At 42.9% G+C, this 72,089-nt stretch overlaps 1 protein-coding gene across 1 annotated transcript; it reads right to left on the bottom strand.

The window, feature by feature from the left end:
* Positions 1-26,527: 26,527 nt before the first annotated feature.
* LOC132649765 (grainyhead-like protein 2 homolog) lies at positions 26,528-55,148 on the bottom strand. The gene is made up of 5 exons (XM_060374200.1): positions 55,086-55,148; positions 54,023-54,187; positions 35,323-35,481; positions 27,216-27,303; positions 26,528-26,839 (listed from the first exon to the last, which is right to left on the bottom strand). Exons 1-5 carry the CDS (start codon positions 55,146-55,148, stop codon positions 26,622-26,624), a joined length of 693 nt encoding a protein of 230 aa, XP_060230183.1. The 3' UTR covers positions 26,528-26,621.
* Between the last annotated feature and the right edge of the window lie 16,941 nt (positions 55,149-72,089).

Here is a 72,089-nt window from a genome sequence, read left to right as displayed (position 1 = left end):
GAGACATTTTCCTTAGGGGTGTAACTTGGTGTAACAGTGATACTAAGTTGCCCATGCCCATGCTCTAAATAACTTTCTCCCCATGCTCACATAAGCAACTCTAAACTCATTGAGTCTACACACACACACACACACACACACACACACACAGTGCACATGGAAATGTGGGAGACATGTGAAAGGAGCCTGGTTAGGAAAAATGAAGGGATCAGCAAGAGTGGAAGGGGAACAAACCAGAGTAATGAGGTATGAAAATGACCAAATCATACATGTGTGTAAATATCTAAATTAGTATATGCTAATAAAAATTCTCACCAGTACACACCACCTCCAGGAAGACAGGCAAATGGCCAGTCAGACCTCTCGCTGAACCTCAATAGCAACATCTCATCATTTGGCTGGATTCATACTGAGTGTTTGATGGGGCCGCCAGTCAGCATAAGTGTGGCAGGCTTGGAAGTGTATGTGTGAGCTAGAGAGGCCTTGTTAGCAAAGGAGATGGCTGGAGGGGAATACCTAACTCAGGATCAAATACCACTATAAACACTTCATGGCGAATGGGAAATGTTCTTTCCCAAGTACCACGTGATGGATACTGATGCCCAATGAACATGGGTGGTGCTCACCCTTGGTGTCTTTTCACATTTCTCTTCTCTGCCTCTGGCTCATCAGAGGCCCCCACCGTCTTTCCTCAAATTCTTGACTTCCCAGTATTAACCATGGACCCATTTAGGGTTGCTTAGGAGTACAGAGCTGAAGAACCCTTTGGAATAGATGGAATATGTCACCAAAAATCTCCCCCAGTTTGGGGAGCCTGGGGAGGGGGGAGGAGGGGATAAGCACAGTTCACTGATGTCCACAGGGAAAGGAAGATGTGATAACACTCACATCCCCCCAAACGACCCATTCAGGCAGGTATGAAGAACAATCAGACCCAAAGATGAGGAAGGACATGGGTAGCAATAAAAAAAGACCATGGCCCATTTCTAATTACATGATCTTTCCAGAACTTTCCATAATAAACACTCTCCATCCACCCCAGGCCTGTTTTTCCCTAGCACTGATCTGAGCACAAAGGGCAGGGATCCCATTGGGGGTGAGGCCAGGGAAGGCTTTTTTGAGGCAAGATTTTAGTACTGTGCCTTAGAGAAGGGTGCTGTAGAAAATGCTAGCATTCTGCCTCTTGGAATGGCTGCTCCTGGAGATCATTGACGATACCAGCTGGAGCAGTGTGAATGCTGCATAATGAGGTGGCTAGCACAGGAGCCCCAGTATGGGTTTTCAAGGGTCAGAGAGTGTGGAGACAGAACTGAAGTAGGAGCCGTGCAGTTTCAGCCTCTCCGTAGCGGTTGGCACAGATCTAATGAAGCAGAAATAACCACAAAGTGCCAGAGAGAAGGGAGTGGAAAGAACCCACCTGAGAGGCCAGTCAAGGGCAGCTGTGCTGGCAGCCACCCTGGAGGCCTCTTGTTGCCCTTTGGCCCTCTTCTTTTGCAAGCCTGGTGTAAGGAGGAGGGAGAGCACTGGTAGGCAAGTCTCCACTGTATGAAGGACTGAAGGGGCAGGGACAGCCAAGACCCCAGGCTGGTGACTCTTCCCCACACCAGCAGCCACTGCCCAGAAAGCAGCAGACATAGCTGTTTGACTCATATTGTGAATATTTATTTTTTTTCTTCTTAAAAATGTACAAAAAATAAAATAACATATTTATAGTTTATAGATTCCCCTCTCCCATTTACAAAACTATTAAGTTACATTTACTCTTTTTCTATGTGGGAGTAGATTGTATACAAATCAGTCTCCCCTTGTTTGTCTTTCAGAAAGGGCCATTCTTAGAATTTGGCACAAACCTTCTTTTCCTGTTGCATGAAAAATAAATGTTTTAACTCATTTCATGCTTCCCAGGATTCTGCTTTGGGACATGCCTTAGTCTTTTAGGAACTGATTTCAAGATGGCAGCCCATTGTATATTTTTGTTGTTGTTGGTTCCAATTTCTAAACACTGAGGAAGTTTCAGTGGGGACATAGAATGAAAACACCTGCTTCATGTGTTCCCCAACCTTTTATGGATTACAAAAAAAAAAAGTTTGGGTGCGGTCAATTCGGGGACAAAGGAAAGACAAGCTTTTCTATCTTGTTATTTTTGTTCAGGAAATGATGCTCAGCAAAGCTCTGCTAATGCAGCGAGGGATGGATGCAGAGAAGTCCACCAACAGACACTCCTGGACCTGCCTCTGTACCCCTATTTGTGGTCCTGGCTTCATGTCCCTTGTTCTGGCTACCACAAGGACTGTAGTGACTCAGGACAAAGGCAAAGCCATCTCCAGCTGGTCCTCTGCCTCGGGGGAGATGGGCAGTTTTCCAGAAACTGGAGAGAAGAGCTGGGAGCCTGTCAGATCACTACAGATCTGTCTCCCTGGAATCCTGAGCCACCCTAAGGTCTGCCATTCATGTTTGGAGCTAACCCCAAGTGCTGTAGCATGGGAAGCGCATAGAGCATATATTTCCAACACTGAGTTTGTCTGCCTTAGATCAGAGCCCTGCTAGTGCCCTAGAGGGTCCCCAAGCTGCTGGTTCAGCAAGTGATGTGGGGTGGAGCAGAGGACTAAGCAGAGCTGAGCCCAGGATACAAACCTTTGGCAACACAGAGGGATTCGGAGCCCAGTGGGCTCTCAGAAAGGTGCCCCTGCTATTCTTTGGATCCTCTTGGTCATAGCACCTACTCTCCAGCCCATTCCTCTGCAGCTTTGGGTAGCTAGGCTAGAGTCAGCCTCGGCTGCTCGGGCTCTCAGGGGAAGGTGGGGCAAGAAGGCAGGAGCTGGAGAACAGAGCCTCCAGGTAAGACATCAAAGTGCTTCATAGACAAATTTGGACCTTTCCATGGAAGCTGCCCCATTTTCCAGGCTTTGGGGTGGGATGTGCCTGACTATCTGAACTAGTGCTCAGCCCACAGTGTAACAAAAAAAATCCCCAAACTACCAACCTGTCCTCTCAAAGAGAACTGAGGCCCACCATGGGGCATGCTGTTCAGGAAAGCCTTTTTCTCTTGCCCTCCCAAGGGCCAGGAGAGGAGGAAACAGCCTTAGCTCTCCAGTGTGCCTCTCAAAGCCAGTCTCAGAAGTTCCAGAAATCCCACGCTTTCCACAGCCAGGGTGGACAGCCTCACCTCTTCCCATCTTCAGAAGCCAGAGGAAGCAATGTCTGCTTGTCACAGCCCAGCTGAGCTGCTGGCTCGCTTCGCAAAGGGGCCACTTGAGATGAAGGACATGCTTGTAAACTATGAGCCACTACTGTGTCCATCCCTTGTAAGCCAAGCAGTTCTGCAGCAGGCCCCAGGGATAGGACCCCAGTGCAAACCCTTGCGGAAACTTTGCATAAGCTTCAAGGTGTCTCACTCCAGTGCTAAAGAAGGTGCTGACAGCATGATCTTTCCTGAACAGCTCAAAGGACACTCTTAGACAACAGATCACCATGAGACAAAATGTGATGGCCTCAAGGGAGAGTCATGTCTGAGGGGAGAGGGCTCCATTTGGGGAAACAAGTCCTCAGCATGGCTCAGTGGAGAGTCCATCTTGGCATTCACCAGTCACATGATACCTTAAAGGCCTCTTTCCTAGCCTCCTCTCAGATAGAGCAGAATGCTCTGAGTCTCCAGGTATGTCCCCTCCAGGGCAATGGCAGTAAACATGCCCACACACCACAGGTAAAATATATTATTGCAATATTAGGTACAAATTATGTACATGGCTGTCAATCATACTTTGTGCTCCTTATTACTGACATGGTAGCGGAATGTCTTCCTGAACAAGGCCCAGTGGCTATTTGCTGAGATCCCCTGGAGGTATTTAAGCAAAATGACCTTCCTCAGAGCAACCTGAAGGTTCCAGGCCAGAAAATGGGTGTCCTCTTTACCCCACCCATGACGACTGTGCCAAGAAGCAGCTCATCTTGTCCATCCACTCAAGAAATGTGGAGAGGTAAGAAAAAAGGCATTGCAGTTCCCCAGGCTCTTCGAGATGAATGGACTAGCTGTGTTTCCCTTGAAGGGGGAACTCTGGAGGTCTCAGGTGGAGCTATCAGTAACTTGTAGAGTCCTGGAGGGCCTGGACTCCAGGCTCTTGGGGAAAAAATGGACAATAAATAAGGGCCTGACAGGCTTAAAGAACTTAGCCGAGGGATACAGGCTTCAGCTCCAAGCAAGTAGAAGAGTTGACTGTTGGTCTGTTGGTGGGCCTTGGGCCCTGCCCCCTTCCAAGCAGTCTTTTAACAGTCACTTGGGATGGGTGAGATGGGTCTCCAGGTTGTAGGGCAGCGAGCCCACCTCTCCCAGGAAGGAGTGCACCGGAAGCTCCTGTCAAGGGGACTTGGGCCCAGTGCTCAGATCTCCATAAGCGTGATCTTGAAGCCTTCCACCATGCTCTCCATGTTGAGGATGAAGGTGTCCTCATTTGAATAGTGTTCAATGATGTTGTCATCCATGTTCACCAGGATGCTGCCGAAATTGGGTGAGATGGGGTGGGGTAAGAAACAAAGCCAGTGAACAGAGGGCTTTATGCAAGAGCAGCCTTCAAGCTACTGACTAATCACATTCTTAGGCCCCTCTGTATTTTCATTACAAACCTCAACTGCCCTTGGCTGAACACACATGTACAGTAAAAGTTACATATGACTCTACAGCAACTATAAAGGCAAGTTTTATCAGCAGCGCTTTGCAAGTAAGAAACAACTCAGTAAGGTCAATGGCTCTCCAACTTCACCCAGCCAATGAACGCCTGAGCTGGGTCTAAAGCTGGCTTTGCCTCACCCCAAGCTACTTCACCTCTTCCTGGCTGCCTACTCCATGGTGGTTTGGTTTCAAGAAAACCAACTTCCAGAGTCTATCTGTGATTTTTTTTATATAAATTTTGCTTTTGTCTTATATTTGAGTGTTTTGCCTGAATGCATCTCTGTGTACGGTATGTGTGCATTGTGCATGGTACCCTCAGAGTTCTGAAGACCAATTTAATCCCCTGGACTAGAATTGCAGGTAGTTGTGAGATGCCATGTAGGTGCTGAGAATGAAACCAGGGTCCTGTGGAAGAGCCACACACGCTCCTAACCAGTAAAGTGTCCCTCCAGCACCTCTATCTGTGACTGAGAAGTGCCTGAGCCTGTCTCACTCTTGTTAGCCAAAGAGATTTCCATTTGAGAAAGAATGACTCCCTGAATCACTTTATAGTGGTGTCATCAGGGATGCTGCCATACCTTCAGTTTGTTCTTTTACGGAATTAAAAGGCACCCACGCTTAGTGGGCTGATGTTGGGATAAAAGCCTTATGCATAGGCCTTCACAGGCCCAGTGCTGAAAGGCAGTGCTATCAGCAGTGTGTTTGTCCACACTGAAGCTCTCTAGCCAGCAAGACTTGAGGCTTCACTCAAAGTGGTATCCCCAGCCTACTGCACTGATCTTGGAAAGAACTGCAGCACACATTCACCGAGTGTCTAACAGGAGTTCAAGTTTGATGCTCCGTCAGCCAAAGACTGCAAAATCAGAAAGCCCGAGAACCCAGGTCACATTTTCTTTATGAAAAGGGTCCAGAAGAGTTTTATGGTACCTACTCCCAAAGAGGAAGCCTTAGAAAGGTCTTAAGAGGGGCAGAGGAGAGGGAAGCACTTGATCCTTGAGGCCATTGAAGCGGCCCACCTCCCTGCAGGCATTGAATATGCTTTCTGTTTACTGAAAGTGAGACCTGGGGCAAATACTTAAGCAGGCCCTGGGCTTCATTCCTCCTCAGTGAGCCTGTGAGGAGGAAATGGAGCAGGGAACCCAGAGGCTCCTCACCACCCAACCAGGAAGGACTAACTGTTCACTGTTCCTTACCATGTGGGCGAGCAGCCTGACGCCCATTTGAGATTTCATTAATGATTACCTTGAAATAATTTCCTTTAGCCTCAGCTAATTTTTGTCCGTACTGTGTCACTCAGAAGCCAATGTGAAGAGCTACATGTAGTTCTGCAATGTCATTTTCCCCGATGTCCCACCACCTCTAGACTACTCCCGCCCATGTGAGGCTGTCAGTAGATGAAAGCACCTCGGGTGACATGTTAGAAATGCATTGTGGGTCTCCCTGCCTGAACTGCTAGCATCGTGGGCCACGGATGTGACAACAGGTAAAGCTATATTAAAAATGTACCTTGCAGACAGGGCAGCTAGCTGAGTTAGCTTTTTTCTTACCCATTTTTGCTCTTCTGATAAAGCTTTGTGATTTTCTCCACTGGCAGCCCATACTTCTCAGACAGCTGAAACATGAATAACAGGAAAGTGGTCAGCAGAGAGCAGGGACACACTGGGAAGCACAGCATTCCAGCTCAGACCTCACATCTGAGCACAGCACAATCCCCTAATGAGACACGTCAGGAAACCTCATGATGAACACTTTCCCTGCACTAACTGCTGAGACCATTCAGCCCAAGCCACTGGCTTTATAGATTAACAAAATAAGGCGTAGAGAAGTGAATGGAGCCCCAATCCACGTTAGCAGCCACAGGGTCACAGCTCACTAACTATGGCCCTGACTAGTTTCACCAAGTCATTATTTCCTCTGCCCTTAGAAGGAAGAGAAATGCAGCTCATGCTTCGCAGTGTGTCAGAGCCCATGTCTAGTGCCATCCCAATTTTGATTCTCCCTTTGGATAGATCTTAAATCACTCAGCAAAACAATCTTGATAAAAGTGGCATTTCCAATCCCTTGGAAAAAAAAACATCTACTCACAATGTTGGATTAAATAGGTAGCCATGCATCAAAACAGATTTCAACTGAGCCACTTGCAGTGGTTCACCCCTGTGAGCCCAGCCCTGAGGTCAGCATGAGCGATGGAGTGCTCTCCAGACCAACCTCAAGAGGTAGTGAGAGAAAAAGTTCAGGTGGATAAAAGATTTATATATGAAAGATGAGACCACTGAGACCATGAAAGCACAGGAAAAGATAAACATGAGTTCATTCTTCAGATAGCCATCATCCTAAGTACAGTTTTTCCAGGAGACATGACACCTGCAAAACAAGCCTGAATAGTAATAACTGTGGAATTCTGAAATATCAGTAGCTCAAACATACCACAAAGAAAAATAATATGCTCGGAAGCATTTTAAAATACAAACAATATATACAGAGCAAACTGCTTCGTTAAAAAGAACTCGATGGGGAACAGGGCAGAGAAGAAAGAAAAAAAAAACAGAAAAATTATATACAAGAAGAATATAATCAGGCAATAAGCATATGAAAACTGCACTGAACTTTTACTTAAAAATTTCAAATGAAAATAATGATAGGATAGTACTTTTAATTTAACTATCAAAAATGCAAATGAGCTGAGATCCTGAGAAAAGTTTGTTCCAGAGAACCCTAGGTTCCTGCCTTTCCATCCCTACCACAGGGCAGAAAGACCTCTTCACCATATGTACACTCAGAAGCAAGACAGAGAGGCAGGGTGATAAAGACAGACTAGACAAGTATCCTCTTGCCTGCGTGGGGCACATCACTGGTGGTCCTGATGAGGTTTCCCCACAGCCACAATAAGGCCCAATGAACAAAAGTTAACAAAACAAAACAACACACTTGTTGGCCAGTGGGATGGCTCAGTGGGTAAAGGCCCTCACCACCAAAGCTGGCCAGGTGAGCTCAACTCCAGAAACACAAGGTGGAAGGCAAGAACCTTGACTCTTGCAAGTTGTTTACTGACTTCCACATGAACGTGCAAATAAATAGAAAAGGCAACATTTCTCACAAGAGCCTGGAGGCAGCAAAGAAAACAGGCCTTGTGTTAGAAGGGCCTGTTTGCAGAAAATGTAAACAAACAAATAGGCAGATAAAATGAGAAGCAGATGAGTAGCAGCTGGAGAGGCAAAAGCTAAGGGAAATGAATGGACACAGGAAGTCTCACAAACACACACGCATGGTGGAAGACTTAATTCAGAATTGGAGAAATTTAGCAGATAAATTACAATGACACAGTTGGTCTAGTTTATATAATAGTAAATGCATATACACATACATACTGAATTTCCCAAAGATACTCTGTCATATAATGTGTAATAAAGACAATTGAACCATAATTCAATAAAATGAGAAATAAAAAGTTGAGAAGTTAATAAAAAATGTTAAGCCTCTCAGGAATACTTTACATTGCCTCTACTCTCTTCTCTCTTCCTTCCATTGAGGCCCCTACACTATTTAGCAAGCCCCTTGGTGTCCTATTTGCATATGCAATAAAAGGGAGCCACTTCCATTTTAGACAGGTTGATAAGAGTGCTTTCCTAGTATACACAAGGCTAGGTTTGAGCCCCAAGACCACATAAACTGGGTGTGAAGGGTATCTGTACAATCTCAGCACTGCAGGTGGAGCATATGTTCAAGGTCAACCTCCCCTGCATAGCAAGTTTTGAAGGCAGCCTGGGACACATGAGACCCAGAAAGAGATGGAAGAAGGGAGAGGGAGGAGGGAGAGAGAGAGGAACCCGGTATGGTGAGCTAGCTCTGTCTTTTGAGCTCTGAACTGAATTCAGTTCTTGCTGAAATGGCAAGGCTCTCAAGAGTGACCTCACTTCCTTACTCATTCCCTGGGGATCTAGAACCACTCAGTGAACAGAACTAGTTCTCAGAAACTCCTTGAGAGCAGCCTGCTTCCACATTATTTCCTGATTACTTCCTCAGCATAGCTGGCCAGAGCCACAGCAAGACGATGCACAGAACTCGGATAGGACAACATACATACACCCATACTTAAATTAGCCTCAAACCAGAACCTTTCTATGCCTTTCCCACACAGCAACTAGCTTGTTTTTTGGTGGTGTGGATCACGGATATTTTGTGGTGCATTAGCATTCGGCCTGCAGGGTGGAAAGCTGGCTCAGAGGCCAAGAGCACTTGTTCTTCTTGCAAAGGACTCGGGCTCTATTTCCACAAGGATGTTCACTATTTCCTCATCAGTAGGGACAGATGTGCACAGACATACACACAAAATAATGAATCTTTAAAATTTTCTGTATGCATTTCACAGTATGGGCTGCACTCACCCACCACACTGGGTGCTACTCATCTTATCCCTACATCATATCTGATGCACTATCCTACATCACAGACACTTTCTACCATCTTGGTGACTGCCTTTCATAATGCCATTGCTTTTCTTTGTAATTCTGTTTTAGTTTAGATACTTAAAAGCACTCTCAAAGAGTCAATGGATTTGAAATTGCAAAAGGCACCCATGGCACAAAAAAGTAGGAAGCCCTGGATAGCATTCCTTTCTGTGCATAGTGCTTGCTGCATGTGTACGTGTGCTGGGGGGAAGGGGGAGGGGGAGGATGGAGTCCCCAGTATTTTCACCTAATTATTCTCACTCAGTTGCCTTCTAAGATTTGGCTTTGGTTAGTGTCACTTGCAATTTCTTTTTAATTTTCAAGTGAAAAAGTTTGCTTACTCAACAGCAGTAGTCTCATGTCTGTTCAGTCGCCCTTTTTTTCTAAAAGAAAAAGGAATCGATTCCTGGCTCCTCTTTTCAGTAATTAGGCTCTCCACTCTCCAAAGCATGTACTTGGCAAAGGGCTGATCAATCAACTGTCTATCCCGCCTCTTTCCCAGATGCTTATTATCGATTCTTGCTTTCCCTTTACTCTTTGTGTGACTGGCATTGTTTATTCTTCTTTTATGTAAACATATGGACATCTGCCTACCTAGACTTGAGTTGATAGAGAGCTTAGGGTGGTGCCACCATTTGGGGTAGAGCTTGGTAAAAGAGGCACCTATGTCTTCCAGCCTCATTTTCCCTATCTGTAAAATGGTGATGATGCTATTTCCATGCCATGTTCATAGGAGTATGACAATAATTAAAAGGAGCCTGTAGCACTCAGCATGGTGGGACATACTCTGCGAATAGCAAACATTTGCAACAAACATTGTGCCCAAGGCCTGAGGATATGCAACTGACAGCAAGAAACAAACCCCTCGGGACTGTATATTCTACTGGAGAAAAGAAGGAAGGAACACCCAACCAATATTAGGTATGCCAGGTGGTCTGGCTTCTTTCCTCTTGCAGTAGCAAAACATTCTGACCATCAGCAACTTGAGGACAAAGTTTATTTCCTCTTATACCTCAAATACCAGTCTGTTACTGAGAAGCTAAAAAACTCAAGCAGGAAGTAAAGCAGAAAGGCAGAAAGGAAAGCTGCTTACTGGTTTTCTGACTGGCTCTTGCTCAGCCGTCTAGAGACAGTGCTGACTCAGCAGGCTGGGTCTTCCCATATCATTCATCAGTCAAGACAATTTTTCACAGAAATGGCCGAAAGCCAGTCTGTCTCAGGCAATTCTTCAACTGAGGGTCCCTTGTCCTAGGTGACTCTAGGTCATGTCAAGTTGACAATAAAAACTGATCAAGACACCAGGTTGAAATAAAATAAAGCAGGTGGAGGCACACAGAGAAGAGGTGTTATTTATGTGAGTGGTCTGACAGGCCCCACGAGCTGGGGGTGAGCAGCCCCAACATCGTGATATGAAAGAAGAGCATCCTGGCAGAGGGGACAGCATGTGCAAGAGCCCTGAGGTCTGAGTGGCTTCACTGACCTCCAGAACAAGCTCCGAGGTTCTGTGGTCAAAGTTCACTCTTCATAAGGTTACTATGTGGTGGTTTCAGGAATGGCCCCCCTAGACTAGTGTGTATGAATGCTTGGCCCACAGGAAGTAGCACAGTTAGGAGGTATGATCTTTTGCTTGCTGCTGTGTATGCTTGTGATAAGAGCCAGGCAAGCTCTGAAACAGTCTCAAGAAACAGCAAGCCCACACACCTCAGTGGTTAAGTGGTTAAAGTGCCTGCCACACAGCATGGGGACCTGAGTCTGGATGTCCAAACTGCACGTTTAGCCAGATGCTGCAGTGCACACCTGCAATGGCCGAGCTCCCATGGACTTGCAGCAGGTGCTACAGCAGAGACTGAGCCTGTCTCAATCAGGGGGAAGCTGAAGTGACCTCAGTGTTGTCCTCTGACCTCCACACATGACACAGCCCATGCTCACTGATGAAAACACATGTGCACACACATACACACAAACACCAGTTTTTTTAAAGTGAGCATACCACCTTCTAGCTAACCGAGCTACTGCACCCATCATGTGGCCTGGCTCACAGGCTGTAGGACATCCATGTGGGCTACAGAAAGTCACCACCTCGGAACTGTTCATGAATCTGTCTGATATGGTACCTTCTGATTCAAATACCAGTTCACACCTGAAGGAAGGGTGGAAACACAGTTGTATTTTTTTTAGGTGACAGAGTCACATTTCATCACTGTCAATAATTATTTTCTTTTTTTAAAAAGTAAAAGACTACTTTAAAAACAAAACCAGAAAAAACGTATGACATGAAAGAAGAAAAGAGACTGAAGGAGGTTGCCAGAGGTTGGGGACAAGAGGTGGGAAGACTGAGGGAGGAGAGTGTACTAAAACTCACTTCATTCAAAAATGTTTTAATCTAATGTCTTGTATGCTAATGACAAAACTGCAATAAAATAAGTAAAAGGGAGCATATATCCAAGTAACAGAGTCATGGCTGAAGACAGGGAATACTGACCACTCTACTGTACTCTTGACACGTTTACATATGTGGATTCATTTCACACAAGCACATATCACCCATATTTATGCCACTAACAATACGGACATCTATACAGTCTGCCCTCGATAACTGCAGGCAGCACCCACAGGGTTAAGTGACTAAAGATCAAAAGTATTTTATAAAAGTTGTGCTTGTGCTGAATATGTATAGACATTTTTTGCCATTACTTCTTAAACAATGCTATCTACATAGCTTTTACATTCATCAGGTAGTGTAACTAGGGATGGTTTAAAGCAGATGGAGGATTGCCGAAGTTGCGTAGGAATATGCTATTTTATATAAAATACATGGACTTGAGTACTCATGAAGTTTAGTATTATGGAAAGTTGTGAAACAAATTCTAGATATGGAGAGATGATGTATAAATTTATGTATTCATTTTATGCATACATATTACAATATATAGGAATACACATACATTACACATGCATATTATATACCCATGTACATATTTATTATAACATACAAACATGTACTGGTAAATGTGAGTATAATAAAATATCCTGGTTCTCGGCGGATCCACATTCCAGTCAGTTTTCCTACCTCACACAGAGACACAAATCAACTCAGGATAGAATTACATTAGCTGGAGAAATGGCTCAGTGGTTAAGAGCACTGCCTGTTCTTCCAGAGGACCTGAGTTCAATTCCCAACACCCACATGGCAGTTTACAACTGACTGTAATCCAGCTCCAAGTGACTTGACACACTTACACAGACATATATACAGGCAAAACACCAATGCACATAAAACAAATAAATCATTTTTAAAAAGAGAACTACATTAGTAAGCTCTAGTGTTCTTCAAAAGACACCATCTCCATCACACGCTGATGGTCCCCTTCGACAGAGCCTGTGGTCTTGACACCCCTAAGGTCGATGAACTTGGTTTGTAGATCACTACCAGCCCACTTGTGGACCCTGAAAAGGCTCTTCTTGACCACCTTTCCCACTTGTAACACTCCAGAAGCAAGCAGGTAGTTTGTGTTAAACGTTAAGGAAACTTTTTTGTTCCAAGTTGAAAGGAAGATGAAGCCAGAATTGCCTGAAGACTATGACTAAAGCCATGGAGGGAACCTGAAGTTTCCAAGGCTTGCAGATCTCTCTACCCATTCCCCTGCCTCACCCCCATTTACCATCTACCAAAACAACACAGGAGTTGAAGGGAGGCTGAAAAGTTAGAAAAGTTGCTGTTGAGTAGGTGAAGTGACCTTTTGTTCCACAGTGGTCCAGTGTGAACACATCTTCAGGGTACTTATGAAAGTAGACAGAGGTTACAGAAGGAAAAAAAAACACCAAGGACCAAAGCAGGATCCCAGCATAGCACAGCAGTTCAAACCTGTTCTAGATCTGTGGTATCCATCCCTCAGGCTGTTCTAGGAGTTGGTTAAATATGGATTCCTACAAGGCCTCGTGGTATATGCTTACAGTCCCATAATCCCTGTGCTCAGAAAGGTGAGGCAAGAATCCAGGTCAGCCTGAATCTTCAGCAACATTGCCTCTTCAGCAGGAAGGACTAAGAATGTGCATTGAAATAACCTCTAGATACTCCTATAAACAATTATTTTATCTGCTCTTAAAAACCAGACTAAGGTATGGAAGTGGACAATGATGTTCAGAGAAATCTGACTATTTTACATTATTTTGTAGACCATTTATCCATCCTTCAGCAATTTCAAGGTCATTAAAAAAAATCCTGGTCCATCCCTTCTAGGGCTTTTGTAGTATCTGTTCTTTCTAATCAGTTTAAAATTCAGAGCCCATGATGGTGGTGACACAGCCTTTAGTCCTGGCACTACCGGGGCAGAAGCAGGTGGATCTCTGAATTATATAGGCCAGCCTTGCTTATACAGTCAGTGAATTGCAGGTCAGCTGGGGCTACACAGTAAGACCCTGTCTCAAAACAAAACAAACAACAAAAATCATAGTTCATTAGAAGTTCCATAGTCTTTCTTGCATTTGCTTCTGGATTTGTTTCTGCTCTGAGTAGAATAGAAATCAATAGTCCCCACAAGTCACGACAAATAAAAAGCTGCCAAGCCTCCTCCTGCGCTTTCTAGAGAGTGACAGTGTTGCTCTGCTCAGAATGACCAGGGTCATGAAATGCCAGGGTGGGAGCAGTATGAAACCCACCGTGGCCACATTCTTCTAATTTTTTTCTGATTACTACTCAGAACTGTAGATAGACACTCACAATACATTCACAACATCACACAGCTGTTCTCTCAAGTTCCAAAACATTCTCATCACTTCCACAGGAAATGCACTAGTGTAGATCTTCCTTCTGCTCCCCAACCCATGGCAAACTTGCCTGCTTTCTCTCTCCCAGAAGTCATTGATTCTGGACATTACTGATAAATTGAATCATGTAATAGAGGGCATTTTGTGTCTTCCTGCCAGTTTTACTCTGTATATACTCCTAAAGAATTGGAAACAGATGTCCAAACAGAAAGTAGCCCATGAGCATTCACAGCAGGGCATTCTCAGGAGCACCCCAAGAAGGAAAAGCACATGGACCTGTCAGCTGAATGAATGAAAAAAAATGAAGTATGTTGTGTTCATACAGTGAATGATTACTCTGCCAGTAAAGAGAAGGAAGCGCTGGTTTGTAGCATGTTCTAGCATGGACACACACCAGGGAAAAGTACAAATGAAAGTGATCTCAGGCCACTGTGTTATGTGGTCTACACATAGGAACTTCCTCACGTACTGCAGTGTTCAGCCATAAGCCCAAATATCCCATCCGATGCATTTCTCAGACCAGCAGCCCCCAGGAGAGGTGAGAGGCAGCGCTGGTCCCCATCACTGCCACAGCCTATCCCCTACTGCACAGCTGTCTCTGAAACTGCTCATACTGAGGCACAGTCAAAGCTAGGTGAACAGCGTGTGAATAAAACACAGCTTTCCCTAGGTCGTGCTGCTAACCCTGGCCTAGGGCAGCGGAGAGAAGGGAAGAATCATCTCAAACCACTGCAGTTCTGCAGCAGATCTTTCCCCATAACCAACATGTCCTCTCTCCACTTTGGAATACGCTACCCAAGCCAGCAAGGCACCATACATTTTTTGGTTTGTGTTTATTTGTACACTATATGCACCTAATTTGGTTTTATTAAAACAGATAAACAAAAGCCCCATGTTATCCTTCCTCCAAAGCATCTGACTGGGATGATTAGTCTGGAACCAATAGGAATTTGGCTGTTATTCCAAAAGTCTGTCTTAACACGCTGATAGGCTGACACAGACATGGATATTTACAAAGAACTCGACTCTTCACTTTTTTTCTGATTCTGGAGCCACCTAAGTTCTGCCCAGGTGGCAGGGCAGGGACTCTGGAGGCTGAGGGGGCTGTGGCTTACCGCTTCCATCAGGCCCTTCACTGTGGGCGATCTCAGCATCAGGGCGTCGAACACGTCATCACTCTCCTTCCGCACATACAAAAGCACTACAAGAGAAGGGGACAGCCAGCGTGACTCCTGTCACATGGGAGTCTCAAGCTGACACCACCTGCTCTGCCAAAAGGCCAATGACTACTGGGATGTACCAGCTCTGACACCTAGATCCACACTTTAGTTTCTCAAGAAAGGCACACAGTCTCCTCATGACTACTGTTCCCTGTGCTCATTCAGTGAATACCACTGAAGGCTCCTGGGTGCCATAGGCTGTATATACCAAGAGCTGAGGTTGAGGCAGAGAGCTAATAGACCCCATTCTCTGCCTTTAGGGAGTTTATGGTCCATTAGGAGAGACAGGCAGGTACCAGATGACCTAGACACCATTGTGAGAGTCATAAAGAAAGAGCCAAAAAGAGGATGCTTTCCAGACAGCTCCTACCATGGTGAGGCGAGGGAGAAGGCTAAGATACTCAAGTATCTCTGAGTTGTGAAGAGCATAGAAGCACCAAATCTAGAAAGGAATGACACCAGGAGAAGAGAAGGTCAGGCAGACATTCTCCTGCACAGGCTTGGAAGGGTACCAGGGTAGCACCTAGGACAGTCCAGGAAGAACTTAGGATGCAGAGAATCACAGATTTGGGTGCAAGTCCAGCTCAGCCCCTGCTGTGACCCTAATGACTTAATCTTTCCCTGCCTGGATAATCTGTGAAGTAGGACACTAGCATCCAGCACATAGGTGCCTGCTGCCAGTTCTGGGAAATAAGGTCCATGTGGTAGGCTTCATCTAGGCCCAGCACACAGAGAGGCTCAGTCTTCAACCTACAGAAGCAACCAGGAAGTAGGTGTGGCCCCTGTGCCCTCCAGCGAGGGCATAGCTTTTCCTTTCACTTCTCTGTAAGAGCTCTGAACTGGGGAGTGTGCAGGCTAAGATGGGCAGGCACTGCCGATCTCAGCAATGTAAATGGACCTCGGGAGGCTAAGATGCACCTGTGGGGTCCCACAAACATGGTCACCCTTGCTTCTGCTTCCCCTGACCACTGAGCCCTCCTCCTGTGCCCACCACTCCAGCAATCATGCTGAAAGGGCAGCTTCCAGAAAACAAAAACAAACAAAACAAACAAACAAACAAACAAACAAACAAAAAACTGGCCACTGTCATTCAGGTGCAGTCCGGCATTCCAGAGGGCTACTCTTTTTATCCTCTGGCAGCAGCATAACTTCCCACCCAAGGGAAGAAAAAGCTGAAACCCCTCATCTGTCCACACTAGGGAAAACTGCCCCAGGCAAAAACAATAACAGCAAAACACTGGTGAGCCTACATCTCAACTATCATCTTAAATCCACCTAGCTACCATCACCATCGGCAGAAAAACAAAGGCAGGACTGGGAAATGAAATCAGCCAAATCCAAACTCCATGTCTCCCCTCCCCCTCCGTCCCAAAGGCTTTCTTAAAGCTGTGCATATAAAGGCCACATTGACAGGGGTTCTGCCCAAACTCCCTTCTGTGGCCTGTGAATGTTCAGCTAGATTGTGGTGACTGTGGTAACGGGAGGAGAGGCAGAGGAAGGAGAGAGGCAGACTTGGGCACGGGTGCCTTCTTTATCAAACATCAAAACAGAAGTGCCGAGTAAATATGCAGACTGACTGCATTTCCTACAAGTTTACAACTTTAGTCCCTTGAAGCAATCCTGCATCACTTCCATGTCAGTTAAGCTGCCTAGAACCCAAAGGCTATCAGAAAAGGAGGCAATGTGAACAGTGTGAGAAAAATACTTAGAATGCGGACCCTGGCTACATCCAGATAAGGAAGAGTAAACTCAAGAGGAAGACATACTGGTAGCTATTACTTGGTGGAAATTCTGTAACTTCTTGATGCACCTGTGGGCACGGCCATATGAGATGGTGGCTCCCAGTTCACCATCACTTGGTGCTCTCAACAACAGAAAGAGAGGGAAAGAGCAACTTCCATCAGGATGACCCTAGAGAGATTACATTCTATTAAAATTAGCACTACTAATAAATAGCCTCAGCTTGAACCATTGCTTTTCCTGTTGCTCAGGGGTGGCTGGTAAGAGCTCAGGTGCTTCATTTTGTTCTGTTTTGTTGAGCAGGTGGGGCAGTCTCAGCCTTCCCCTGTCAGGCTTGCTGACAGCTAGCCTAGAGGCCATACTGGGCTCCAGACCGTTAGAGGGCTTGCCCACAGAGCCAGTTTTCATTAGATTTATTCTGGGGTGTACCAATGGCAACAATCCTGCCAACCACAACAGGAACCAGCACTGAACATCCCAGACATCACACAGCCAAAGGCAGGCAGCCTCTTGTGGAGCCCCAAAATGACTCTGACCCAGTTACCCTGACAAGTGGCTGCAAAGGAAAAACAACCTGTAACGATGGCTTTGCTGTTAACTGTCACCATTCTTCTTGAGCGACTGCTAAGAGCAAGGGCCCAGTGATGTCTCCATCCTTCTCCAAAGAGAAGCTCTTGGAGGTAGCGTGGAGGTGGTTTTTACCGCTGGTAGGTTACAGCGCCCTCTGTGTCTGAATTCAAAGTTTCAGAAGCCATACCTTAACTTTTACTTATAGGCCAATACAATTTGTAGTGGCAATTTTGGTGGCAGTTTCACAAGCTTTGAAAAATAGTTATTGGACCAGCTACCAGGCTGTAAATATAATTCCACACACCAGTGTGACTCCTGGTTTCCCTATGACTCTGCCCTATTCCTAAGTAAAGTCAGGGAGGAAAAGACACCAAGGAATGGAGGTGAAAACAAGTGATGGTGAACTGGGAGCCACCATCTCATATGGCCGTGCCCAACCTTTTGTTGTTAATTGTTTTATCTATTGAATATCTCTGAATCACTGGTTCATGAGACGCACTCACAGAGCCAATGTCCTCTGAACTATGTATTTCCCTGCTGGAGGAGTTGGGAGCCACATAACCGTTCCTCCAAGGCCTGTAATGGAAAAGCCTGTAACCTCCCATATGAGGGAAAGCCCACCAGGATTGGGAATGGTTCAGTCTCAGGGAGTGAGTTCTTGACAAGACACTCCCTAACCTTCACACCAGTGGCACACAGGAAGGAGAGATACCTCGCTTTACGTTTTCTTCTTTAATCTGCTTAGACGGTGTCGGACCAAACTCCTCTTCCATGGGCCTGAACATCCGTTTAACAAGGACGCTGCTGCTGGAGAAGACAGGCAGAAATGGTTAAATACATCAGAGAGTGTCACACCACAGGGTACTAACCTGTCCTCCCCTGCAGGCTCTACACCACCATCCCCACTGAGGGAGAAAGATGGAGCCACAAAAGGGAGGTTGCTGAGCCTGCCTCTCCTTTTCTGTTCAGAAGGTCAGGACCACGGAAAAGCTGATGGCACCCAAGTTGCAGCAGCCTCTCACATCCACGGTGAGCTCCCGACAGGAGACAACACAGGCCAGTTCAACAGACCTCTCTTGAAGACTGTCCTGGCTTCCTACAGTTCTCCCTTTCCTGGTTGCCACAGTGAAGGTTCAACCCACTCCACTGAGACCAGAACATTCTCTCTGGAGTCAGTTCTGCATTTGCTTTCAAAGTTCTTATGCTTTCCAGACAGACTAAGGGAATTAGAAGAGAAATCAGAAAAGTGGAGATTTACAATTCTTTAGTCGCAGGCGTAGATGCAGACTTGTAGAAAATGATCATTTCTCTGAAGACTAGCCCATGAGGCAGTGTCTAGCAATCACTTAGCAGAATGGTTAGGACAGGACTTCAGCAGTCAGACCACCTCGATGGATTTAAAATCCCTGCTTTGTAGTTTATTACTGTACAAATTTGGCATGTTGCTCAACTTCCCTGCTCCTCAGTCTCCTAAAAGGAGGCTGTTGACTTAGAAATGATAATATTTGAGGAACTAGAAGTATTAATTACACCAAATTGATCAGTATACACTATTTACACTGTCAAGTGATCGTACCACACCAGATAAATAAGTACAAATATTATGTGCAAATAAAAATTAATTACTTTAATACAATTTAAAAGGAGGCTGGGGAGGTGGTTCAGCAATAAAGGCTGTACACTGCTCTTGTAGAGGACCAGAGTTAGGTTCCTAGCACCATAGCAGGGGGCTAAGCTTTCTGTCCTCCAGCTCCGAGGGATCCAATGCATCTGACCTCCACTAACACCTGCACATACGTGTACATACCCACATGCAATGCACACATGGTTTAAAAAATAATAAAAATGCTAAATTTACAGGAGGCTCCCGGGAGAATTCCATGAGTGTTGGGGACTGAGGGGAAGCACCACCAAAGTGCTAGATGAAGACAATGAAGATGCTGATGATCACAGGCTGAGGGCAAGAACAGAGAAGACTAGATTTTCCACCCAGAGCAAACAGCTCACTACCTCCTGGTCTCACATAGGAGATGGACACAGTAATTAACCCCAGTCCTGCGGGTAACACAAAACTGTGACTCCTGCCTGAGTGAGCTTCCTGCCACCAGAGAGCCATTCAACACTTCCCAAGTCGGGTTGGTAGGGACCCAGCTTATAAAAGCACATGCACACTACCTGGGACAGTCTGAAAACATTCCTATCCATGTTGGAAGCTTATATCACTAAAACCAACGGTACTTAATTTACCTCCAAAGGGAGCATCAGCCAACTGAGTTTCTTAACACACATCTCCGCCTTGCTCACTTACGTCCCGAGCACTCTGAGGCAGCTGAATAAGAACAATCTTAGCCCTTGTGTCCACAATGACAGAAGGCTCAAATGTGTTATCAGCCTTCCACACTGTGATTCAGCTAATAGGAAAAAAGGCTATTCGCATGTGCCACCTTCAAGGGAACCATCTCATGAAAGAGCTACCCAAGAAATCTGAGATGCTTTTGAGGATAGCCTATCAAGAGCCATCTTATTTTATTTCCTCTATGTCAAACAGTAGAAACAGCTAAGGAAAAAACTACGACTCAGGTCTCACCTGAAGGCAGTAAAGAACTTTTAGAACACTGCTGCCTCTGCCTTGCCCTTGCTGCTTTGTCATAAAAGCAGGCATGATACTGTCTCCTCTTGGAACTGACCAAGAACTTAGAACTGTAATAGTAGTGACCATGAACTAGTGACCATGAACTTAGAACTAGAAGATTAAAAAAAAATCCATACACATAGCAGCCAGGCACTATTAGGTTAATAACTGGTAAATTGCCTGAAATGTTATCAGATACCTTCTCATGCTGTGTGAGTCAAGCTGCTTCACAAAGTAAGATTCATTTATATTTTTTCCAGTTCAGTTGACTTTTGAGAACAACTTAATCCAAGCCACAGCAGGCTTTGTCATTAAAATAGTATCTCAGATAAACCACATTTCTCTTGGGAGGCCAAACACTTTCAAATCTATAAACCCAGTAGGAGTCAGTAAGTTTTATATGTTATGAATCCAGTAGTTTCATTTATTTTTCAAAGCAAAACCAAACAAGGCAGCTATGACTTGCCCGCATTCTAATGAGAAGAATGCAGGCTGAAGGCCTTCTTGTGCCCAGCTCAGTGACACTATATAATCATTTTCAAAGGATCAGAGAGCAACAGAGCAGAGCTTTCCCTGACATCATCTCCATCACGAGGCCATCAGTTAGAAAAACCCAGGGCCAGCAGCATACTCAGCCATAGGTTTGTGGGGTTAATCACAAGGAAAACAAGACCCTTGGAAGCAACAAACAATATTAAGATTCATCCAAAAAATCCTGAGAAATGTTAGGTCTGATACAAGAGCAAGGATGGAGAGGGCTACAAAGCTACCAGGACTTATGGTGAAACTTCTGGAGAGCACAAGGCACAGACACGCTCTGCGGGTTATTCTCCAGCCTCTTTAACTACCGCAAACAGTGAAGCTAACTCAAAATCACAAGCTTGGCCTGATCCATCGTCCTGATGGCTGCTGTGACAATGCCACTGATGTTAGTACCTCCTCAGGGCTAGATGAGCACACACGGTGTCCTCAGAGCTCTGAGATCTGTCTGCCCTGCCAGGAGAGCTCATGAGATGAAACAAGGTTAGACCTTGGTAAAGACCAGAAAGCTTACACAATAGGATATGCCCAGCCCCCACCCCTGTGCCTTCCCCTCAGCCATGCATGGGTCTAGAATTGAGGAAACGGGGCAATGGAGGCACATTGGTGAGTGCTGGGAATTATGGGTAGGCACTGGCTCAACCTGTGCTTCTATCATGTACCAGCTAGACAACTTTGAAGAAGTTTCCAAATTTCTCAAGGCCTTTTTCCTCACTGTTAATGGCAGATAATAGGAAATCTGGGAGATAATAGGAAATCTCCCAGATTTCCTATTATGAAAAGAATACACATAAAAGCATTCAGAACCTAGCCAAGGTATCCAGGGAGTGCTATTACTTTAACATATAGCAATAGCCAAGGACCCAGCATGCATTAACACAGAGGCACTAACCTGCCCACATTGCTCAACCATAGATGTATGGAAGTACAGGACATGGCTGTCCTTGGAATGGATGACTACGCAACAACACAGGCAATTCTTATGGAGAGACCAGTGGAGTTACAGGTAGGTCACTGGCCACTTAGCTTGCAAAAGACAGGCTGATGGGTCTGCACAATCACTTCACACTCTCCTAAAGTTCCCCTTTATAACACTCCCTGTGAACTTTATCTCAGGAATACCACTAAGCAAAATGCCAAATGCTGGGGATGTAAGAGAGAGAGCCTTCTACAGCACCCTCAGTATAGACCTGAGGACATGGAGGTTAGGGACAGGAAGGTTAGGCTGGATGAGGCTTCATGTGGATAAACAACAGTCCAGAGGATGGGCTTGGCTTCCTGAGCTCAAGCCAACATTCTTTTCATGACGCCATGCTGTCTCTTTATAAAATATGTGATTTAAAGATTAGAATTCATAGGTCTAATCACTTGTTTGTTCCAACCAACTGAAATTTGATTATTTCTGTCCCAAGATAAAAAGAACAAACTACCCATTTCTGGTTTTGAAATGGGAGTTTTTATTTTCTAGACAGACTGGGCTAGCCAAAACTTTTGATCCTCCTGCCTCAGATCCCTGATTTCTGGGACTAGAGGCATGAGCCACTATGCTTGTCTTTCTAATCAATACTTAAAGGATTTACAACTGATTTTAGAGATTTGGTCCTGGACAAGTTCCAGTCCTAAGCAGCCTGGGGGTTATTTAATTTAATTCCTTTGAGAGTGTCTTCCTCTGAGACGGAAGGTGGCAAACTTTGTCTAAAAAGGGCCCAGCAGCAAAGGTTTTTCAGATTCTTACTGTAACACTCAATTCTGCTGCTGTATCACCAAAGAAACCATAGAGAACACATGAAGGAACTAATACAGCTGTGTTCCAGAAAAACATTCCTTGCAGAGGCTCGGGTGTACTTCATATCACTGATCATGTAATGCCAGTCTTCACTGGAGGTTTTTAAACTATTGAAACCATCTTAGTCTGTAGACCATTCAAAATGGGTGAGGCTGTGTGGCATACACACCTTTAATCCCAGCACTCAGGAGGAAGATCTCTGTGAGCTCAAGGCCAGCCTGGCCTACATGGTGTGTTCCAGGCAGCTAGGGCTACAGACTGAGACCCTGCCCACCCCCACCCCCACCAAAAGAAGATCTGGCCCTTGGTCTGTCACTTGAAAACTTCTGCTTCAGGAATAAAGCCAGCAATATCAGCTATACTTCCTTCACCAATTATGAAGTGTTTTACATAGGAATGGGAAAGTTTGACTATGGTTTGTAGGAAATTTATCTTGGGATGTTAGGTATACACAACTAATGCAAACAATAAGCATAAAATATGTATTAAGGAATGAATGTGGTTTTAGCCTGCTTTAAGAGAAAAATATAGCCTTTGGATTATAAGAGAGTTCCCAACATAATCTGTAATTCAGGAGGTTCTAAACACATGTATTCAGAAAACAAAAGCAAATAAAAAGAAAACAAAACCAACTTAGTGGTCAGGCTGGAGAACTATGAGGTTAAAAGCACTGGCTGCTCTTCCAGAGGACCTGGGTTTAATTTCCAGCATCCATAGCACAGTTCATAATCATCTGTAACTCCAGTTCCAGGGATTCAATGCCATTTTCTGGCCTTCATGGGCAATACGCATGCAACTGGTACACAAACCTACACAGAGGCAAAATGCTCCTTTTTTGCTGTTGTTGTATAAATTTAGTAGTCTCCCATGAGAGAAATTAAGATATTAAAAGATAAAATTATATTTTAACTAAGAACAGTTTCAGGGAAGAATAGAAGTTTGAATGTTGAGGGTGGAAAAGGCTTATCCAGAGAACAGAGCAGGAGTGAATGGACAGAAGTTGAACACTGTTATCAGAGAGAACGTGCTATGATAATCTCAACTGTTAACCAATATGAAATGAGAGACCCTAAGAAGATTTGTAAAACACACTCTTGGGTATGTTTGTCAGGATGTTTCCAAAAAGAATTAATTAACCAGAGAAGATCATACTAAACATAGGCAGTGTCATTCAAGAGACTGGAAGCCTAAATGACATTCTCTAACTGGTAGAGGCCACAGAGGAACAGCTCTGGCATCTGCCCCTGCCTCTGCCCTATGTTGTTCCAAAAGAATAAGCCAAAGTACAGTTTTCCTCCTTTAAACTCTAAAAGCTGAAACCACCCAGCTCTTAGAAATAATATAATGAGCTTCCTCATATGCAGAGAGCATTCGTCACTGGCAATATTCAAATAGAAGGCAGCTCAACACCTACCCCGTGAGAATGTGCTACCAACATTACTGTGTCCGAGAAGAGTCATCTCGTGACCTTAAAACAGCCCTTTCATACCTGCAAGCTTCTGAGTATATAAAATGAGTTAAGGAAAGAAACTACACTGAAGAGTTAGCTGCCCCTAAACATTTATAGGTGGGCATATATTCTCTGCAAAGATGGGGCCAGAGAGACACATCTGGAAGATACAGAAGACAACTTCCTACCCCAAACCCACAGGGCAGTGAACAGGTTCTCAATCTACTCAGGCCCCATTCAACACCTTGAGTAAGGCTTCAGGAGCTGTTTGTGTCTCGGGCAGCTTTGAAAGCAGGAAAGGCTTTTACACTCTCAACCAGATCTTGTGCTGAGATGAAACGATGGGAAGCAAGAGCTATCAGAAAGATTTCAACAAACAGTGCACTAGAAGGGATGGGCCACATTTGCAAAATTACCATTTAGTCAAAGGCAGATCACAGGGAGAAAGGGAAGGCACAGAAGATGGGCTTGCAGGAAAAGGTGACCACCTGTTGCCCCTCTCTCCGTTCTAGGTCACAGCACACAGGAAGGTCCCATCTCCTGCCCAGGGCGGCCCAGGCTGGGAAGGTGCATTGCCACCCCACAAACAAACATTATGTGCTTAGAATGAAGGACTGCTCTTACCCTTCTCGTTTGTCATCTGTGTTGTAATACACCTGTGGGGAAAACAAGAGGCTCATGTCAGACAGGATAAAACAGAAATCTGAATGAGTTGTCTGACTGTACAAACTATCTGTGAAGAGGAAAAAAGATACATTTGATTAGCAATGGTGTGTGTGTTAGATTTTTATAAAGTAAATTCAGAAATGTGACTATTTCTAGCTTAAGCTGGTCTGATCTGATCAGGTTACTCTGGCTCTCTGCCAAATGTTGCTCCTGACAATAAGAAAATCTGTTGGTAAGATCTAAACACATTCTTTAGAAAGGCTGTGCTGGCTCCCGGGTGTTTGTTCGTCAAAGGGGGCTTACCCTGGTTTCCCATCACCACAGAAATGTAAGGGTAAACTGTCAGCAAAGAAACTGGTGGACAAATATTTAACTGGGATGCCTATTTCACATATCAAATCGGGCCAGCATCCCTCAGGACCTGTGGCTCCTCTCAACATACCTCACCCCAACCCCTCCCCTACACTCCTCTCTTGGCTGGACTTCCTGTTCCAACAGCATGTAACTCAGCCATTTTGGCTTTCTTTGCCTCTTGAACCTGGTGGCAGCTCTTGGCTTCTTTCTTACTTCTCTCTCCTTGCCCGTTTAGTCAGCTGGCCATGTTCAGCCTGGACTCCTCCCTCTGCCTGCTTTGTCCTTTACATATACAATAAAAATCTCCACACTTTAAGGGGAGCCACATCTTCCTCTTTTTATTTCAGTTTTTCATTCATTAACTCTCTTCATGCTCTAAAGGTCATGTGGCAAAAGGAAGATCTCCAAGGACAAGTGTCATTAGGAACGAGCAGTGGCAAGCACAATCAGAATTAGAGAAACTGAAGTATCCTGCAGACAGTGCCAGACAGTGGTGCCACATGCAGGCAACCATCTCTCTCTCACACACACAGCCTTGCTGGCTGTCTTTTCTGGAAAAGATACAATATTCATATTCTTTCCTCTTATATATTGGTTCCTATGTAATAAGACAAGATAGAAATGTTAAAATGAATTTTAGTAGAAATGTACTCCATGCAAAAAGTATGAATATATTTATTATCATATTATATCATGAACCGAGAAACAAATAAACACACACACACTCATGCATATGCACACATGCAACCCCCCCACACACCATGATCCTCTGCTTGTACAGCTGCCTTGTCACTATATAAAACATTCTCCAGAAAAAGGAGAAGCTGCAAGATTGAGAAATCAGGCTGATGTCAAGTCCCAGCACTTAGAATGTGAGGGGACTTGAGTTTGTCATAATGCTCCTATTTCTCAAAACAATCCTTTCAGCTAAGGATTCTGGATTCAAAAGAAAACAAAACGAGGCAAAATTAAAGTCCCAATTAGTATGGCCAAAACAAACTCGGGCTGATGCTAAGAAACATCTTTTCTTTCTTCTCCAGTTTTCATTTCTCCCTTGGGAGAAGTAACCTTAAAGAGTAAAGGAAATAACATCAGCATCACCCGAGAATTCTGTAAACCTTCCCTTATAGAGGACCAGTCTTCAGTTAGCACAGGAAAAACCCTGAGCAAGCTCCAGTTCAGCTCCGTCAGCACTGGAGTGCTAGACCCAGCACACCAGTACCCTTTTAGTTTTTATTGAACAAAATCATAATTAATTCTCCTGTGGATGCATAGTTTTCATCATTAAATTTCAGTGTCTGCATAATCTTCCACAAAACTAAGCTGTCATAATGATTATTGAATATTTATTTGATTTCCAATCCTTCATTTCATTTGTAGATATAACCATAGGACTTGGCTATTGTGTTTTTGAAGGAAGATCTAACACTCTTTTTCCCTCAGATGACTAATGATTTATCCACTCAATGAGAACTACTAATTTGCTAAGGAAAAAATTGTTGACAAGATCTTAATTTCTCTCCTCTGGGCAAATGTATGTATGAAATGTATGAAACAGTTTTACCTCTCACCACTAGGTGGCGATATGTGCACTGACCGAGTCTGCTTCACAGACACCACAACTTGAACAGGCAGATGAGGAGCTTTCTCCTGTCCTGTTGTCAACAATGCTCTAATAACAGCTCACACCTTTCTTTGCCTTAGCATGCCAGTATTTCCTCCCAAGACAATGTTTTCTGTAAAAACCTACTTTTTGTGTTGCCATTCCCCTGCTGCTTGAGTTTATTTTTGTGGCCTGTTCTGCGTACACACCAGCACACCCTGAGGAGGGCAGTAGGAGGCTGTGAGCAAAAGTAGTACCTGTCCAGTCCTCTGCAGGTTGGCAAAGTGAACATCTGGTATGAAGAGCACGGGCTGCGAGTGCAGGTCAGGCATGGTTTTGAAGTACGTGATGTCACTTTTCTTCTGTAAAGGTATGGCGGCCAGCTTCCCGTCAGAGGCTGCACGAAACCACAACAACCACAGAACAGGGCTATGCACACATGAACACTGTCAGCCAAGTTCATGATCCTCCCCCAAAGCTTTCCCAGCAGCCTAGATTATGCTTCAAATGCCCTTCCCCAGGCCCAAATAAACAAAAAGAGCATGGGATTCTGGGAAGTACAATGAGGGTAGAAGGCTCCTCCACTTCCAGCTGTCCTGTGTGTACCGCGGAGGACTTCTGTTTGCTTTCCATGTCAACGCTGCCCCTGTCTGCACTGTAGGGGCAAAGCAGGCCACACCTGGAGCCTTCGTACCTTCCCCTGTAGCCAGCTTCTTCTGTCTCTTCAAAGGACCCTGCTGGCTACAATCAGCATTGGGGAGGGGTTGACTTACAGTTGTTGCACTGGGTTTGGGAGGCCTGGCCCTTCCCTTTCTTCCTATTCTGCTTTCTCTCTTCATCTCGGATTTTTCTTTCTGCTCCCTGATGGGGAAAACAGAGACCAAGCAAGGTATGTTTTCAGAGCATAAAAGAATATTCTCATTTTCTTTCTCTCTCTCACACACAGCATGAAGATGGGAAGAGGAAGCCAGGAAGCCTCCTGCCTCAGCAAAATGAGAACACTCACAGATCTTCATGCTACATTCTGACCTGTAAGGCCAGCTCATCGGATTGCTGCCTCTTCCTGTCTCATGCCTACTCCATGAACTTGGCTTTTGAATCCATGGGGAAAGAACAGGCTGAGTTCTCTGGCCCAGTGTCACCTGCTGGGTAGCTCAGTGCTATTAATAGAGCAGCCTAAGCACTGGCCCATGGCGTCCGCTCCTAGGCACAGACAGCTTTCAGGCAAGTGCCACTTCCCAGGGCAAGTTTTCCTCTGCCTATGGTTATGAATTTTTTCAAAAATCATCACAGGAAGAAATAAAGGGGGCATTTTTGTAGCCACACAAAGATGCGGGATCACTCTGCACATGAAATTATCGTATTTCCCTGTATGCTTAGAGATGGTGCTCACTCTACCACGTAGGAGAAACATGCATTCACTCACTTCTGTGCTCCTGTTCTTTGTAATTTGACTTCTTATTAGCCAAATTCAAGGCCTTCTCCTGCTCCACTACCTGATCAGCTGCCCCTGGTGTCAGCATCATTTGCTGTTCATATTTCTTTTGGGCCATTTCTTAACCTGTTTTCCTCTCCTGATCCCAGAAAGGCATCCAGCACAGCTTCCTCCATTCTGGCTTCAGCAGAATTCAAGTACACCATGAATTCACAATTCACAGGTGACATTCACAGGACACCAAGCCAAACCTGCTTCCTAGGTCCATGTTAACAGTCTCTTTCCTTGCAGTCTGTTTAGGAAACAGTGACACACACCACATAAAGCACCCAGTAATCTGCACCCTTCAGACAAACCAAATACACTTTTGGTCACACTGACTCTTACTGGTCTTACTGACTTAGAGCAGAAAGCCAGACAAGACTAGGATACAGTGGGGACTTGGGTTCAGCAAGAGCACCATGGCTTTGGAGGGAGTTCTTGAAGGATGGGCCACTGCTGTTTTCCATAGATGGGACTCAGACAATCACAATGCACCTTTCATACCAAAAACTACCAAAGAAATAGCGGTTCTTATGCTATTTTACATTAAATTTTGAGGTGTCATTGATACTTACAGGCCATGGAAATCCACAGCAAGAGGGACAACATAGAGAAATATAGATACACCGGCTACAAAAAACTCATCAAAATAACACAGATTTTTGTAGAGCCTTTGTGTTTAAACAAAGAGAAATCAATTCTAAATGCCCCCAATAACACCTTGCTCAAACCAACTTCAAGTTTGGAGTGGGAAATGGCAACATTTTTTCTTAGATACATACAGAGCACTTTGCCATGTGTTGGAAGCTATGTGTAATTCAGTATTCCATACAAATATGTATTATCTACCCCTATAAATTATAGTTCACTCAAGACACATCCCAAAATTATACAAATTATTTTTTCATTGTCAAATTTTGTGTTATTTTTAAGTATTAGTGTCATGTGAAAAACACTCATCATGCTGAATATTGCCCTGGTTAGTTTGCTGTGTTTTTGTTTTGTTTTATTTGTTTGTTGATCAACTTGACACAAGCTAAAGTCATAGGAGAGAATCTCAACTGAGAAAATGCCTGTGGAGCATTTTCTTGATGGATGAGAAAAGGCCCAGCCTGCTGGCAGTGGTGTCGGCCATGGCACAGGCTCCTGGATCTAAGAAAGCAAGCTGAGCAAGCCGGGGAGAGGGGGTGTGCAGGAGCAGGGCAAGTCAGTAAGCAGCTCTCCTTCATAACCACTGCCTCAGTTCCTGCCTCCAGGTTCCTGCTGTGAGCTCCTTCCCTGCCTTCACTCTGTGATGTGCCCTGGAAGAATAAGACGAAACAAGCCCACTCTCCCACCTGCTGCTTTTGGTCATGGGCTTTATCCCAGTGCTAGACGGCTAACTCAGACAGATAGTGCAATGACCTGAATGAGAACATTCTCCAGAGCCTGGTATGCAAACACTTGGTCCCCAGTTGGTGGTGATTCCTGGGAAGCTGGCATCATTGGAGAAAGGCTCATTGGAGAAAGTGCATCACTGGGGGTGGGCTTAAGAGAGTTTAAAACCTCACTCCACTTTCTCTCTCTGCACTATGCCTGCATCTCATCTTCCTGCTCCTACTTTCATGCTTACTTTCACACTGCTATGCCTCACCTGCCATGATAAACTCAACCCTCTGGACCCATATGGCATTTTATCTTAGCACGAGAAAAGTAACCAATAAAAATGGGTACAGCCCAAGAAATTTTACTTTTAAAGAATGGTTTTATTTGTGCTATTTCTGAGAATAGCCAAGAAAGAATTGTTTAAGAATTATCTATATCATCCTCCTCTTCAGGAAAACAGCAAACAGTGGATGATACAGAATACCTCTGGTCCAGGCTTGGAAGGCCACAACAGCTTCTGCAGAGGACTTGGCAGTAGCCTTGGGGACTGAGGTTATAATAGAAGCTGTGAGGCTTCTGGAGGTAAAGCCAAAGACAAGGAGTGGATCCCTGTCACCAAGCTGGGCCACCTGGTCAAGGACTTGAAAATAGAATTCCTGGAGACAATTTACCTCTTCTCCCCACCCATTAAGGAATCCTAGACCATCAGCTTTTTCCTGAGAGCATCCCCAAAAGATGAGATTCTGAAGATCTTGCCAGGGTAGATGCTGCAATGAGGACCCAGTTCAAGGCTTTAGTTGCTATTGGGGACTAGAATAGTTATGTTGGCCCTGGTATTAAGTGGTCCAAGGATATAGCCAATCAAAACCCGAGGGGCTATCATCTTGGCCAAGCTTTCCACTCTTTCTGTATGGAAAGGCTAGTTGGGAAACAAGATTGGCAAGCCCCACATTGTTCCATGCAGAGTGACAGGAAGCTGTGGTTCCACACTGCTGAGTCCCCCCCAACCGAGAGGCACTGGCATCATCTCTGCTCCTGTGTCCAGAAAGCTGCTAAGTATAGCCAGTATTAATGACCGCCAACATAAGACAGGGCTGCACTGCCACCCTGGGCAACTCCATCAAGGCCACCTTTCATGCCATCTCCAAGTCCTACAGCTTCTTGATCCTGGAACCTCTGGGAAAGACTGTGTTCATCAAATAACCTCATCAGGAATTCATGGACCACCTTGAGAAAACCCTCACCAGAGTTCAGAGGACCTAGGCTCCAGCTGTGGCTACCACATATGGGGTTTTATACAAGATCATAAAATGAATTAAGCGTATTTTTGGAAAAAATTATATATGTGCAGTATAGTTTTCAGGAACTAGAAACACATTATACACTCTTGGGGAACTGTCATTCTCATTTCTAAATAAAGCTGTGATTTCAGTAAGACCCAAAAAAGCACTACACATTCAGTACAGACAGATCTGCCTCCACCAAGATCTTGCATCACTTTATTTCCTAGGAGTACTTGTCACCAAAACTTCCAGAAAACATTACTTCTACACTTAGGGAAGAAGTCCATTTCATTTAAGAGGGCAAATTTGATGCAGCTGATGCAATTACAGTTAACCCATCCACAAGGTCCTAAAACTCTTCTTCATGTGAGTTTCTTGACATTCCCCACTCCTTAACACTGCAATATACAGAAACCTATGTCATCACTCACTGCTTGAAAAAAAAATGCCAATCCATCATGCTTCATTAGGGCATTTAAAACAGGAACTATTAGGAATGTGACCTTTCTTATTGGCAAAGCGTACATGAGAGTGATCCATTCTGGGTTTTCAATGTTTAAAATCATAGCCATACAAGTAAATGGTTTTTCCAACCACCTTTTCCTAGCCTAAGGCCCCGCCATGTGACTTCAAAAACAAAGCTTTGGGGCAGGTAGGGAACGTACACATTCCCCTTCTCATCCTTTCTCACTGAAAGGAAAAATAACTGAATGAAAATAGGTTTGTTTTTTTTTTAATTGGCAAACAACTGGTATAATGAGCCCATTTTATCCCTTAAAGCCTCTTTTCCTCTATGACATAGGCTCACAACCACAGTGCAATACTCTCCTCCCTACAAGTTTGGGGTTTTGTGTGTGTGTTTGTTTAGTTTTGGGTTTTTTGAATGATCAGTAGTCACTCTCACATTCAGTGTATAAAGTTAGCTATTGATTCAAGGAGTCTGAACTGAGACAGATCTATGTCTGGACCCAGCTCCTCTGCTGCGTGAGTCCAGCCAAGTGCCTTTGACCCATGTGTATGTACTCACTGAGTGTTGCGTCAAATGGCCTCTGGGCTCTGGAGGCTACCTAACTGTCCCTCGGTTCTATAAGGGCTATACAGCTGTGCCTACAGTGCAATTCCAGTGGCTTTTATTATCTTCTCTTAACCATTTCCTCTCTGCTGTCACTTCTCTTGGCTCACAGGGACACATTCCTCCCTGTGCTATTTCATTGCTATAACAGGCAATTTAAAACAGACTGGTGTAGCTTTAAGAATGAAGGGTAGCATGGAATTAGCTACGGGCCTCTTTTCATTTCTCTTCTCCATCATCTAATCTGAAGTAGTCACCAGTGTATACCTATAAGCAGCCAGTGAGATTACACTGTCTTTGTTACCTCACTTGTATGTATGTGTGTTGTGTGCAAGTGTCCTTCAGTGTGTTATGAGGCCAGAGAAGCATTTGGAATGTCCTCCTCTATTATGCCCTGACTTATTGCCTTGAGACAGGTCTCTCATTGAACCTAAAGTTTGACATTTAAGCTACAGTGAGTGGCTGGACACCCACATGCCTCAGAAACAATCCCAATGTTACAGGCACATGCAATACGCCCAGATTTTTATACTAGTGGTAAGGATTCAAATTTAGGGCCTTGTGCTTACATAAAAAGTACTCTTATCCACTGAGCCATTTCCCTGCAGTTTATTGAGCTTTTCAGTAGTCATCCTATGACTAAGTAGTAGTAGTAGGCCACACTGATGGCTAGTGAGGGATGTCTGCACTCTCCGATTTACAGATAACTGTGTGCCCTCCATCAGCATATCACCTGTGCTTTCACATTCCATGTCTAGAGTTTATTCTCTACTAGATTTAGGGAGAAGGAATATTCACCAGAATTGGGATGTTATATTGTCGTTTATGTTTTATTTGAAGTTTGTGTTTTTCTATATTCTTTACATTGGAGTTAATTGGGTAGAAAAAAAGTCCTTGGTTTACTTTATTCTATTCAGATAACTATTTTCTCCTGATAGAGTATTACTGTTGAAATTTTTGATGATAAAAATATCCCTATTCACTTCTAATTATTTATTTTCCTTTAATTAAATGCCCAAAGAATAGTTTTCATCTTTTCAAAGTCTGATAGCTATGCTTTCTTTTTTTAACCCCCTGAGACAGAGTCTCACTGGCTGTCTTGGAACACACTACATAGACATGGCTGGTCAAACTTACAGACACACACCTGCCTCTGCCTCCCTAGTGCTGGGTTAAAAGGTGTGTGCCACTCTGCCCATCTGATAGCTGTTGTTTCATATTGTTTTCCTGAGCCAGTTCCCCCAGCACGGTATAAACACTCTCCCATGGTTCTGATGTACCATTTTTGCATTTGTTGTATTCTGTTGCTTGGGAGTTTATTGTTTTTTTTTTTTCTTGGTTTGTTCTTCTCAATGACCACTGTTCTACAAATATTCAGTCATCTCTAGCTCTTGTATGTGGTATGTTCACTCCTCTCTTTTATAATTTCCTTCTATTCTGCGCTGTTTTCCCACCTGCACCTCCTTATGACCTGTCACTGGCCTAGCCACTAGCTGCTTCTCGTACATTATGGAATACTTCTGCTTCTATTGCAAGTTCTTGCCTGAGCTCAAGCATAGGTCTATTCTTCATATACATGGTTTTCAAGCTTCCTGTTAGCGAGATTCATTGGCTCACTTTGAGATATTGGGCTGTTTTTCATCTGCTGGGTGGTAGTAGCTTCATGATGTTCATTCACTGTTCATAAGGAAGTTGGTCTGACCTTAATCTTGTTTTTAATGAAATGCGTTTTTTTTTGGGGGGGGGGCTATTTTCGGAGTCACTTTGGGCAACATGAGAAGCCAGGACAGTTCTCCCCTGAGGCTTGTAACCTACAATCCCTCTTCTTAAATGTTCACACAGTAATACAAAGAAGCGCACTGTTATTGTTGCTTTAAGGTTTATTCATTTTATTTTGGGGAGTGTTTTGTTTGCACATGTGTACATGCACCACATGAGTGCCTGGTGCCCACAGAGGCCAGAAGAGGGTACCAGATCCCTTGAAACTGGAGTTGCCAATGGCTGTAAAGCTGTCAGTTACTGGAAACTGAATCTGAGTCCTTTTCAAGAGCAGCAAGTGTTCTTTAGGACTGAGCCAGCCCCTAGTCTTCTGTTTTATAAGATGGCCTACTCTGTATATAAATACAGAGTATAGATAGACATTTCTGTGTGCTTTCTATTGTTACAATAAAGACCACGGCAAAAGCAACCTGGAGAGCAAAGGGCTTACTTCCTCTTACAGGTGCAGGCCATCACTGAGGGAGAAAAACTCAAGGCAGGAACCTGGAGGCAGGAACAGAATCAGAGACCATGAAGAAATGTCTCGTACTGGCTTGCTCTTCAAGATTTGCTCAGTTTGCTTTCTTATATACCCAGGATCTCCTGCCCAGGGCTAGCAAGCTAAGCCCTTAGTAAGCTAAGCCCTTCCACATCACCCATCAATCAAGAAACTGCTCCTTAGACTTACACACATGCTAATCTGCTAGAGGAATTTTCTCGGTTGGCCCTTCTCTTACGAGAAAACTCTCCAGCTGTGTGGCAAAAACTAACCAGGAGAGTGTCCCTTCCTATCTTAATTTTCTTTTGTGCTTTTCTTTCCCGGCCACCTGTTTGCCCACTCCAGTAGCTGATTTTACTCTTACCAGTTTTTCCCAGAACAGGGTTTTCCCCTTAGATCAGGGCTTTACATTGTAACTTCTCATGCAAAACAACATAGCAATGTCAGTCCCTTTGCACACACCAGCCAGCTAGGGTCTTTAGAATTTTTTCCCCCAGCCCACCTCACACCCTGTCCTCAGAAGGCCCCTTGGTGCTTTCCAATGAGTACCTTAGGCTCCGTTACTTGCCCTCACAGAGGCTGACCTCACACAGGCTGTCAAATGATCAGTACATGTGCTCACACCTGTGACCATCTCTTGTACCTGACCTTCAGGGTTGAAGCTTTCTTATTCTAACTATTCTGTTAAAGTTTATAGTAGCAATCATGGAGATGAAAGCACTGTGTGCTGTGTAAGAAATGATGAACTTATTTTGTAGGCAAGGTTTCTAGTCCTGAAAGTTCTAGGTGAGGCCCCATGCAACTCAACAAATGGCCAAGATTGCAATGTGTGTTCTACAGTAGTGTCTACACCCAGCGGATATTCCAGATCTGTCATCTCAGCTGCATGCTCGGACCAAAGCACAGTATGCTACAAACTGAAGGTTCCCTCATTTCACCCATCATGTGCTGAAGCGAAGCCCTTAACGCTGGTGAGGTGATGAGGCTGATCCCTGATGTGACAGTGTCCCGTGAAAAGACACAGGAGAGCTCTTCTCTTTTTCTTCCATGTGAGCATAAGGAAAGAACATGCCTACCGGCAGCCAGGAAGTCCCTCACAGGGACTGAACTCATAGCGCTGAGGTTTCCGTAGAAAGTACATTTCTATTGTTCACACCACCTAGCCTCAGGTATTTTGTTTTATCAGCCTGAGAGAACTAAGCCCCAGGGCAATGCCAGTCATTAAATTAATGGTAAAAATACTGAAAACAGCAAGAGCCAAGACAAAGGACAGTGGATTGGTGACTCCCTAAATATCTAACAGGACTTGAGAATAAAAGACTGCCATGTCTCTGTGGTTGGCCGAGAACAGCGACAAGGGAGAAATGTCATTAAAAAGAACATCTAGCCATAACAGAACCTTTCTGACAAATTTGTCTTTACTCACCTTGTCGCAGAAGACCTTGATCTGGCAGTACGCTCTGTGGATGGGTTTATTGCTGCGGTTATTGTAACTGTATGTGTCAATCTGAATCATCAAAGGAAGTCCTTTCACGCCCTTCTGGGAGGAGAAATCTGTACTCAAGCAATTCACTGTGATGAAAATCTGAAGGAGGCAGAAAAAGAAGAAAGTTCACAAACTGCCATGCAGAGGACCTTCAAAGAGGGAGGCAGGCAGGCATGTGAAGTGAAAATCCTACACAAACCTATAAGGACAACTGATAACTGTTCAATACTCTCCCATAGAATCCTGCCAGATGCACAAAACATTATATGGCTGTAAACTTCTAAACAATTTGCTTTGATATTTGAACTTGAAATAGACAATTTAAATGACTGTCTAGAAAGCACATCACTATAAATGAGTTAACTAGGTTATTTTCTTGGTATATTAAAATCGCCACTTCTGGGGCTACAGAAATGTGTCAGCAGTTAAGAGCACTTGCTACTCTTGCAGAGGACTAGGGTTTGATTTCCAGGACCCACACGGTGGTGCACAACTGTTGTAACTCCAGTTCCAGCGGATCTGAGACCGTCTTCTGGCTTCTATATGCTCCTGGATGCACGTGGCACACATACATACACTCAGGCACACCCACATACTAAATTAGTCAATTAATCTAAGAAGTTGACACTTCTAGTTATAACTTTCCCTAACTTCTGACCTGCAGGATAAAAAATAATAATAATTAGATAACTATTCTTTTTTAATAGAATAGCATTGAAACCCAGTTATGTTTTGTAAAACTTCCTTCCTTGACTGTGGAGCGTGAGGTCTGTCTGGAATAATTTCTTATTATTTAATATGACCTGGCACCTAATACAATGCCTAGCAAAGAACTCACTAAGCATTAGATAACTGAACTTACAGGAATCCCACTAGATTGCAAGTCAAAATCCCCGACTTCAGCCTCTAGTAGCATTAACCAGCTAAGGGGCCTCATACATGTCACTCAATACTTGCCATGTTCAATGGTCCCATTAAAGTGCCTGCAAGCCCTCTCCCTGAAAAAGAAAATCTAAATGCTAACCTACTCCACATTAGTGAAGAAGAGGAGCTGGCAAAGGCAAGAAACGAAACAGGAGGGATTAAATAACAGCATAAACCTCCTCCTGTTAACAGGAAGTGGTGGCACACACCTATAATCCAGCAGTCAGGGAGCTGAGTCAGGAGGATCATGAGGACCAGTGCAACCTGGGAATTATAGCAAGATTCTGAACAAACTAAATCCTCATCTTATAACATGTGGCATCAGGAAATGCAATAGAAAAACTTTTAAAACCTTCAAGCTAAAAAACAAACAAACAAACAAAAAATATACAATAGAAATGACATGATGCCAACAGGACAGAAACTCTAATCAGTTTTTGAGAGTTCTATTTGATTAACAGAATAAAAAACAAGTTTCACTGTAAAGGATTGGTAAAGACAGAGGATGAGTGTAAATGAGCTAAAAATGACCCTGTTCTACATAATGGTGGGTCACAGCCAAAAGATGGCATTTTCATAGTTTGCATCTACAATTCCCCCAGAGATGAGTGCTGTTAGAGGCTATGAAAGCTTTAGGAAGTGGCCTGGCTGGGAACTCTGTCTCTGGGTCCTATGTTATATAGCCAGCCCCTGGCTCTTGGCATGCTCTCTGCCTTCAGGTCCACCTTGATCTGAACAGCCTCTGCCACACACTCCTACCATGATGCCTCCCACCCACAATGCACTGGGACCTTCTGAAACTCTGGGAAAAGAAAGAAAAACAAAACACCTTTCTTCCACTAAGCTGTTTCTAACAGGTGCTCTGGTCATTGTGACACAAACTAATATAGACACTATGTAATAGTGATTTTTATTGGAATGAGCAAAGAATACTGACAAGAACTAGGAGGAAGGGTATCAGGGACAGGGGTGGACCGGGACATATATAATTATGTGTAACACAAAGTTTCAAAAGTGTTATCCCATCAAAAGCCCACTTTTGATGGATGTCAAAACCTTTGTGCCTCTGTGAAAGTGCCTAGAGTTGCCCTGAAGGAAAATGAAGGCCACAGAGTTCTTCCTAGGTACCAGGCTGATCTGTTTGGTACCCTGTAGACTTTTAGTAATTTACACCACCAGGCATCTAATTGTCAGTGCTTCACCTCTTCACACATCCTTTTACCTGTGAGCTCCTCCTTCTGCCCATCAGGGGTGTCTAAGGACATTTGACAAGTTTCAATGATGTGCTAATTACAACAACTTTGCCAGCTGTGCCACTAGCTCCCACCTTTCTAGCCAAAACCCGAAAACAAATACTAAAGGTACTCTGTCTCACTGTACGTCTAGAGATCTAATGTGTGGGTACTCTGAGAGACATTGGATTTGTGTTAAAGAAATGTTTTCCCATCTGTTTGTCTTTGAGACAGGGTCCCCTTGGCAGCTCAAGGTCACCTGAAACTTGAAGCTCCCTCTTTAGCCCAGGGTAGTATTAAACTTGTGGTGATCCTCCTGATTAAGGCTCTCTAGAGCTGGAATTACAGGCATGGTGTACAATAAATTTTAGCGGCTTTGTACACAGACACAGGCATAGGTGCGTGCGCACAGGAAGGGAAAGAATAACTGTATAATAAATAGTTTAATTTCCCTACTTTGCTCTTTATATACCCTGTAATATCATGTTATATATTATAAAAGTAAAGAAAAGATACTTTTAAATATATACATTCATTTCACTCATTCATTCTTTTCATTCATTTATTCAGTCTATAAGTATCCATGGAAGCACACAGTGAAGCACACAATGCATTAAATGGTGTAGGATCTTAGAAAGAGACAGAAGCTAACAATTCAAGGAGAATGCAACCAGTGTTCAGCAATGACCATCATACAGTGGTCGAGTACAAGAGAGGTGTGAGCAGAGGTCCCGCAGAACAAAGTCCTCAGCCTGGAGGAAACTAGTGAAACATAAGCCACAGATACTCTAGATTTGAGCAGGGGCCTCACAGAATCTAAAGAAGCCTGGGGGCAGGGGGGTGAGATCAACTGAAGATGCAAATGCCTGAGTAATGAAGACTATGGCAGGCAGGATGCATCTTCCAAACTTCCAGCGTAGAAATATTCTGTCCATAACAGTCACAGTAACAGAAAATGCTACCTTGGAGAGTCCCTAAATGACAGAGAAATTTTATTTAACATTCACTTAAGCAGCAAATGTTTTCAAACATCTTAAGTTTCCTGAGGCTTCAGCAACACAAATATGCAAGCTCTGTGCCCTGCAACCACAGAAGGCAGGGGTGAGATGGGGTGAGAGATACGTGCTGGTGTCTTAAAGATTAAAGTAGCAACATGACCACTGATGTGATGGTCAGGAAGGAGGCGTCCTTTTCTAGGCACACTTGACTTGTTCTATTGCTGCCAATGGGATGATCTAGGCCAGAATGCAGTTTTGTATCAGCAAACAAAATGCTCACTCTGCTGAACTAGTGGTTGTCCCTAATTCTGGCCCTGCATTTCACAAAGATCTCCCTGATGTAATCCACCATCACTCCAGACTCCATCTATAGGTCTGCCTAGTAGAAGAGAAGACAATGTTCTGGTGGATATTTCCTACATGACTGGCTTGCTAATTTGCATGTCATTCACTGAGGGTCAATGATAGCTAGGAAGAAAAGCTAATTATGGTCTGTCATCTCCAAGTCTGACCTAAGAGAGCTAGAGCAACAGATCATGACTATTTACAAGGACCACTTAAGTAGCCTAGTCATCTAGAGCCAATGAGATAACGGATGCTCACTGGCAATAAATAGACTCAGTCATCCTTGGAGGAGCCATAAAAGTCAATCACCCTGTACACAAGGTCCTTAAAAGCCAATAGAGTTCAACAGGGAGATATTTAGATTTAATGCTCTTAAAAGAGAAAGGTCTCCACAGAAGGCCCAGAGTGGCTCAGACTCAAGGCAGCCTGATCCCATAAAAGGTAAACCTCAGGAACCTGCCTTCTGTGCTGGCATCTCTCGGGTCAGCCCAGCATGCAGGGTGCTGTGCTGGGCTCAGCAGCGCTTCCTTCTCCTGGCCACCTCCTGGAAAGCAGTTTCAGGGTCTGATGGCATCAATCACAGCCTGGCTGTGCCACACTCAAAATCCAAATGGTTGAACTTTAACGGAAGTGGGGGTGGGGCGGCACAGAAGGCTGTTAACTGAAACCTTGGCCGAGGAGCTGATAAGCATTTGCTTCTTTTTGCAAACCCAACCATGTCCCACAGCTCCACCAGCAGTAGGCAAACACAAGAGCAACTTTCCCCTAAGTTGACCTACAAAGAACCCAACGTAAATGTGTTGCAGAGCTGAGGACAAAGCATGATTTCACCCCCTGAATGTTCATCTAAATGTCAAGCACAGAAAGTTATTTCTAGCTTCAATAGGAGCTCAGGCTATGCAAAGAGCAGATGGACTCGGTACATAGCTGACCTGTCCCTGAGTTACACACAATTGTGCGGCCTCTGCTTACATCCTTCCCAAACCTCAGGTGGATTCCTCTAATTCTAGAAGCACACTTTTCCTTCTTCAGGAAGACTAATTAAATCTTGTGCAGTCAGGCAAATAATAGACACCATTTCAATTTCCTTACATGTTCAGAGTGAAGCAGATAATTTTTTAGACACCTTCCCCAGAAAAAGCAGTCTAAAGCATGTGACTTTTTAAAAATAAAATCACTTGTTACATGTGAGTGACAATTCCCCTTTTGTGGCTTCGAACATAAAAGTGACTTTGCTGAGGTCTCAACCCCAGCTGCACACCAGGCAAATAAGACAGTTTATTAAAATGAACACAGCAGGGAGCTTCAGAGCCAACCCATGATCTCATTGTTAATTTACACTGTTCCTTGGGCTTTCCAATAGAAACAGTCAACCCTATCTTTAATTGATTTAATTTAGAAAGCAATTTAAGATTTAAAACTAAATCCTCACAACCATGATTCAGTGTCATGGATTTATTTGACTTCATACAAATTGAATTTTGTACTTGTACTATCTTTCTGGCTAAAGGCTATTTATATATTAATGTATTTCCTAATACTCAGGATCCTAAAGAACTCATCTAAAGAATCACACAGGTTTATTGCAATAACCACAGGTAGGGTGTGCACCAAGAAATAAGTTTAACACTAGAACCCATTCTCCCTTCATAAATATTATATAAATAAGTAAGTGTGTTGGTGCCAATTTCTCTCCTCTTTTTTCTTCTTCCTCCCTCTCCTCCCCCTCCTTCTTTCCCTTTCTCCCTCTCTCCTCCTCCCACCCCTCCTCCTTCTTCTCTCCCCTTCTCCTTCCTTAGACAGGATCTCACTATGTGGCTCTAGCTGTCCTGAACTCAGAGATCCTCCTGCCTCTGCCTCTGCCTCTGCCTCTCCCTCTGCCTCTGCCTCTGCCTCTGCCTCTGCCTCTGCCTCTGCGTCTGCGTCTGCCTCTGCCTCTGCCTCTGCCTCTGCCTCTGCCTCTGCGTCTGCGTCTGCCTCTGCCTCTGCCTCTGCCTCTGCCTCTGCCTCTGCCTCTGCCTCTGCCTCTGCCTCTGCCTCTGCCTCTGCCTCTGCCTCTGCCTCTGCCTCTGCCTCTGCCTCTGCCTCTGCCTCTGCCTCTGCCTCTGCCTCTGCCTCTGCCTCCCAGGTGCTGGGATTAGTTCTTGGTTCTTATTAAAGACCTTTAGATAGCTTCCTTACATTTTGTCATTTTTCTTCCACATGAGTGCAGATGGAATGACAAATGAAACAGGCAAAAAAAGTAAGAGTAAACTCTAGCCAAGCAAGAACATAATAAAATGTGAGCTATCGCTCACTTCACGCTGTGACTCACCCAGCAGTGACAAGCATCCTCCTGTGCTGGCAGTGTGCTCAGAGGTGAGGATAGCAAGGCAAGACCAGCCCCCACACCTGCTCTCAGGCCCCTTTGCTGTTTTGTTCAGGATTTCCTGAAGCCTCCGATTATACAGCACTTGTAGATATGATTACTGTATTTCTTTTTTTTTGTTTTATCTTTCATTCTTACAATGTATTTATTTTTTACACATGCTACAAGTGTGTCTGAATACACACAGATGAACATTTGAGTTGCTCTCACATTCTACCCTGCCATGGTTTTTCTGTTTTTCCACCACCAGTGTGTTTTTTTTTGTTGTTGTTGTTTTCAGAGCACGTCAAATCTGGTCCATTTCAGGGCACTTCGGTCTGCTGTCTCTGCAGATCCACACTGGACGACTGGACGACTACCCCGCCCCCTTTGAGACTTCAGTTCAATACTAACTCTTCAGACACACAAGCCAGAGTTACTTTTCTCTCTTTCCCATCCAGAGGCATACTTGACTGCATTTCTCTTTTCTGTTTTCTTCATACACTGAATAGTATTTGAATTTAATGTGTTTAGTTACCTGTTCCATGAGGGCAAAAGCCCAAAAGGCCATTTCTCTGTCTCAGGTCAGCTTCATTCTGCCAGGCTCCTCATCAAGTATTCCTCATCAAGTTCCTCATCAAGTTCCTCATCAGGTTCCTCATCAAGTATTTACTCAATGGGTTAAGAAACATAATTTTTTCCAAATATGCATTTTTCCTTTATGCACAATCATGCTTTCATAATAGTACCTAGAAGCTGAGACTGACAGAGTAGCTGAAGTTGTCAAGACAACACAGTGGGTCACTGCTGACCGGATATACCCTCTGAAGCTACCTGACAGCGTGTCTCCGTGCCCATTTACCTACCTAGTGACTGAGGTAGCAGTATAGCTACGATAAGACCAACAACATACTCAGCATGATTGTCTGTCTGTCCGTCCAGCTAACCACCTCCCTATCCACACATGCTCACACCCTTGGAAGGGCTACAGATGAGAAGCACAGAGGCTCTCTAACAGCAGGCCCTGCTCCTGGGACAAGAGCACTGCTCATGCCCAGTTCTAGTCAGTGTTGTGGAACAAGCATAATTAGTTGAACAATACAAACCATACTTGCTATGAGAACTTGCAAAGAAGTAAAGAGCTTAACTGGGAAGGCTTCCTGTAGGAATCAGGGGTGAGAACAAAGGCTGCGGGATGCGGAGATCCCTGGAATCAGCGTCGAAGCTGCCCTGGGGCCCGTGTGTCATGCGTCAAGTGGGACAAGTAGGTGTGGGCCACAGTACCCAGTAAGAGGCCCAGTGAGACCTGAGAAAAGCAGTGGGGCTCCGGAGTGGCAGGGTTCACACCCTTCCAGAGTAGGTGAGAGAAACATTAAAAATGTAAGACGAACCTGGGCCAGGCAGGCTAGTAGTGAAAGGGCACAGGGCTCCCCAGGGAGCCAGAGGCTTCGGCTACAACCTCCAATGCATGTGGTAAGTGGGGTCACCTGCAGTGAGGGGGTTAGAAGATGCCAGCTTTCTCTACAGCTGAGAGCAGGGTGAAAGTCTTGAACAAAAACAGAGAGAGAGAATGAAAGAATGAAAAAAAGAAAGAAAGAGAAAGGGAGAAGGAGGGAAGGAAGGAAGGAAGGAAGGAAGGAAGGAAGGAAGGAAGGAAGGAAGGAAGGAAGGAGCAGAAGGAAGCTCCTTCAGCCAGCCCTCCTTCTTGCAGACCCTGTCTTTTGAGAAGCTCTAATAATCCCCACTTTGGTGCTATGGTATTTAAATGAGGCCATACTTTTCAACCGGAAAGGAGCCATACAAGCAAAAGTAAGGAGCTTCCCCAACCTCGCCACCCACCACACAGCCCACAGCCAACCTCCATGATGCTCATCTTTGTAACTGTTCTTCCTCAGAGCCAGAGCAGTCAAGCAGGCCACCCCTGTGCACTGCTCAGGTAGCTCTACTGCACCACAGGGGCCCCCAACCCTGCTCTTTCAGGGGGACACTACCCTATCCTGGCCAGATTTTTCCTCAGGGAGTTTGTAAAGCCAACCTCAGATGACTCCAGTTTATAAGCCTCAATGATTAAACAAACATTAAATCAAGGTAAATTTATTTTTAAAATATCAAATCGGCTGACTGGTGGTGCATGCCTTTAATCCCAGCACTGGGACGCAGAGGAAGGTGGGATTTTTAGTTCAAGGACATCCCAGTCTAAATAGTGAGTTCCAAGACAGCCAGAACAACACAGAGAAACCCTGTCTCACCAAAAAATAAAATAAAATAAAATAAAATGATTAAGTCTACTTCTCCACAGAACTTAGCAGGAGGGATGTCTAGGCCAGAGAGTCCATTCATCTCCAATTTTCACTGTTCAGCTCTGCCACCCCATTGGATCTTACACAGCAGCATACTAGGATGAGGAGGGCCTTGGACACTGCCTAACAGTGACTGCTTCACACATTGACAAGCTCCCTGTTGTGGGAATTTAAGTGTAAATTCAGTCAACTTTTTGGTGGTTTTGCTTTCTTGTCCTCTCTTTCTCTCTATCACACCCTCTCTGGATAGGGCCTCATATATTCCTGGTATGTGTGTGGCTGGTGATCAAAACCTGGGCTTTGCACATACTAGGTGAGCAGCCTAGCAACTTAGCCACATCCCCAGATCTAAAAACTTTGTAATGCTCTAATCCAATACAAAACTCAAAAGGCACCAAAAGCAAAACTGCAAACACTCTCCCACCCTTGCTCCCCAGTCAAGTACCTCAGTGTACTATGCAAATGTGAGTTCTGTCCTATTCTGCAAAGGGCAGAAGAGAACACATATTCCCAATTCTCACTTTTCCCACATAATGATGAAATCTGATAGCTGTGTCTCTTTAAAAATGCTTACATATAGAATGAGAAATCCCGCCCCCCAATTAGGCTGTTTCCAGCTTTTAGTTTATAACCAATGCCACTGTGAATGTCTGTGTGGTTTTTGTATACAACTGTACACAGGAACATAAATTTGCTGCTTAAGTTGTTTTCTCCAGCTGAAAGTGGAGAAGAAAAAGCCATGCCTCAGTGGTTCCTGCCTGTGATACCAGTGCTGGGAGGTGGAGGCAAGAGTCTTGGAAGTTCACCTTAGTTCCAGGCCTGTCTTAGCTTCTCTGAGAGCAGGACCTGTGCCTGGCCAGGAATCCCATCTCTCAAAACTGGTATCTCATCTGCTGCCTCAAATACACCCTTGTCTCCCTGGCCGTGAGAGTGGAGATGTCCCTTCACAGTCCTTCCAACATAGACCAGCACTATGGAAGGACTGTGCTCAGCCTAGACTTGGTTGGCTCTGTTGTGCATTTGCTGTGTTACTGAGGTAAGCTACTAACTTCAACTCACTCCTCAGATGAAAGCTGTCACCTGCTTAGAAACACGAATAATTGGATAATACGTATAAAGGCCTAGCAGGGTGCCTGATATATAGTAATTGCTGAACAAATATTAGTCATTGTGCACACAGGCACACACCATTATGTCATGAAATCCAAGTGTGTAATCCAATTCTCTGCACAACACAATAGCTTATAGCTGTGAAGTTCAGAGCCGTAAGTAGAATGCAGGGCAGAGACCATGGCTGCTCCACACTAACAAAAGATCAACTGATATCTTCGGTGAGATGCCATCCAAAGATTACTCCTTGTTCACAAGCATTAGCTCCAGTTTTCCTGTCAGCCCTTACCTTATAAAAGAGGAACAAAGGCAAGGCTTTGTTTAAGTTCAATACCACAGACTCCAGCAAATGTTTGTCTTTCCCTTTTAAAGCTCCCTCTGCCCACACCACGCCCCAGCAAACACAGAAAAACGCCATTTGCCCTGCTCTGCTGTGTGTAACTCAATCCTTCTGAGACCTCTCCCAGGAGCCTCTCCCAGTGCTCTCTTTACTTTTGAGACCATGGGATGCCCTATAATATTCTCTATCAGATAACCTGCTTAAAATTGGCCTAAGTTAAGCAAAATACTAACTTAGTCTAAGTGAATGGTAACTTCTGCACAAACGGCTTTATCTTTTAACTGCCGTAGAAGCTCCCTAAGAAAAGGCATCAACTTCCTGTTGATGCTGTGGGGTAGGGAGCCAGCAAAGTTATGAACCTTGCTCACCCGGAACTATGGCATCCTTTAGGCAGTCCATTCGCTCTCTCTGTGCATTCTAAAAACCAATGTTTGCACATCTTGTCCCCTCCTCTGGTGTCCAGGAGTTCAAGGAAGAGTTCAAGGGAGAGTCCATTTAGAAGCATGCCCTAGGAAGGTACACCATGACTACCAAATTTAGATTTTTGTAAATTACTTTTCAGATTTATGCATTTTATTCTATGAACAGAAGTGTTTTGCGTGTGTGTGCGTGGTGTGTGTATGTGGTGTGTGTGTGTGTATGTATGTATGTATACCATTTGCATGGCCCAGGCTCTATGAGTTTAGAAGCATCAGACCCTTCAAAGCTGGAGTCACAGATGGTTGTGAGCCACCATGTGAGTGCTGGAAATAGAACTTGGGTCCTCTACAAGACTAGTGCTCTTAACCACTAAGTCATCTCCAGACCCAGAAGTTTAGCTTTCTAAGAGCGCTGTACTTGACACAGAGCACCAATGAAGCAGGGTGTGATTGCAAAAGCCTGTAATTCCAGCACTGGGCAATGGTGGCAGGATTATCAAGAGATCACAGCCAGCCTCTGCTATATGAAAGCTTGACTCAACAACAGCACCTGTTAGACATCTCAGATGAAAAAAGAAATACTGGAAAAGAGACAGCTAGATGAGGCTGGAAAAATGATTCAGCAAGTAAGTGCATTCAGTGTTCTTCCAGAGGATCCAAACTTGGTTCCTAGCACCCATGTTTGGAAGTTTACAACTGCCTATAACTCCAGTTCAAGGGGAATCTGACAGCCTCTTTTGGCCTCTATGGGAAATGCATACAAACACACACACCCAAATAAAAATTAAAATGAAAAAGTGAAAGAGGAGGAGGAAGAAAAGAAATAGCAAACCTGAGACATGATAGGTACTGAGTTTAAGGATAGCTTTTAATTAGCATAATCTCACTCACCTAAAGTAACTATAAAGTTGTACAAGATTAAAAAATTCTGTTCTCCCCAATTCACTGCTTTCTTGTAGTGAAATGTCACTGCCATCACAGACCTGCTCTGTTAACAAGCTGTCTCTTAAACTCAGAGGGACTGTACTGTCCATTCCTGGCTCACATGCAGGGACTGGGCAGGGCTTGCTCACCACTAGCTGCACCTTGAGAGAGGAGCACCTGAAGGAAGAAACCAACACACAGGAGGAGAGACAAGGGAAGTTGCTCTACAGGACACAGGTCCTCAGATCTCTACACACTGACTCTGCCTACTTGCCCTATAGTACAGGTGCTGCTAGGCACTGCTTCCCATTGGCTTTTGTCTTCCTCAGAGAGAGATTTACAGATGGATGAAGACCTCTTATCTTCAGTTGTCATCAGCCAGCCATCTCAACAACCACTCCTCAAAAAACAGCCTCAGCTTTAGATGACATCTTTTAAATATTAGAGCAAACTCAGATACTTAACATTAATTAGAAGTAGACTAGTAAGGAAGCAGGGCTCAGGGGAAATGTCAGCATGCCATGGCCATAATCACCTGATGGGTTTCTACAGGTACAAGCTTACAGTCAACTTTTTATTCTAAATCCTCTCTCTCTCTCCATTCCTCCTCCTCCTCTCTCTCCTGTGGGGTGTGTGTGAAGGTCAGAACAACTTGCAGTGTGTTTGCTTATTTGATTGCTTAAGTTGCACATACCTTCATCTTCTCTGAAAATAATCTCCATCTTAGTTTTGTTTGTGTGTTACATGCTGGGCCTCTTGCATGGTTTTGAACAAAAGGAAAAGAACAAAAAGTCTCTATTATTCATGACAGGAAAAAAGTATAAAAGAAAAACACAAGCCCATAAATGTGAAAATAAATTTCAGGATACCAGAGAAAGAGCTAGAGAGGTGAGTAGATAGAGAATAAATGTGTAAAGGTAGAAAGAACCCAGTTAAATACCTCAGAACTGCAGTCTTGGGAAATGCTGCTCTTTAGTGTGTACAGAGTAGAAAGACCCGCTAATGTTAGGCTATTCAGAGCACGCATGTGTGAGTGGGCACGTACACACACATTCAGCAGAGATTGTTGATGTCAAGTTAGTCTACACACATACAAGCACTCAGCTGAAGAGAGCAAAATATCTGAAGTAGTAGCTACGTCCATTCTGGTCAATGGTTTGGGGTTTTGTTATTGTTGGTGGTGGTAGTTCTTTTTGGTTTTTCAAGACAGGTTTTGTTATTGTTGGTGGTGGTAGTTCTTTTTGGTTTTTCTCTGTGTAGTCCTGGCTATCCTGAAACTCACTATGTGGACCAGGCTGGACTCAAACCACAGAGATCCACCTGGCCTCTGCCTCCTGAGTGATGGGATTAACAATGGTTTTTATGATACAAACAAGTAATGCTCCAGGGCATAAGGATAAGGAAAGCTCTGGGCTCTGAAGTGTTAAAACAGCACACCAGCTTTTCTGGGGGCCAGCTGCTGTGGGGCTGAGGATGTTAAACATGGGGCCTGTGGCCAAGCAGGAAGAGTCATTTAATCCGCTTTGCTGAGGAGGCGAAGCTGATGCCCATCTTCCCTCCTAGGCCCATGTAATTTGCACTCTGCAATTATTGGAAAAGGAAAATTATAGCACTTTTTTTGGTCTCATTGTAATGGATGATTTGCTTCCATGAGGATGGGTAGGACAGGAGCCTGAGGGTAGCATCCGCCCTTCCATCTACCTAATCTTGCAGGACTGGGATGCAAATTGGAAGTTGAGATGCAGAGAAATGTCCTCCATGACATCTCTTAGCCCTGTACATCCAGTTGCATCCTAAACATCCGTTGATACAGACATGTTTCTGAAACTCTCTTCCTGAGACTGGAAGAACATTCACTGGTAATCTAATAATAAAGGGATGAATGGGACACATCAAGTCCTTAATTGCAGCTAGTGGAAGGTATTCAGGCAAACAGGACAGACAGCATCAAACAGGAAGCCTTGTTCTACCCTGACAGGCAGAGACGCTAAATCCAAAGGCAGCAAAGAATACCCTACTATGCCAGCTTAATATTACTGAATTATTTTAGGTTGCTTTTGTTTGTTTGTTTCAAGATGGGGTTTCACCATTTAGCCCTGGCTCTCCTGGAACTAGCTCTGTCAAACTCATAAATATATCGGTCTGCCTCTACCTCCCCAGTACTGGGATTAAAGGCATGTGCCACCACAGCCTGGCAGGTTTTTCTTTAAGACTTGTCAAAAGAAAGGCCAACAAGATGTCTTAGTGGGCAAAAGTACTTGCCACACAAGCTTGGCAATCTGAGACCTGTTCCCACAACCTAGATAGGGAGTTAGGGATGCTGGAGTGTCTGTAATCCCACAGTCCTCCTGAGAGATGGGACGCAGAGACAGGAAGTTTATGTCCTCCTGCCTGGACTGTGGAGGGTGACAGAGACAAGAGACCCTGACTCAGAGCAAGGTACAAAGAGAGATACAACTCTGGGAAAGTGTCCTCTGAGCTCTACATGCATGTCCTCACTCCTGTGCACCCAGGCTCACACAGAGAGACACATTAATAATAATAATAGACAGTAAGCAAAAATTTTTCTAAAGAAAGATGTAATAGACTCGTCTTTAGTGGTGGTGAAGGAGAAATATTTTTTAATTCTTTATTAATTACACTTTATTTATTTTGTATCCCTCCTGTGGTTCCCCCCCTCCTTCTGTCCCAATCCCTCCCTTCCTCCCCCCTCTGCATGCATGCCCCTCCCCAAGTCCACTCTTAGGGGAGGTCTTCTTTTCCTTCCTTCTGATCCTATTCTATTAGGTCTCATCAGGAGTGACTGCATTGTCTTCTTCTGTGGCCTGGTAAGGCTGCTCCCCACTCAGGAGGAGATGATCAAAGAGCAGGCCAATCAGTTCATGTCAGAGACAGTCCCTGTTCCTATTACTATGGAACTCCACTTGGACACTGAACTGCCATGGGCTATTATCTGTGTAGGGGTCTTAGGTAATCTCCATGCATGGTCCTTGGTTGGAGTATGTCTCAGGAAAGACCTCTGTGCTCAGATTTTTTGGTTCTGTTGCTCTCCTTGTGGAGCTCCTGTCCTCTCCAGATCTTACTGTCTCCCACTTCCTTCATAAGATTCCCTGCACTCTGCCCAAAGGTTGGCAATAAGTCTCAGTATCTGCTTTGATAGTGTACAGGGCAGAGCCTTTCAGAGGTCTCTTTTCTCCTTCTTCTGATGTTCATCCTCTTTGCCTTTCTGGATAGGGATTGCACTCATATAGACATATAATATAGGATAAACCTACCAAAATCTGTACACCTAAAGAAACTAATCAAGAGGGAGGACTTTTGCTATGCTCAATCCCTATTGAGAAATATTTTTTACTGAATTAAAATATTGGCTGAAGAGGGATTTTTTTTAAAGACTGGGGAGGGGGTGACCTCCCTCATCCTAGCATTTGCTAGAGTAGGAAGGCGCAAACACAAAACAAAGGGTGTAGTGTGCTGGTCTCCTAATATAGTAACAAGGCAAAGAGTGCAAGGAATTCTGCAGCACTCTAATGCTCACGCTGGTCTCCTGTATGGTCTCCATGACAGACATCCTAGCACTCAGGGACTAGGTTAACCTTGGAATCACTATGGAAGAGAGAGCAACACTGAAGAGGCATGGGGCATTTGAACTCTCCCTGGAAACCTGAGAAAGAGCTGCAGTTAGGGCTGCACCGTGTGGGTGATGTCACCATCGCAGAGATGCTCTGAACCAGTACTCCAAGCTCACTACTCTTGAATGACTCAACAGTCTTGTGTGAAAAATCACCATCTTGGAGATTTGTGCTTGGCAAACCTGCTTTCTAGTACCAGTGTTTGACTTTAAAGAGAAACTTAAAATCGGAATGCCCTGCAGGTGAGAGTCATGTGAGAAAGTAAGGCTCAGAAGCTGTCCCATCATAACCCTCTGGGTGGGACCTCAGGCATCTGTGGAGTGTTTACCCTGACTCCCCACCATTCCACAGCTCAGCAAATAAAACTGAGGAAGGGGACATGAGATGCTGGAAGCCGGCAATGCCTGTAATACCAGCATTTGGAAGGCTGAGACAGGAGGATTGCTGTGAGTTCTGAGCCAGTCTGGGCCACACAGCTTGGCTTAAAAACCACCCCTGTCCCCAGAAAAAATAAACACAAATGCTGGAAACTCTGGTGCCAGGTCTAGGCCACAGCTGTACCTCACTGCAGGTGCCTTCTGCTGCACTGGCCAGGACCCATGCCCACCTGTGGGGACAGTGGGGACACTCAGAACTCCACCATCTACACACCAAGAACCTGAGACAATGCACAGTGCATGGTCCTCCAGACTGCACAGACCCCGAGGGGAACAGGTCCTGTCCAAGACTGTTTAGCCTGCTTGAGTCACCTAACAGAAAGCCACTGTGGCACAACCGGAAAAACCGGCTCTGAGAGGTGGAACCTTGCAGCCACTAGGCCTGAAGCAGGCAGCCAGCTTGGGACCATGGCCAGAGCCTGGGACCACCACAGAACTTGAGCACATTCCTGGCCAAATGTTGTTCATTACTAAAGGAAGCTAAATAACTCAGTGTTGGTGTCCTCTCCTTTCTCCTGCTTGCTCCAGAGGAAAGATAGATGCAGGGCTAAGAGGCAGGGCTGTGTAAGGTCCTCAGACGCAGAGCACTTGCCTAGCACATGGGAAGTCCTGGGGTCAATTTTAAGGACCACACAGGAGTGTGCGCACACACAAACAATAAACACAACATTAGAAGAGGGGCTAAGGAGAAGGCCCAGTGGGTAAAGTACTTGGCACATACACATGAGAAACATTTTAAATCTCATTGTGTTGCTACCTCCCAACAGTGGTAGCTAGCAAAGACCTGAACCTCGGGTGGATGCCATAGTGCGTAAAAATTCAAATGTATACCCAGGGCTGGGCAGAGAAAGTTCCAGAACAGAGTAGCACTAAGGATAATGTCACTCATCATGAAAGCCACTTACAACCTTGCAAACTTAGGCCCAGTGCCTCTAGAATTCTTAATTATCAAAATAATTCAAAAACCTGCATATAATAATAATAATAATAATAATAATAACAATAATAATAATGATAAAAACAACAATAGTGATAATGATGATAATGATGAAGCCTGGTATTATAGTTTAGGCCTATAATCCCACACCCCAGAAGGTAGCACAGGGAGACCCTATCTCCAAAAAAAATGTTACAAACAAACTAAAAACTCTTTATTTTTAAACATGGGTGAAAATGTTAAAATTTAGAATAATTCATAAATGCACAATATTAACACATGTGCTTTGTGGACCATAGGTCTGTGTTTTCTGGCCACCAAAAAAAAATCCCAAACATCCTGTGAAATAGACTGAGCTGCTGAGACCCCCTCCTGAAGCCTGCAGATATCTGTTGGGTATAAACGTAACAGCAACCCCCGAAAAGAAAACATTTTCTGTATGATATCACCAATCCTCCCTGTTTAGCTGACAGTCTTTCCCACAACTGCTATCCTAGTGTTTCTTTTGCAGTCTACTTACTATAAAATCAGTAATAACCATTTGTAACATTAAAAAGCTTACTTATCACTTAAAACAAAAGACATTCACTAAAAATAGGTATTAAGGAAATAAAACAAACACTACTGCAGGAAGTATCATAAAATATTGTCCAAGACCATTTGCCAATGTCTACAGAAAACCAGTATGTGTGCCTAGAAGTATACCTGTGCACATATGTGCAAACTCACATACAGACAGGCACACATGTGCACACTCATGCACACAGACATACATGTATCCATCCATGCATACATAAAGTGAGCACTTGTATATGGCAAGTGAGTGGTGTAGAATGAACTGGCTGCAAGATCAGCTAGTGTAGCCCCAAATCAACTATTCCATCAGCTTCCATGGAGCCTGTCTCTTGGGATGTCCACTTCTCTTTCAAAGGTCCCTACTGAAACAGCCCTTAACTCACTTGTCTCTACCATCCATTACAGCAGACTGTAATACTGAAAATACGGAGAGGACTGTGGTGCATGTTTAGAGCTAGCTTTAAGACTCTAGGACATCTTCTGTGGCAAAATCCCATTTTTCTTCTCAGTAACCATGAAGTGGATATGGCCTCCCCCTGGTCACACTGCTGATTGGTTACTGGATCCCTTGCTGGATCGATATCCCCCAAAACCTAGTAAGATGCCTGTAGAGACATTTGTTTTGACTGCCAGAGATTCCAGCACATCCCAGTACTGTGCCCTAACACAAACCCCTTTTGTGCAATAGTCTAGCCTCAAAGAGAAACATAAAGAGCAGGGGCCAGCACAGGCTAAAGAAAGATAGGTGGCAGGAGCCGTGGAATGGCGCAGACAACCTCAGTAAGCTGTGACAGTCTCAGGAGTAGGGAGAGAGTTGGAGAGGTCTCAGGCAGCCAAGAGCACATGGTGTGTGCAGGCATGCCAGAGACACATTTTGCCTGAAGTTCTGTGTGAAGCATCTTGTAGTAGGGCCTGTTCCCTTCTCTGGAACATTCTCCAGGCTGCACGGCTGACTTGTCACTGAATGCCCATTTGGGTCAGCTTTCTTGGGCCTAAAGCCAGTTTCACCTACATTGTTTTATACATGAGCGGAATGAGACACTGAGCAATTCATTTTCTTCTGGAAAGCCTGCTTGTAAACTCCCAGCCAGTTTCCTCTCTCACCCAGCCTTCCCGCTGAGGACAATGAAGCATTGACAGCCTTGTTTACATTGACCTCCTCCTGAGATGAAAGACAAAGTCTTCTAACACTCTCCAGCCGGTACACAGGTACACAACTGAAGCAGAAAACAAGCTTAGGTTTTATCTGAAACATCCTTTAAGTGCAAAATGAGGCTGAAGAATAAGACACTGAGACCCAGAATGAGCTTTGGGGCCTTCAAAACAGACCTGTGGCTAGAGAGCAAACAGGGCTATCTGTGGAAACACTTCCTTATCCAAACCAAGGTAGGGCAGGCATCTGTCCTTGATGCCTGTTTGTCAGAGACATTACTTACCCCTGCATGTCTCAGCTACACTTACACCCAAAGAAACAGAAGAGGGTCAGTCAACAAAGAAGTGTTTCAAAGTCATCGTGGTGAAGGTGATTGGAAGCCCTACTTCTGGAGCTCTGCTCCTTCACCTACTGAAGCTGTATGTCGCTACTGTGAAGATACAAGCTTCCTGATGGTGGCATAGAGAAGCCGGGGGCTTACGAGACTCCAAGTGTTAGATGCAAGTTCTAGACTGGAACATGTGGCCTGAAGAACTGAGGAGGGGCAACATGGCAGCTCATCACATTTTTTCAGAGCAGAAGCTCACACCCCACAACAAAAGGACAAAGGCATGAATCCTCTAAAAGGGAATATAGCAGGGCCCCAGTGCTTGGGAGGAAGAGGCAGTTGAATCTTTGTGAATTCAAGGCTGGCCTGGTCTACAAAGAGAGTTCCAGGAGAACCAAGGCTGTTACACAGAGAAACTCAGTCTTTAAAACCCAAAATAGACAGACAGATACATACATACATACAGATACATAGATAGATACACAGATGATAGATAAACAAATAACTAAATAAATAAATAAAATAAGAAAGGGACCATGCTCATTTTCTTCTTTTTGACTCAAGTTTCTAGGAAAACACTACACAGGGTTTTGAACAAGAGTCTTCATTCATTAAGAGCCATGGTAGGTTTCACTAACCTTTGCCTCTTCATTCACATCCCAGGTGAAGGAAACAGCATTGTACGCGATCTCTTCAATGTTTCCAATGGTGTTGAAGCTCTCCTTGTAGTCAGCTATGACAGTGAAAGAGAAAAAGGGCTTAGCAGGGTGGTAGCCAGGAGGAGAGGCACAGGCCTCTAATCCCTGCACTCGGGAGGTAAAGACAAGAGGATCTAGAGTTCCGGGTCATCCTTGTAACAGAGACCAGCCTTGGCCAGTACATGAGACCCTGGCTCAAAACACTCACACGCCACACACATACATATGCACCCATGCACGCACACATGCTTGTACACTAAAGTAAGAGTCCCTCGATGACACATTATTTGTCAATGGTAAAGTTTTGGATTTGCCTATTTTGCAGTGTGACAAGCTACATATTTCTGCTTACAGAATTCTACGGCTGAAAAAAAAATTTACTCACGTCTTTTTATTAAGAGTAAATCTAAGTGAACCATGTCTTTATCTGATTTGATTATTAGGTCTTTTTTTTCTGTTCACCTTCCTACTTCCCACTTTTTTGACAGCCATCCCCCGCTCCCCCAATACACACACAGGGACAATTTTTAGAAGCAAAATATTCTGCCAGTCAGGTGATGTCACTAAAGGAACTGCAGTAGAGTGAAGGCTTTCCATGAGCAGTGATGGTGATAGAGATCAAACACACACTAAGCACACACTACACTGAGGCACCCCCATGCCAAAGAAGGACATTTCTAAAACTTATCTTAGTACTCCAGAGCGTTGCGTTAATCTCACTTGGCTGTCATCACCTGACCACTTTGGGCTCTGTCCTATGGTCACTCCTTACACAATATGTTATCTATTCCCTTATAGTATGTGTCTATTCCCTCATACAGTATGTAGTGACTCCCTTATAGAGTAGGTATCTATTCCCTTATGGTATGTAGCTATTCCCTGTCATCCCATTAGACTCCCCATGGAGTCAATAGAGATCAGCATGGGTGCTGTGTACTGTTATGGGCATGTTGGGCTACACAGAAAAGCCCAATTTGCTTATCTCCAATGATGAAACTGGTACCTCAGCACTGCAGGAAGATTCCTTATTGCTGGGAGCGGAATGGTGCAGGAAAACCCACCTCATGCTCTCCAGACTCCCTGGGATAGGCTGGCTGGTCTAGCCTCAGTCTGAATTCTATTTCCCCCTCTTTCTCGGATCACCTCTGCTTTCTATGATCCCTGAGGGGTTCAAAGCAGTTTGCTGAATGCTGTGTCTTCATTTCATCTACCCTACATGCAAATATCTGCCCACATGCACCTAGCCAGCCTAGAATCTTCTTGTGGAGAGTGCTAACTTATTTCCTTTTCACTCACTCCAGTGGTCTTGCCTAGAGAAACCTCAAAGCAAGATGTTTCTTTTCTTTTTTGGCATTGTTTTGTTTCTCTGTGCCTTGAGACACAGTTCCACAAGTATAACCCAAGCTGGTTAAACTTGTCCTGAATGCTGAGATTACAGGTTTGAGCTGTCATATCCAACTCCAAACCTTTATATTTTAAACAAAGCACATAAACTTTTAGCATAAAAGTATGTATATTCAACATAGGAAAGTCAGAGACCATGAATAAATAAAAAAAAATTAAGGACAACCACAGTCTACTAACCCACAATTAACTGCCTTTAAACTTTATCTATGTGCTCTTATCTCTCATCTAGCTCCTTTTCTCCAAATATGTAGATTATTTTTATACAGTGATTAATAAACATCTTTTTCATTGCTATATTGTTTCGCTTGGCTCATCTCTGGTGTCTTCCATATGTAAAACCTTCTGTAAAATTATACGATTGTATCAGACCATGTGTCATGGCTTTATTCTTATTGGTCACTCAGCTGACAGCTGACAGTCTGCTGCTCTACCCCAGTGTTTCACTTCTTTTTACAGCTAAATTTCATTTAAATTTAATTATATTTTATTAAAGTAAATTCTCAGGGGCAGAAGTATAGCTTGCTGGTAGAGCAAGGGCTAGGAGAACTTGGGTTCAACAGCTAGCATTAAAACAAAAGACATTTTAAAAAAGCATATTTCCGGAAATAAGTTTTTTTTTGTTTCTTACTTTGTTTTGTTCTGTTGAAACAAGGTCTCACTGTGTATTCCTGGCTAGCCTGGAACTCACAGAGATTGCCTGCTGCTACCTCTCAAGTGCTGAGGTTAGGGATCTGAGCCACTAGACCCAGCTATAATTTTAAGGCTGATTAATTTTGCCACACTGGTCCAGGGAGGAACAATTTACACTTAGGGCAATTATGTCTTTTCTTCTCAGATTGTCTTTTTTCCAGACTAATATTCAAAACATTATTTTAATCTGAAATTCCTTGATTGCTAAAGGCGTTGAATAGTCATTCTTGTTCTCTGGCTATTTGCATTTCTTCTTATTATTTTTATTTTTGTAAGTTCATTCATTTATTTTGGCTTTTCTAATTTTATTCTTGATACACTTTTCTCTTAGGGTAGTCATGATTTTAAAATAAATACTCAAAGGCAAATGAAGGGGAAAATCAAAAAAAAAGAACATTACCCCTTACAGGTTCTAAAAAGGCTTTATGTTTGGGACGATCACGAATGCACACCTGTGCTTTCTGCAGGCTTCCTCTATGAGAGAGAGAAGAAAGCCAAATTTAAATTTGAATTCCATGATTTCTTCACTAATCCCTTGCAAGATAATCTTATAGTTGTTTGAGAAAAGAGCAGGTAAGATCAGCTGTAAAGAAGAAATGTCACATCTAGAAGTTAAGACAAGAAAGGTGCTTAGATTGACACTGTGGAGTCCTACATCACAAGGCTTCATTTTTCCAGTTTTAATTTCCCCCAAAAAGGGCTGAAAAAAAGAAAAAGAATTTCATACCACTTGTCATATAGAAACACACCAGAGTCTTCTAATATGGCACTCAACCAATAAATATGGCAACCAAAATGCTCATTCTGTGCCAGGAAATGTCCTCACTAGGCCCTTAGTCTTATAGCTCTTGCAATATAGAAAATAGAACACAACTAAATACATAAACATAAACAAACAAGATAATTATTCTAAATCTGCCTGATTTTTCAAAGAAGTCTTGAATGTTCTTTTCTCTATTTCTTACCCAACAAAAACAGAAAAATAGGATGAAGGCAGTTCTTATTAATTATGATAATTTACACTCAAAAGGACAATCACTAAATGCTCAGCTAGTAAGTCATGTTGAAATAAGTGGAATCACGGGGAGGAGTAATTCTAATGAAACTAATCCCATTGATGCCATGGTGCCAGCCATAAAGCCACATCTCCAGTCTGAGGTTATCATGTCCTGAACATCCAAGTAGGTGGAACATCCAAGTCAGGCCAAGTAGTATGGAAATACACAGCCACAGACATCATCCAGGGTGTGTCAGGATGCCCCAGAGCAGTATGGTAATTCATGGATTCTCGGGGTTTAAAGACTATCTGAGAAGCACATTTTCAAATGTTGGAGGCCAGCATAGGGCTCTGGTGAGACATAGGCCACTGCCAGATATTCTCAGTCATGAGCATGGAGTGAGGCCAAGACTACATTTCTGCCAACTCTCATGTGGGGCTGGTGGGGTTCCTACACTTGAGAAGTCTTGACTCTGTTGTAAAATGGAATGGATCTTTTGGGTACTTCTGGTTTTCACCACCATGCTCTTAGAAAGCACATTAGTTGGTGGTGCACGCCTATAATCCCAGCACTCAGGGAGACAGAAGCAGGTGGATCTCTAGGCGATCAAGCCCAGGCTGGTCTACAAAGAGTCCAGGACAGCCAACGATACACAGAAAAACCCTGTTTGGGAAAAAGTAAAAAGAAAAAAAATATATATACATTAGTCTTTATTCATGAGGTCCATGTAATGGTCTATTCTTCCCCACCAAAAAAAAAAAAAAAAAAAAAAAAAAAACAAAAAAAACAAAAAAAACCTTTTTTTTCTTGATGAACAGACACAAGGCTATACAATGGCGGAGGACTTATCTAACCAGGAACACTTAGACTCACTCCAAGAGGTCTATCCTTGTACCTAGAGTGGACTCAAAGATATTGTTTCCTTCTGATAAAACCACTGTCATCTCTTGGCAGTCAGACCCAAAGACTCCTGGAATGATAACTGTGGTCTAGTTAAGAACATACATGTTCATGCTGGACAGGCCTTGTGCCAATGATGAGGTCTGTTTTTGGAATAATTCCTGAGGTAGCAATCAGTATGTTTTCTCATAGGGAGAAGCCAAACTGTTTATGGAAGTCAAAAAATCTGGTAACTAATTAACTATGATTTGAATTCAGTTCTGTCTGATACCAACAGCCGCATTTTTAACTGCAATTTCAACCATAAATCATCAGCAGATATTGAAGCACATACTTCAATGGCAACTGCTTTATGAGGTGCTGAGGGAATGTATGGTGAAGGAGGAAAGGAAACTGGGCATTTGGGGACTGTGGGAAGTTACTTACAAAGGAAGGCAGGAATAGGGTACTTTGGCAGGGAATGCTGAAATGTTTTCTTCAACAAGAAAATATTTTTAGAACTTGCTAGCATGAGAAGGCTGAGTGAGAAGGTCAAGCTAGCCCATCTAAGAAAACCAAAGGCACTGGTGCTGTGGAAAAATGATGAGTATGCCAACATATTTGCTTTCTTTACTCATTTCTTGCAAGTTATATTTCACATAGAAATTATGGGATGCAACTATTTTTAATTTTGAAGGAGGTATGATGGTGAGTGAATCCTTTTGCTATCTTTTGCTTTTATCTTTTGCAGATAATCAGTGGTCTGTTAATTGGGTGTCTTGTTTTAATTCAGACTTTTGAAGGCTGAGGCTCCTGCACCTTAATTAAGCCTCATGTGCTTGGAGAATTATAACTACCGCTTTTAATTATTATATGTATATTGTTGGAGATTAAACAGTGTGGTATAATTAATACAGAAGATGGCACTCTTCTAGAAGCTGTAGATTCTGTCTGGACTAGTGAAATAATGAAGGTGGAATGCTAGAGATGAATCTGGGAACTGTGCCAATTCTGTGCACAGCCACATCAGCTTCATCAGACGCTGTGAGAATGTGGCATGGTTGATATGTTTGGGAGCTATGATTCAACAGGCCCATGCTCAGGGTGATAGATACAGGAAGGAAGCTTTTAGCTGGGCATATGACCTCTTCTCCATGACCCTCAGTGAGTTACCTCTGACATCAGAGACAGTATCTAAAGAATGTACAGCTGCTTCTCCATTGTGGACAACAGTCATACTGACCCACCTGTCCTGAAACCTCTGTGTGCCACATCTGCAAGCCTGGGCAGGTCAACTCACAAAGGAGAGGGGCTTGTCTGAGCAACACTCAACTCTGATTTGAAAAAGATGGAAGAAACACAAACCTTTCTAAACGTGTTGAGATTTTTCTCCCTGTTCTTCTAAATCAAAAAGCAGCATTTGAAAGCCTGTGTGACTCATGTAAGAATTTTCCAACAAGCTCATTATCTTCTTCAGAGCACTCTAACAAGTCATGAGTAACTTGGGTGTCCTTGAGTATGTTGACACTTGAGCTGGCTCTTGACAATCACCGAATCATTTCATCACTTGCTCATGGTCCCTTAAAAGCCATGTGTGAGGTAGGCCCAGGGTTGAATACACACAATACTGCAGAAACCCCTAAACCTTTGTCTGTAAGCTGTGCCTCTCAGAGTAAGAAACACATAAGCACATTACATACCTCTCCAATTCTACCACTTGGTGTGCGTCTTAGTCTGTTTTCTGTTAGTGTAACTAAATACCACATGCTTTAGTACATTGCTTAAAAACTTGTGGCTTTCAAGGCTGAGAAGCCCAAAAGAAGAGCCTGTAAGAGCCTCCTTACTACATCATCATAGGGTGGATGACACATGGTAACAGAGGGAAGAAGGCAGCTCAGAGGCTTTATTGTCTTACAGCATCAGAGAAGCACTCATGACCTCATCTAACTATCCCTACCTCAAACACAATAGCACAGAGGTCAGAGGCTGGGTTTCTAAAGCATGAGCCTACAACCCAAAACACTACCACCTTACTAGGTGACAAAAAGCCAAGCTGTGACCAGCACCTACAAAGGTCTGTCTACACACCAATCCAAACCCCTTTGGCTTTTTGTGACATGAAATCTTTCAAGTGTGCACCTTTTCAATACACACTCCAAATTGTTTATGGGTAAAATTATGAATATATAATGTGACCAACACTGAGTGACTCTCTGAAGTTTAAATTTTAAAGATTTTATTTATTTATTGTATATGAGTGCTCTATTTGCATGTATATGGGCATACCAGAAGAAGGCATCAGATTCCAGTATATAGATGGTTGTGAGCCACCATGTGGTTGCTGGGAATTGAACTTAGGACCTCTGGAAGAGCAGACATGCTTTTAACAGCTGAGCCATCACACCAGCCCCTTCTGCCCACCCCCCAGTGTTCTTAAACTGTAGCAATCAATTATGTCATTGCTATCTACTCTCCATAACTTATTATAATAGCCTTCCTGGTATGATTGAAAATGACATCTTTTCTAGGATTCTCTTTGCACTAAACCTAATGTTTATCTTGTGTTTGGTCTCATTTTTTAGGGCAGGAACTATATAGGACAAAGTTACAGATTTCAGACAATAACAATATTAAAAGAAAAACATTTTATATTATAGACTATTATTATCTTCCATGCTTTCTTTTTTTTAATATCATTTGAAGCTCTAGTCCTGGGGCCAGAGAGTGGGCACAGTATATAAAGCAGAAAGACTGATTTTGGATCATACATGCATGCATGCACACACGAGTACACACACACACACATACACACACACACACACACATCTTTACCTGCAAACTTGAACATCAGTGATAGTTCACATCTTGTGTACAAACATATAACTGCAAATACATATGAGCCTTTTATATACCATGGGTTACAAGAACACACCTAAACTTGGCTGGACATAAAACTTCCCACTGGTCTCTATGACTCAGAGAGTTTTAAATTTATAATTATTTTGTTGCTAGTCTACAACATTAAGCTACGGACCACACAAAAGAACCTGGTACCTTTGAGTGTTTTCTGAAAGAATAAAGATAAAAATTGTGCATTGGTGATAATTTATATTTCTACATGATGGGAACTGATTGTTCTTTCGATGGAAACTTGTTTCTGTGCTGTACACTGTGAGATAACACTTTTCAGTTTTCCTGTATTCCTAATTGAGTGAGCGACACACATGTGATTCTGTTTAAAACTAGTGCTTTGCTTTTCTTTTCTTTCGATGGAAACTTGTTCCTGTGCTGTACAGTGTGATATATCACTTTTCAGTTTTCCTGTATTCTTAATTGAGCGAGCAATACACATGTGATTTAGTTTACAAAGTAGTGCTTTGTGTTTATGTTCTTTCATTGGAAACTTGTTCCTGGGAACAAGTTAGGGTTAGGGTTAGGGTTAGGGATAGTGTAAGGGTTAGGGTATGGTTAGGGTTAGGGTTAGGGTTAGAGTTAGGGTTAGGGTTAGGGGTTTAGGGTTAGGGTTAGGGTTAGGGGGTTAGGGTTAGGGTTAGGGTTAGGGTCAGGGTCAGGGTCAGGATCAGGGTCAGGGTCATGGTCAGGGTCAGGATTAGGGTTAGGGTTATAGGTTAGGGTGAGGGTTATATCACTTTTCAGTTTTCCTGTTATAATAATTGAAAAGGCGACACGTATATGAACTAGTTTGCAGACTTGTGCTTTGAGTTTCTGTTCTTTCGATGAAAACTTGTTTCTTTGCCTTACAGTTCGAAATATCACTTTTCAGTTTTCCTGTATTCCTAATTGAGCGAGCAACACACATGTGAATTACTTTACAAAGTAGTGCATTGATTTTCTTTTCTTTCATTGGAAACTTGTTCCTGTGCTATACAGTGCGATATATTACTTTTCTGTTTTCCTGTATTCCCAATTGAGCGAGTGACACACATGTGATTTAGTTTACAAAGTAGTGCATTGCATTTATATTCTTTCGTTGGAAACTTGTTCCTGTAAGGAACAAGTTAGGGTTAGGTTTAGGGGGTTAGATTTAGGGTTAGGGTTAGGGTGAGGGTTATATCACTTTTCAATTTTCCTGTTATAATAATTGAACAGGTGACACGTATGTGAATTAGTTTACAGAGTTGTGCGTTGTGTTTCAGTTCTTTTGATGAAAACTTGTTTCTTTGCAGTACAATTCGATATATCACTTTTCAGTTTTCCTGTATTCCTAATTGAGCGAGCGACACACATGTGATCTAGTTTACAAAGTAGTGCTTTGCTTTTCTGTTCTTTCGTTCGAAACTTGTTCCTGTGCTGTACAGTGCATTATATCACTTTTCAGTTTTCCTGTTAAAATAATTGAACAGGAAACACGTATGTGAAATAGTTTACAAAGTAGTGCTTTGCCTTTCTGTTCTTTCATTAGAAACTTGTTCCTGTGCTGTACAGTGCATTATATCACTTTTCAGTTTTCCTGTTATAATAATTGAAGAGGTGACACATATGTGAATTAGTTTACAAAGTAGTGCTTTGCTTTTCTGTTCTTTCGTTGGAAACTTGTTCCTGTGCTGTACAGTGCGATATACCACATTTCCAATTTCCTTTATTCCTAATTGAGCCAGCGACACACATGTGATTTAGTTTACAAAGTAGTGTTTTGCGTTTTTGTTCTTCTGTCGGAAACTTGTTTCTGTGCTATACAGTGTGATATATCACTTTTCAGTTTTCCTGTTATAATAATTGAACGGGCGACATGTATGTGAATTAGTTTACAAAGTTGTGCTTTGCGTTCCTGTTCTTTCGATGGAAACTTGTTTCTGTACCGTACTGTGCGAGATAACTCTATTCAGTTTTCCTAAATTCCTAATTGAGCGAGCGACGCTCATGTGATTCCGTTTAAAAGTAGTGCTTGGCTTTTCTGTTCCTTCATTCAAAACTTGTTCCTGTGCTGTAGAGTGCGATATATCACTTCTCAGTTTTCATGTATTCCTAATTGAGCGAGTGACACACATGTGATTTAGTTTACAATGTAGTGCTTTGCATTTGTTCTTTCATTGGAAACATGTTCCTGTTAGGAAAAAGTTAGGATTAGGGTTAGGGTAGGGTTAGTGTTAGGGTTAGGGTTAGGTTTAGTATTAGGGTTAGTGTTAGGGGTTAGGGTTAGGGGTAGGGGTAGGGTGATAGGGTCAGGGTTAGGGTTAGGGTGAGGGTTATATCACTTTTCAGTTTTCCTGTTATAATAATTGAACAGGCGACACGTGCGTGAATTAGTTTACAGAGTTGTGCTTTGCGTTTCTGTTCTTTCGATGAAAACTTGTTTCTTTGCCTTACAGTTCGATATATCACTTTTCAGTTTTCCTGTATTCCTAATTGAGCGAGCGACACACATGTGATTTAATTTACAAAGTAGTGCTTTGCGTGTCGGTTCTTCTGTTGGAAAATTGTTTCTGTGTTGTACAGTGTGATATATCACTTTTCAGTTTTCCTGTTATAATAATTGAACGGGCAACATGTATGTGAATTAGTTTACAAAGTTGTGCTTTGCGTTTCTGTTTTTTCGTTTGAAACTTGTGTCTGCCATACAGTGCGAGATAACACTTTTCAGTTTTCCTTTATTCCTAATTGAGCGAGCAACATACATGTGATTCCGTTTAAAAGTAGTGCTTTGCTTTCCTGTTCTTTCTTTGGAAACTTTTCCCTGTGCTATACAGTGGGATATATCACTTTTCAGTTTTCCTGTATTCCTAATTGAGCGAGTGACACACATGTGATTTAGTTTACAAATAGTGCTTTGCGTTTCTGTTCTTCTGTTGGAAACTTGTTTCTGTGTTGTACAGTGTGATATATCACTTTTCAGGTTTCCTGTTATAATAATTGAACGGGCAACACATAAGTGATTTAGTTTACAAAGTAGTCCTTTGCGTTTATGTTCTTTCGTTGGAAATTTGTTCCTGTTAGGAACAAGTTAGGGTTAGGGTTAGGGTTAGGGTTAGCGTTAGGGTTAGGGTTAGGGTTAGCATTAGGCTAGGGTTAGGGTTAGGGTTAGGGTTATGGTTTTATCACTTTTCAGTTTTCCTGTATTCCTAATTGAGCGAGTGACACACATGTGATTTAGTTTACAAAGTAGTGCTTTGCGTTACTGTTCTTCTGTTGGAAACTTGTTTCTGTGCTGTACACTGTGATATATCAGTTTTCAGGTTTCCTGTTATAATAATTGAACAGGCGACAAGTATGTGAATTAATTTACAGAGTTGTGCTTTGCGTTTCTGTTCTTTCGATGAAAACTTGTTTCTTTGCCTTATAGTTCGATATATCACTTTTCAGTTTTCCTGTATTCCTAATTGAGTGAGAGACACACCTGTGATTTTGCTAACAAAGTAGTGCTTTGCTTTTCTGTCCTTTTATTCGAAACTTGTTCCTGTGATGTACAGTGCGTTATATCACTTTCCGTTTTCCTGTTATAATAATTGAACAGGCGACACATATGTGAATTAGTTTACAAAGTAATGCTTTGCTTTTCTGTTCCTTTGTTCAAAACTTCCTCCTGCTGTACAGTGCGTTATATCACTTTTCAGTTTTCCTGTATTCCTAATTGAGCGAGTGACACACATTTGATTTAGTTTACAAAGTAGTGCTTTGGGTTTATGGTCTTTCATTGGAAACTAGTTCCTGTTAGGAACAAGTTAGGGTTAGGGTTAGGGGTTAGGGTTAGGGTTAGGGTTAGGTTTAGGTTAGGGTTAGGGTTATGGTTAGGGTTAGCGTTAGGGTTACGGTTAGGTTTCTATCACTTTTCAGTTTTCCTGTTATAATAATTGAATGGGCAACACGTATGTGAATTAGTTTAGAAAGTTGTTCCTGTTACAAACAATTTAGGGTTAGGGTTAGGGTTAAGGTTAGAGTTAGGGGGTTATGGTTAGGGTTAGGGTTCTATCACTTTTTAGTTTTCCTGTTATAATAATTGAACAGGCGACACGTATGTGAATTATTTTATAAAGTTGTGCTTTGCTTTTCTGTTCATTCGATGAAAAGTTGTTTCTTTGCCATACAGTTCGATATATCACTTTTCAGTTTTCCTATATTCCTAATGGGGCGAGCGACACACATGTGATTTAGTTTACAAAGTTGTGCTTTGAATTTCTGTTCTTCCACTCGCAACTTGTTCCTGTGCTGTACAGTGCGATATATCACTTTTCAGTTTTCCTATATTCCTAATTGAGCGAGTGACACACATGATATTCAGTTTACAAAGTAGTGCTTTGCTTTTCTGTTCTTTCATTGGAAACTTGTTCCTGTGCTGTACAGTGTGATATATCACTTTTCAATTTTCCTCTTATAATAATTGAACGGGTGACACGTATGTGAATTTGTTTACAAAGTTGTGCTTTGCCTTTCTGATCTTTCGATGGAAACTTGTTTCTGTGCCATACAGTGTGAGATAACACTTCTCAGTTTTCCTGTTATAATAATTGAACAGGCAACACGTATGTGAATTAATTTAAAAAGTTGTGCTTTGCGTTTCTGTTATTTCATTGGAAACTTGTTTCTGTCCCGTACAGTGCGAGATAACACTTTTTGGTTTTCCTGTATTCCTAATTGAGCGAGTGACACACATGTGATTCAGTTTACAAAGTAGTGCTTTGGGTTTATGTTCTTTCATTGCAAACCTGTTCCTGTTAGGAACAAGTTAGGGTTAGGATCAGGGATAGGGTTAGGTTTATGGTAAGGTTAGTGTTAGTGTTAGGGTTAGGGTTAGGGTTAGGGGTTAGGATTAGGGTTACGGTTAGGGTTAGGGTTTTAAAGTTAGGGTTATTGTTAGTGTTAGGGTTACGGTTAGGGTTCTATCACTTTTCATTTTTCCTGTTATAATAATTGAAGGTGCGACACGTATGTGAATTACTTTACAAAGTTGTGCTTTGCGTTTCTGTTCTTTCGTTTGAAACTTGTTTCTGTGCCATATAGTGGGAGATAACACTTTTCAGTTTTCCTGTATTCCTAATTGAGTGAGCAACACACATGAGCTTCCATTTAAAAGTAGTGCTTTTCTTTTATTTTCTTTCGTTGGAAACTTTTTCCTGTGCTGTACAGTGTGATATATCACTTTTCAGTTTTCCTGTATTCCTAATTGAGCGAGTGACACACATGTGATTTAGTTTACAAAGTAGTGCTTTGCGTTTCTGTTCTTCTGTTGGAAACTTGTGTCTGTGCTGTACAGTGCAATATATCACTTTTTAGTTTTCCTGTTATAATAATTGAACAGGCGATACGCATGTGAATTAGTTTACAAAGTTGTGCTTTGCGTTTACGTTCTTTCGTTGGAAACTTGTTCCTGTTAGGAACAAGTTAAGGTTAGGGTTAGGGTTAGGGTTAGTGTAAGGGTAGGGTTAGGGTTAGGGTTAGGGTTAGGGTTAGCGGGTTAGGATTAGGGTTAGGGATAGGGTTAGGGTTATATCACTTTTCAGTTTTCCTGTTATAATAATTGAACGGGCGAAACATATGTGAACTAGTTTACAAAGTTGTGCTTTGAGTTTCTGTTCTTTTGATGAAAACTTTTTTCTTTGCCGTACAGTTCGAAATATCACTTTTCAGTTTTCCTGTATTCCTAATTGAGCGAGCAACACACCTGTGATTTAGTTTACAAAGTAGTGCTTTGCGTGTCTGTTCTTCTGTTGGAAACTTGTTTCTGTGCTGTACAGTGTGATATATTACTTTTCTTTATTTATAATAATTGAACAGTCAACACGTAAGTGAATTAGTTTACAAGGTAGTGCTATACTTTTCTGTTGTTTCGTTGGAAACTTGTTCCTGTGCTGTACAGTGCGATATATCAGTTTATAGTTTTCCTGTATTCCTAATTGAGCGAGCGACACACATGTGATTTAGTTTACAAAGTAGTGCTTTGCCTTTATGTTCTTTCTTTGTTCCTGTTAGGAACAAATTAGGGTTAGGGTTAGGGTTAGGGTTAGAGTTAGGGTTAGGGTTAGGGTTAGCATTAGGCTAGGGTTAGGGGTAGGGTTAGGGTTATGGTTTTATCACTTCAGTTTTCCTGTATTCCTAATTGAGCGAGTGACACACATGTGATTTAGTTTATAATGTAGTGATTTGCGTTTCTGTTCTTCTGTTGGAAACTTGTTTCTGTGCTGTACAGAGTGATATATCAGTTTTCAGGTTTCCTGTTATTATAATTGAACAGGCGACAAGTATGTGAATTAATTTACAGAGTTGTGCTTTGCGTTTCTGTTCTTTCGATGAAAACTTGTTTCTTTGCCTTATAGTTTGATATATCACTTTTCAGTTTTCCTGTATTTCTAATTGAGTGAGCCACACACCTGTGATTTTGCTTACAAAGTAGTGCTTTGCTTTTCTGTCCTTTTATTCGAAACTTGTTCCTCTGCTGTACAGTGTGTTATATCACTTTTCAGTTTTCCTGTTATAATAATTGAACAGGCGACACATATGTGAATTAGTTTACAAAGTAATGCTTTGCTTTTCTGTTCCTTTGTTTGAAACTTCTTCCTGTGCTGTACAGTGCGTTATATCACTTTTGCATTTTCCTGTATTCCTAATTGAGCGAGTGACACACATGTGATTTAGTTTTTCAAGTAGTGCTTTGGGTTTATGGTCTTTCGTTTGAAACCAGGTCCTGTTATGAACACGTTAGGGTTAGGGTTAGGGTTAGCGTTAAGGTTAGGGTTAGGGTAAGGTTAGGTTTAGGGTAAGGTTAGGGTTAGGGTTAGGGGTTAGGGTTAGGATTAGGGTTAGGGTTAGGGGTTAATGTTAGGGTTAGGGTTAGGGTTAGGGTTACGGTTATGGTTCTATCACTTTTCAGTTTTCCTGTTGTAATAATTGAACGGGCGACACGTATGTCATTTAGTTTACAAAGTTGTGCTTTGCGTTTCTATTCTTTCGATGGAAACTTGTTTCTGTGCCATACAGTGCGAGAGAACACTTTTCAGTTTTCCTGTATTCCTAAATGAGTGAGCGACACACATGTGATTCCATTTAAAGTAGTACTTTGCTTTTCTGTTCTTTCTTTGGAAACTTGTTCCTGTGCTGTACACTGCGATATATCATTTTTCAGTTTTCCTGTTGGAATAATTGAACGGGCGACACGTATGTGATTTAGTTTACAAAGTTGTGCTTTGTGTTTCTGTTCTTTCAATGGAAACTTGATTCTGTGCCGTACAGTGCGAGGTAACACTTTTCAGTTTTCCTGTATTCCTAATTGAGCAAGCGACACACATGTGATTTAGTTTACAAAGTAGTGCTTTGCATTTTTGTTCATCTGTTTGAAAGTTGTTTCTGTGCTATACAGTGTGATAATCACTTTTCAGTTTTCCTGTATTCCTAATTGAGTGAACGACACACATGTGATTTCGTTTAAAAGTAGTGCTTTTCTTTTCTGTTCTTTCGTTGGAAACTTGTTCCTGTCCTGTACAGTCCGATATATTACTTTTCAGTTTTCTTTTATTCCTAATTGAGCGAGCTACGCACATCTGATTTAGTTTACAAAGTAGTGCTTTGCTTTTCTGTTCTTTCGTTTTTTATCTTGTTCCTGTGCTGTACAGTGCGTTATATCACTTTTCAGTTTTCCTGATATACTAATTGAGCAGATGACACGTATGTGAATTATTTTACAAAGTTGTGGTTTTCGTTTCATTCCTTTCGATGGAAACTTTTTTCTGTGCTGTACAGTGTGAGATAACACTCTTCAGTTTTCCTGTATTCCTAATTGAGCAAGCGACACACATGTGAGTCCGTTTAAAACAGTAACTCAATTACTGGCTCTTTGGTCTCCCCACCCCCGAAGGGAGGAGCAGTCATGTCAGGCCACAGAGGAGGGCTTTGAATCCAGTCCTGAAGATACCTGATAAAGCGGCATCAGATGAATGGGGAAGAGGTCCCCCCATCAGTGGACTTGGAAAGGGGCACGGTGGAGATGAGGGAGGGAGGGAGTGACTGGGCGGGAATGAGGGATGGGGACACGGCTAGGATACAGAGTTAATAAAATGTAACTGATAAAAAAAATAAAAAAATTATTTAAAAAAAAGACAGTAATCCCTCTCTATTGCACAGGTCATCCTGAAACTCACTATAAATTACAGCCTGGCTTTGAACTTTCAGTGACCCTCTTGAGTCAGGTACACAAGAGCTGGGATTATGAATGTGTGCCACCACATCCAGCTAGTTTTAAAGATCATAGGAAAACTTACAATTTAAATAAATTTGTAAAATAAGAAAAAAAAATAAAAGTAGTACTTTTCTTTTCTGTTCTTTCGTTTGAAACTTGTTCCTGTGCTGTACAGTGCGATATATCACTTTTCATTTTTCCTGTATTCCTAGTTGAGCGAGCGACAGACATGTGATTTAGTTTACAAAGTAGTGCTTTGCGTTTCTGTTCTTCTGTTGGAAACTTGTTTCTGTGCTGTACAGTGTGATACATCACTTTTCAGTTTTCCTGTTATAATAATTATTGGGTGACACGTATGTGAATTAGTTTACAAAGATGTGCTTTGCGTTTCTGTTCTTCAGTTTTCCTGTATTCCTAATTGAGCGAGCTACGCACATCTGATTTAGTTTACAAAGTAGTGCTTTGCATTTCTGTTTTTTCATTCGAAGCTTGTTCCTGTGCTTTACAATGCGTTATATCACTTTTCAGTTTTCCTGATAAAATAATTGAACAGGTGACACGTATTTGAATTAGTTTACAAAGTTGTGCTTTGCGTTTCTATTCTTTCGATGGAAACTTGTTTCTGAGCCGTACAGTGGGAAATAAGACATTTCAGTTTTCCTGTATTCCTAATTGAGCGAGCGACACACATGTGATTTAGTTTACAAAGTAGTGCTTTGCATTTCTGTTCATCTGTTGGAAACTTGTTTCTGTGCTGTACAGTGTGATAATCACTTTTCAGTTTTCCTGTATTCCTAATTGAGCGAACGACACACATGTGATTCAGTTTAAAAGTAGTGCTTTTCTTTTCTGTTCTTTAATTGGAAACTTGTTCCTGTGCTGTACAGTCCGATATATCACTTTTCAGTTTTCCTTTATTCCTAATTGAGCGAGCCACACACATGTGACTTAGTTTACAAAGTACTGCTTTGCTTTTCTGTTCTTTCGTTAGAAACTTGTTCCTGTGCTGTACAGTCTGATATATCAGTTTTCAGTTTTCCTTTATTCCTAATTGAGCGAGCGACACACATGTGACTTAGTTTACAAATTAGTGATTTTCTTTTTTGTTCTTTCATTTGAAACTTGTTCCTGTGCTGTACAATGTGATATATCACTTTTCAGTTTTCCTGTTATAATAATTGTACAGGCGACATGTATGTGAATTAGTTTACAAAGTTGTGCTTTGCGTTTCTGTTCTTTCCATGGAAACTTGTTTCTGTGCCATACAGTGCGAGATAACACCTTTCAGTTTTCTTGTATTCCTAATTGAGCGAGCAACACACATGTGACTTAGTTTACAAAGTAGTGCTTTGCTTTTCTGTTCTTTCGTTCGAAACTTGTTCCTGTGCTGTACAGTGCGTTAAATCACTTTTCAGTTTTCCTGTTATAATAATTGAACAGGCGACACGTATGTGAATTAGTTTACAAAGTTGTGCTTTGCGTTTCTGTTCTTTCCATGGAAACTTGTTTCTGTGCCATACAGTGCGAGATAACACCTTTCAGTTTTCTTGTATTCCTAATTGAGCGAGCAACACACATGTGACTTAGTTTACAAAGTAGTGCTTTGCTTTTCTGTTCTTTCGTTCGAAACTTGTTCCTGTGCTGTACAGTGCGTTAAATCACTTTTCAGTTTTCCTGTTATAATAATTGAACAGGCGACACGTATGTGAATTAGTTTACACAGTTGTGGTTTTCGTTTCATTTCTTTTGATGGAAACTTTTTTCTGTGCTGTACAGTGTGAGATAACACATTTCAGTTTTCTTGTATTCCTAATTGAGTGAGCGACACACATGTGATTCCGTTTAAAACAGTAACTCAATGATTGGCTCTTTGGTCTCACCACCCCCGAAGGGAGGAGCAGTCCTGTTAGGCCACAGAGGAGGGCTTTGCAGCCAGTCCTGAAGATACCTGATAAAACAGGATTAGATGAATGGGGAAGAGGTCCCCCCATCAGTGGACTTGGAAAGGGGCACGGTGGAGATGAGGGAGGGAGGGAGGGACTGGAAGGGAATGAGGGATGGGGACACGGCTGGGATACAGAGTTAATAAAATGTAACTGATAAAAAAAATAAAAAATATTATTTAAAAAAAAAGACAGTAATCCCTCTCTATTGTACACGTCATCCTGAAACTCACTATATAATCCAGCCTGGCTTTGAACTTTCAGTGACCCTCTTGAGTCAGGTACACAAGAGCTGGGATTATGAATGTGTGCCACCACATCCAGCTAGTTTTAAAGATCATAGGAAAACTTACAATTTAAATAAATTTGTAAAATAAGAAAAAATAAATAAAAGTAGTACTTTTCTTTTCTGTTCTTTCGTTTGAAACTTGTTCCTGTGCTGTACAGTGCGATATATCACTTTTCATTTTTCCTGTATTCCTAGTTGAGCGAGCGACAGACATGTGGTTTAGTTTACAAAGTAGTGCTTTGCATTTCTGTTCTTCTGTTGGAAACTTGTTTCTGTGCTGTACAGTGTGATACATCACTTTTCAGTTTTCCTGTTATAATAATTATTGGGCGACACGTATGTGAATTAGTTTACAAAGATGTGCTTTGCGTTTCTGTTCTTTCGATGGAAACTTGTTTCTGTGCCTTACAGTGCGTTAAATCACTTTTCAGTTTTCCTGTTATAATAATTGAACAGACGACACGTATGTGAATTAGTTTACAAAGTAGTGCTTTGCTTTTCTCTTCTTTCGTTGGAAACTTGTTCCTGTGATGTATAGTGCGATATATCACTTTTCAGTTTTCCTGTATTCCTAATTGAGCGAGTGACACACATGTGATTCAGTTTACAAAGTAGTGCTTTGCGTTTACGTTCTTTCGTTGGAAACTTGTTCCTGTTAGGAACAAGTTAAGGTTAG

The sequence above is a fragment of the Meriones unguiculatus genome, chromosome 21, assembly GCF_030254825.1.
Source record: "Meriones unguiculatus strain TT.TT164.6M chromosome 21, Bangor_MerUng_6.1, whole genome shotgun sequence".
NCBI lineage: Eukaryota > Metazoa > Chordata > Mammalia > Rodentia > Muridae > Meriones > Meriones unguiculatus.
This window is presented reverse-complemented; position numbering and strand designations above follow the sequence as displayed.

What these genes read in the sequence shown, in the direction of transcription:
- LOC132649765 (XM_060374200.1), bottom strand. Translation starts at nt 55,148, where the DNA reads ATGAGGTGGGTTTTCCTGCACCATTCCGCTCCCAGCAATAAGGAATCT. An exon ending in AATCTTCCTGCAGTGCTGAG is followed by an intron (nt 54,188 to 55,085) that starts GTACCAGTTTCA and finishes TCCCGAGTGCAG; the next exon opens with GGATTAGAGGCCTGTGCCTC. An exon ending in CCAAACCCAGTGCAACAACT is followed by an intron (nt 26,840 to 27,215) that starts GTAAGTCAACCC and finishes GGTTTCGTGCAG; the next exon opens with CCTCTGACGGGAAGCTGGCC.